We start from the raw sequence: 72,089 nt of genomic DNA, 5'->3' as shown, positions 1-72,089 counted from the left end.
CAGAAACCAGAATGACGTCGTCTTCAGAAAAAATATCATCTTCAGAAGTCACTCGATCAGAAGAGACATGAGACTCAGATGCCTCACTTGAATTAGCAAATAGGCCAAACTTCACCAAGGGGAACTTTCCTTGAAAAGTTATTTTTCCCTTTCGGTTTTTCTTTATCAATCCGACGGTGTGTGGCCCCAAAGACTTCATGTCGAGGATTTCTCCATCTTTAGCCATATCGGGAAATTGTTCATCAATGAATACTTGAATGAACCTAGGGTACAACAAGAACTTATCCCTAGTTTTTCCTTTGATGTTTGTAATCAGTTCTTCGAGAATGAACATTGAGAAGTTGAAATTCAGTCCCGCAGCCAGAGCGATGATGGCACCAATGTTTCTTAGAGATATCTCATCTGCGCCAGATTTTCTTCCAGAAATGCAGCTCACGAAGACATGAGCTAAAAATCTCCAGAACGGTGGCAGTAACTTCTTTATGATTGGAGGGAAGACACCTTCATATCCCATTTTGGTAAGAAACTCTTCAACATGGGTAATCTCGATCTCAAAGGAGGAGGTTGATTGATCGTCAATTTTGAGCGTGCTTCTGATGAACTGCTCATTGATGATGATTTTGCAGTTGTTGACAAAAGCCTCAATACAAACAACTCCATCACTTCCTTTCTTCACCGATGCAGACTTCCATAAATCTTGAATCAATCCTTGATAAATGTTTGGATTGACAGTCAACGCCGTAGACAAGCAGCACTCTCGCAATCCATGCATCATAGACTTGAATTCTCCGTGAGCAGCCGGAGGATAAGCCAGGATGATAGCCAGGTTGTGACTGTCAGCAAACTTGAGCTCTGCCATTTGAATCTGCAATCAAACAAGTCAAATGAGAAAAACAACATATTCAAATATTTAAAATTTGGCTGTAAACAATCTTGGCTGTAAACAGCCTTGGCCGTGAACAGCCTTGGCCGTGAACAGCCATAGCCGTAAACAGGCTTGGCCGTAAACAGGCTTGGCCGTGAACTACCATTGGCCGTAAACGTCTCTTGGCTTTAAACTGCCCTTGGCCGTAAACTGCCAGTGGTCGTAAACTGCCCTTGGCCGTAAACTACCAGTGGCCGTAAACGCCGACAGTTAGTTTTTCTTCGATTAAAGCTTGAAATCATGTCGGTTTGATGCGAGATTTGCATATCTGTGGTCGGAAATGGCATACCTTTAAAGTGATCGGATCAATTTCACCAAAAATCACGAAAAAAATTTAGAGAGAGAGAGAGAGAAAAACGAGAGAGTTTGCGACCGAGAATAGAAAAATGAGGAGTAGAGGGTTCTCGGCTGTTCTCCTTTTCTGTATATACTCGGGCCAAAAAGTTCATGGGCCGCAATCCACAATGATAAAGTCCAATACCCAAAAGCCTTTATAAAAAATAAAACATTTTGAGGACAAAAATAACAATAAAAAATAAAAATAATTTCTAAAACTAAACTAAATTTTTTTATGTAAAAGTAAAAATAAAAAAATAGAAATTATTAAAATGAAAAATAAAATGCATAAATTTAAAAATAACAGAAATTTTAAACTACTATCACTTTAACAAACGCTGATAAGATTTTGTGATATTGGGATCAATGTTTTTAGACAGTTTTACTCCGCTTGTTGGTACTTCTACCTTCATGTCTATGTCTGGTCGATTGTCGGTATTGTGGTCCACTTAAACACGAAAGGTTGTGACAAATTTAAGGATAAACTATAAGTGACAAGACATTAGATCCTATGAACTTAGATAAATTTCCTAAAAGACCATTCAGCCGACGACGACCAAGAATATTGTTGTCCACCTAAATTGAGCAGCGAGATCTACAGACAACCTATAAGTGTTCAATTTTAGTTGTACTAGAACATGTTTCCCGCTTCCTGATATGCCCCAATAATCAAGGACTTCCAGAATACTCCTTACTTCAGATGAGCAGACAATTATTAAGGAAGAAGTCAGATTTAGAATGCATATGTTGTACACTCAGGTCGGATCTCTTCCAATCACGCAGAGAGTGAAACATATGACTAACTAGAGTTTAGATGGATTGAGAAGTAGAATGTTGCACATGCTGCGTACCAGGTCGGATTGTTAATCACGCAAAGGAGACAACATGTGGCTAACAGATAGAAAGAATAGCATAGAAGAAGATGCAGAGAGACAAAATTGCATATGTTACAGTCCAGGTCGGATCTTTCGATCACACAGAGGAGGTAACATATGACTGACAGTAAGAAAGAAAGAAAATAACTTTCTACAAACCTAATTTATCGGAATTCCCCAGTCGCCCCGTCAATATCGGAATTAAGGACAGAGTCCACACGTCGAGGAAAAGTTAATCCACAGTTCTAGATACATATAATTTAATGTATCCGCAGATTCCCATGTATATCTCTCTGCTAAACCTACCCAAGCGTCGTATTGTCAGACTAAATAGAACTATCTAGGTTAAGATTTGTCAAGTCTTAAAACTCCTAAAGTTCATCTGATCCTAGTCAAGTCCATTTAAAAACCCTTCGTGCCTACCCGCGCATCGAACATAGAGCACATGCAATTCGACTTTGGCACCTTACACAGATTCAGGCTGTCCGTTATCACTTGATTATATCACTTCCCAACACATCACCTACAAGCACATTCCATTAACAATATATTTTTGGATTTTCTGCTTTTTAATTTTTTGAATTTTTCTAAAAAAAATAAAACAGAAATAACACTATTTTTGGATTTTTTAAGTTTTAATTTTTTTTTTGGTTTTTGATTATTTCTCCCCCTAAATTTGTGCATGGGTGAGAATGAAATAAAAATGCGCAAATTTAAACTAACCTAAAAAAAATTAGTCCTCAAAACGAAGCATTTTCAAAAAGCTCACAAGCACATCGAATCGAGCTTCGTTGAACGGCTTTGTGAACAGATCCGCCACATTATTAGTAGTGGGAACCTGTTCCAGCCGAATGAGCGAACGCTCATAACAATCTCTGATGAAATGAATTTTGATGTCAATGTGCTTGGTTTTCGAGTGCTGGATAGGATTTTTAGCAATCTGAATTGCAGCCTCATTATCACAGAATATAGGGGTTTCTAGATAGTTCAAACCGTAATCCAACAGCTGATGTTGGATCCATATAACTTGAGAACAACAAGCAGAGGCAGCAACATATTCCGCTTCTGCTGTTGAGGTTGAGACGGTGTGCTGTTTCTTGCACTGCCACGACACCAGCCTGTCTCCAAGGAACTGACACCCTCCTGATGTAGATTTCCTGTCAAGCTCACATCCTCCATAATTACTGTCAGCAAATGCATATAAATCAAATTCAGAATTTTTCGGATACCAAAGACCCAATTTTGTGGTGGCTTTGAGGTACCGAAAAATTCTTTTGACAACAATAAGATGTGAAAGTTTAGGATTAGCCTGATAACGTGCACATTGACAAACTGCAAACATGATGTCTGGTCGGCTTGCAGTTAGATACATCAACGAACCGATCATTGATCTGTAATGAGTTTGATCTACGGATTCGCCATCAGTATCTGGAGTCAGCAGGGGTCTCTCGGCCATTGGCGTCAAGGCAGGTTTTGCGTCTTGAAACCCGAACTTCTCAAGTATATCGACCACATATTTTGCTTGATGAATAAGGATTCCGGTTGATCTTTGTTGGACCTGAAGCCCCAAAAACATGGTCATTTCACCTAAAGAGCTCATCTCGAACCTCTTTTTCATCACGCCTTCGAACTCTTTGCAAAGCTGTGGACTTGTAGACCCGAAGATAATGTCGTCAACGTAGATCTGCACTAGAATCTGATCATTACCCACATGCTTGATGAATAAAGTTTGATCGATAGTGCCGCGAGAATATCCATGTTCGAGCAAGTGCTTTGTTAGAGTTGCATACCACGCTCGAGGAGCTTGATGTAACCCATACAAAGCCTTGTCCAACTTGTAGACATGATTGGGAAGCTTTGAGTTAACAAACCCAGGGGTTGATCAACGTAGATTTCTTCCTTCACTTTTCCATACAAGAAAGATGTCTTGACATCCATCTGATAAACAGTGAAGTTCATGTAAGAAGCGTATGCAAGGAAGATACGGATAGCCTCCAAGCGAGCTACTGGAGCATAAACCTCAGTGTAGTCAAGACCCTCGATTTGTCTAAACCCACGAACCACCAATCTTGCCTTATTACGCACTATGACTCCGGAATCATCTTGCTTATTGTGGTATACCCAGCGAGTGTCAAGAGACTTTTTGCCTTTAGGAAGTTCAACCAGCTTCCAAACCCCAAGTTTTTCAAATTGGTTTAGCTCTTCATGCATAGCATCTACCCAGCCAGGAGACATGTATTGACATCTCCACTCTGGCTTCTCGTTTTAACACCGTCACCCAGCTGGCCAATGACATTCTCGATCGGATGATCGCGTTGAATACGGGAAGGTATCTCCTGGCTGATGTCATTGAGTGAAACAGGAAGATTATGAACGTTAACTCCATCATCTGCTGAAGGATCCACATCAGAAGAACCAGTCTCATTAGTAGGATCTGCCACAAACTCATTTGCAATTTTCTCAGGAAAGAGAAGTTCCATAAAATTTTGAGTAACAGGGGAAGCATCTCGTGACATGAACTCTCTTTCATCAGGGGTAAGAGGAGTGACATCAGCATCTGAAGTTGGTTGTTGACTTGGAGATTCTGGACTAGGAATTGGAACAGAGGACTCCACTGAAGGAATCGCAGAAGAAACTATCGGCGGTCTGTAGACAACGTCTTCGTCTTCATCTTCAGGTACAAACTTCGAACCAGAATTAGAACCAGATACACTATCTGAACACATATTGAACGATTTGAACAAAGATGTGTAATCAAATAGCCAATCAGGACCCACTCTAGCATCTGTTTCATTCTCCTCCAGCCAGCGCACATCAAATGATTCTACAATTTGCTTTGTTCTTTTGTTGTAGACCCTGTATGCAGTGCGAGTAGCATACCCCACGAAATAGCAGTCATCAGCTTTGGCATTAAACTTCGGGTTGGACTCCAGGTGAAGAAGGGTACAAGGGCAACCAAAAACACGGAGATGGCTGACAGATGGCTTGTGACCGTATAGAATTTCATATGGACTTCATTTGGGTTTTGTTGATTAAAACACGATTCTGAACATAACAAGCAGTGTTAATCGCCTCAACCCAAAAGAAAACTGGTAACTTCAAGTCACACAGCATCGTACTTGCAGCGTCTTGTAGCGTTCGATTCCTTCGTTCAGCAACACCATTTTGTTGAGGCGTGCGAACTGAACTGTATTGACGCACAATTCCCTTTTCTGCGCAAAAATGATCAAGAACTGCATTCTTGAATTCTGTTCCATTATCAGTTCTAAGCGCCTTCACCCGGTTATTTGTTTGGTTCTTAATCATCACGATGAATTTCTTGATCAGATCAGATACCCCAACTTTGTTGTTCAAGAAGAAAACCCACGTGAAACGAGAGAAGTCATCAATCACAACTAGACAGTATGAGTTTCTATTGATGCTTAGGACATTGACTGGACCAAATAAATCCATATGCAACAATTGGAGCACCTGGCTGATTGAGTTGATTTGCTTTGGCAGGTGTGGTTTCTTGTGATGCTTTCCTTGTGCACATGACACATACTTTTCAAATGTTATAAAGTCTCTGACAGGCAGGCCACACACCATTTCATTTTTAGCAAGACGATTCAGATTCTTAGCGTTAGCATGGCCGAGTCGTCGGTGCCACAACATAGCGTTTTGTTATGAAACTTTTGAGAAGAGGCAGGTGACTTGCTCATGTATGTTGCTATTCATGTCTATAATGTAAGCATTTCCATCCTGCTTGGATTTGACAAGAATCCACTCATCCGGGATGACAATGCCTGGCTTTAAGATCAAACACTCTTTATCAGTAAAATGCGTTGAATAACCCTTGTTGTAGATCTGAGAGACGCTTAACAAGCTGTGCTTTAACTCGGGAGCATAGTTGACGTTATTGAAACTCAGCACTCCATTTGTTATAGTTCCTCTCTGTGTGATTTTTCCGCCTTCACCACCCGCAAAGGAAACAAATCCTCCGTTAAATGTCTGAATGTCGTTCAATTGAGAAATGTCTCCTGTCATATGCCGGGAGCAGCCGCTGTCGACATACCATGGTATGACGACATTCCTCCGCAACTGTCCCTGCAAAATGAGTGGGATCATTTAGATTTGAAGACCCAGGTCATTTCTTTCCTGGGTGGACCCTTTACGATCACATATTTATCTTTTAATCCTTTTGATTTTGTGACATCATGTAAAACTTTTTTAGAGGATGATAATGATTGGTTGGAAGATAGTTTGGGCACCCACTGGCATTTAGGTTTCTTAACATTCACGGGTGATTTTGAAACACATTCCTTTTTAGTTTGCTTTGAGCATTTGAATTTTCTACCAGAAGTGGTTGAAAGCCCAGATTCACTCTTTGACGAAATCGACCTTGGCTTACCCGAGTTCGATTTTGGCAAACTGTTTGTGACTTTGTTATTGAAAACCTGTTTGTTCTTTTGAAAAACCGCCTTTTTTTGGTTTTGATTAGCCTTCCAATCATCATTTCGAGAACGAGATCTCGAGGACTTTCTAGTTAAAAATGCACAAATGCCCTATTAGGACAATTCCTAGCGATATGATCGGCAGTACCATAGTTAAAACAAATCTGCTTATTATTATTGTAACTGGTACTGCCGTTGTCTGATTTGCTCTCTTTATTGACACTCTTACTTGAACCACAAGAACATGTGCAAGTATCAGATTGTGTGATAGGTGGGGGTGAATCCGGTTGTGTGATTGGTGAAGTGGATGTGGTTGAAATAGGAACATAAAATTCAGGAACACCAGAATTATCAAACAAATAATCAAATATGTCAAAGAAATTTAAATCAACATGATTCGATGCAGAAGTATCACAAGATATATCATGGACATTAACATCAGAAACAAAAGAGTTATTTTTTGAAACAAAAACATCAGGTTCAGAAACATATTTATTTTCAGAAATAGATCCTGCAGCTTCTTGCTTTGAGTGACTTAACAATTGATCTGCAGGGGAAGTAAAAACATTAGTATTCTCAACATTCATGATACCACTCGACACAAATCCATACTTGAGAAATGGTTCTCTATCTATTTCCGTTTTTGACAAAGGAACATTAGTGTAGGTATGATTAAAAGGAGGAGGCACCTTATCATATCCTAACCCCTTGGACTGATTTTCCTTGAATTTCAAATTGTTTTCAATCATTGATGCAACTACTTCGCTTGACAAATCAAATTTTCTAAATGTAAAATCTGCATTTTCAAATTTGTTTTTTAATTTGTCAAGCTCTGCAGTTACCTCAGTGAGTTGTTCAGTCACATATCTATAATGTGTGCTTTTAACGCTATATTCCTCCTGAAGTTTTCTAAAATCTTTCATTTTAGCTTCTATTCTAATTCAGCTGTGAAGGGTTTTTGTCATTTTCTAAGTTCATACTTTTCATATTTCAAGTCCTCGTTCTCTCTACGTAACAATTCTATATGCTCAAGAAGATTGTTAACTTTATCAATGCAAGTTTGAGAACAACAGGACTGACTTACCTCATTCTTTTAAGGTTCTGACTTGGAGGATACCATGAAAGCAAACTGCAACTCCATCATTTCTTCTTCAGGATCAACTTCAGCTTCTTCCACAGGAGTATCATTGATTTGAGCCAAGTGAGAATTTTCAGGTCCTGAAATATTCAGTGCTTGAATCTGGTCCTCCCAGTCAAAAGACTGAGCAACCACTGCTAAGTTAGAAGTCTCACTATTGACGGCAGCATTTCCGTGACCATTTCCCACTAGAACCATTGTTCGATCACTGTTTACTTTTCTATCTGGTTTGGGACACTCACGAGCAAAATGACCCGGCTCGTGACAGTTGTAGCAGCGCAACTTTCCCTTGTTAAACCCTACTTTCTTATCCGCATTCATTCCCCAGTTATTCTTTCCTGTTTTCTTAGCAAATTGTTTAGCCCTGAACACAGCCATAGCAATTTGCCAAGTGATGTCCATTTCCTCCACATCCTCTGGATGAATTTGATCTAAGTCAGCAAATGAGAGTTGAGGTGGGAGCTCTCCAGCTACAAACGCATTGTAACAATTTACGAGTCCAGTAGCAAGAGCTAAGTTCTCATCAGTTTCTTTGGAATGAGGAGCTGGAGCCATAGCTGATGCACTTGAGAAAGAAACAGCTTGAGGAACAACAGAAGATTGACTTTGTTGAAGAGAAACAAATGATGAAGCAACATGTAGATGGGAGACAGATGCTGAAGTGACATATGGTGTAACTGATGGAGTGATAAATGTTTGATTTTGAGGCTGTTGAACAGCAAAAGCTTGACTGGATGAAGAGATATAGGATGAAAAATCATTGTTTGAGGAAATTCCAAGGTTCACAGTTGAGTAAGAATTCACATGGTTCATCTCTCGTTGCTTGTCATCAAGATCACATGCTTTGATGATTGCCATTGTTTCAGGAAGACTAAGACGATTTAAATCTTTTGTCTTTTTGATGACAGCCACATTCATGTCCCATGATTTTGGAAGTGAGTTCAACAATTTCTTGTTTATCTCTGACCTAGTCAAGTAAATGCCAGTTGTACTCATCTCAGTTGTAAGAGCAGTAAATCGTTGCAACTGAGCTTCCAGTGTTTCTCCAACTACATAATTGAACATGTTGAACTTTTGCCTTAACATATCCTGACGACTTTCCTTCATATCCTCATTTCCCTCGTAAACCTCTATCAATGCTTCCCACAGTGCTTTAGCTGAAGTGTATTCTCTGAAACCTTGTGCAATGTCGGGCGATAGAGCCATAGTCAAGGTGGCCAATGATCTTTCTTGTTCTTCAACATTTTCGAAATCATATTCGGTGTAATCAGTGTATGGCTTGTCAATTACTTGTCCAGTTGGAAGATTTGTAGTTATTCTGATTGGTCCTTTTAGAATGCTTCTCCAAACCTTGAAGTCTTTCATTTTGATGTATTTTTCGATTCTGTACTTCCATTCTGGGAACCCTTCTGCAGATAACAATCGGGGAATACGAGTAGTTGTTCCCATAATAGAATCCAGCTCATGATGAAGTGCTTGACTTTGAGAATCCATTTTAATGACTTGAAAAATTAACTAAAATGCCAAAAGAAATAGTTTGAGATCAAATGATTATGGCCGTAAACACGAGTTTACGATCAACTTTCACAGCTTGGAGTTTACGGTTGGAGGTTCACGGTTGAGTTTACGGTTGAAGGTTCACGGTTGAGTTTACGGTTGAAGGTTCACAGTTGAGTTTATGGTCAATGAAGATTGACTGTTTATGGTCAATGAAGATTGACTGTTTACGGTCGTAAACTGTTGACCGTAAACACCCAGAATTTGTTGAAAACTTGAATTGCAAGCAGATCTAATTCCCGTATGTCACAAAACACCAAATACAGTCTTGAATAACGATGAAACTGAACTCCTCTGACCGAAAACGTGATTGAAAGATGTTTCGACACTAGACTTGCTCTGATACCAATTGTAAGGTCCTAGAAACATGATCTTAACTAGTGATCAAGCAATCTAACAATCAAACAACAAGAGAATTGAGTAGAAGAAGAATGAATCAAAGCTTGCACACGTTTGTATTAATGAAACGTCTGGTACAACTCTGACTGACCGTAAACTACTATGAATCAACAACCACTAACAGACTCAGACTGGTCTTATTTATAGGAAAGAAGACCTGACCGTAAACTAGTCATGGCCGTAAACATGGTCATGACCGTAAACATGTTTACGGCCGTAAACATACTCTTGGCCGTAAACATACCAAAGTACTTCTAATACAATGCTAAATGACCTATTACATCCAAAGCCTAGCCCAAACCATAACATGGACCCTTCAAAAACTATTTAATCTACTTCTTTGCAGGCCTAGACCTTAGACATGTCATCATCGCCTGGGATTTCCTCCTCCTCGCCCGCCTTTGGCCGATGACCTTCAAGATCCTGACTAGTTCTAGCAGATTCACCAGTCAATTGGGCAAGAGCGACATGCCACCCTGGCAGGTCCCAGGATCCTGCATTGGTCGCATCTTCAGCCAGTCTGATCTTGGCTTCCCAGATGGCTAAAGCAGTGCTAGCCTTTGCCTCGACGATCACTTCCTCCATCTCCACGATGTGCTCCTCTTCCTTTTCGGCCTTCTCCTTGCTCAAAAGCTCTACCCTTTTTAGAAGGTCTTCATTGGTTGCTTTCCACATTTTCTCTTGCTTTTTGAGGGCTTGCTCGGCTCTTTCAGCACGAACCCTCAACTCAACAGAGACGTGGTTGGAGACCTGAGACGAAAAAGACGTAAGATAAAGGTAAAAATGTAAAGAGAAGAAGGTTATTTATTCTTACAGCCTGAGAAAAGGACACCAATTTCTGGAGTGCATCTTCCGCCCCAAGGTTCTCCAAGCTCAATTCAGTGGAACCCATGTTTTTTCTTTTCTTGGATCCCGAAGTTTTCACGGTCATATATAACGTCGTGATTTTTACTCCATTTTTTTTCCATTTTCTTTTAAAACTTTAACAACCTTGTTAACGGAAAAATGCAACGGACGACTTTATTTGATTATTTAATTATTTTCAAACCATTCTCAACAACCACACGTTACCATTTTCAAAAAACAAACATTCAACCGTTTAAATTATTGCGGAAAAGAGGTTCCAAAAATAAAAACCAAACGTGCTCAAGTGGCATCTTCATTAATACTAACTACCCAAAAGGAACCCAACCTCACCAAGCCATGCTCCTAAGCTACCTGTACCCATTGAAAGGCATTCAACAAAGAAACAAGTGTCAGCAACCGCCTCGTGATCCGACAAGTTGTGCACAACCAAAAAGAAAACAAACAATTCCCGTAAGGGTCATTCATGCAAATCATGATAATAGCATAGTCAATAAAACAAATAACATGATATCATAATTTTGTTTCAATCATATAGTTTTCAACTTAACTCAACCGATTATCACATATAATTTAATTCACCGTTTATTATATGTAATTTTTAATGCACCCGATTAACTACTTTGGGGTTACTTAGGGAGAGTCTACCCAACAACTTAACCCCGTTCACTACTCGTGTGCTCAGTCGGTTTAGTGCTCTAAGTGGCTCATGACTTCCACCCGAATACACCAACCCTAAGACTTCCATTTTCGCTACTCCGACTTGCAAAGTACAAGTACTTTACGGTGTCGTTCAGGATCGGTACAAATGGTGTCAATTCTACCGATACACCTCCCGATTCCCACGTGATGTTTGATCCGGCCACACCATAAAGCCAACACCACTCCGGTTCCCGTACACCAAGGTGCACACGAACCACGTGTCACACGGCCGTCTAGAAAGACCGTGTAACTAATCACCGTTATGGCTTAAGCTCTTTCAACCGATTAAACTTGCAAGGTTCTACCCATGACACCATTATACCCCGCAAAAGCATGCATACACCAAAATAATCATGTTACTCATACAGCTTAAACGAGTAATTATCATGTAATAAAGTTCGTTAAGATGTCACCATACATTAGCATATAACCACCAATTCATGAAACATCATATCCGCATGCAATTTACAACTATCACATAGAATGAATATCACCATATCAACCGATACCAAGGCACAACCATACACAAGATGCAAACAACATATTTTCAACAATTATCCCAAGCATATAAAAATCTAGCATGAATCGTAATTTGCATCAACAATCCACTTATGAGATGTGGTTTTCGGTTATGCACTAAAGTCAACAAAATTGTCGACTCACCTTGTGTTTGAAGCGAGTTCTCCTTTTTATTTCAAGCCTTGGCCCTTCTTGAAGTTGTCAAGTTTTCATCTAATAATCACACATACCAAACAATCATCAAAATGGGGTCCAAGTTTCATTAACACCTTTAATTTCTTAATGGGTTATATATATATATATATATATATATATATATATATATATATATATATATATATATATATATATATATTTAAGTTTCACAGCTTGACCACTGTTCAGTGTTTTGGTCATAAAATAGAATCTGTACCTCCGATTGAGCTGAATCCAGACTTTCTGAAAACTAGACTCGATTTCCTACATTTTATCCAGAGAGGGGCATCGGCCAATTCTGCTCAAATTAGCAGCTACAGCCCTCGCAAGATGGGGAAAAGTTGCTGTGCAGATTTCCAATAATTGCCAAAAATCACCATATGATTCATGACTTTGGACAAAGGATTAAAGCCACACGATGTAACACACCAAAAGCTTGAGTGAAGGTATTAAGATATCAATTAAGTGGTTTATGAAAAGACCAAGAATTGACTAAAAGATGATTGAAAGTAGGATGCCATTACACACCAAAAACAAAATTCTACATTCACCAATAAATATTTCTTTAATTCCAAATCAAGACACATGTTGAGATGGAACTTGGGTAAACTTGCAGACATGATTTGATAGACTTTCAAGGTTATTACTTCAGCCCTTACAATAAGGTTTTAGGGCAGAAAATACAAAGCAATACAATCAAGAATTGCAAAACCAATCAAGCTAGTTGTTTGACCTCGTTTGATAGAAAGACAGCAACATAATAAAATATTTAGGGGCTGTTTTAAGAGGCTTAATAAAGGTTCCAAAACATGGTATTTATGCAGAAAAATAACACATACGAAATCATTATGATTGGAGGTAAAAGAAACAAGAATTATGACACCAAAGTGAAGCAATTGACTTCACAATCCAACCAATACTCAAGCATTAATACCATCATATAAGAGTGTTTTAAGAAGGATTTTCATAGCAAAAATTTATCAAACCACACCCAACATGGCTGGAAACTGATCAGACATACACACTAGGATTGAAAGTAGGAAAAAAAAGGTTAATTGAATCAAAGGGAAAGCAGTGCAACCTCATAACTCAATCCAAGCACTAGAAATTAGGAGTTTAATCACGTGAGGAAGAAGGAAATCAAGAAGCTTACCAGATTATTCGAATTCACAGACTTAAGCACTCCATAAAACTCGCGCACCCCTCCCTCTCTCGCCTCGAGTCGTTAATTCCCGCAACCCCCCTTGCTCAATCGTTTTTTTCTCCTATTCCTCCTTCACGTCGTCGCTGCCTCCTACCTTGTTGTCGGACGTCGAGCACCACACAAGACAACGATCACGTGTGGGCTTCAACCTGTACGCTGTCTTGCCCCTTCCTTCAATATCTTTTTTTTTGCTTCGCCTTTGATGTGCGACACAACCCCAAAGACTTTGGGCTGATTTCTTTTGACCGTGGGAGCCAAGGAAAACAACCGCAAGGAAAGCCTAATCGATCAAACTCCATAAGACTGTTACATTCGATTTTTACAACTATACCCCTCACATACGCAACTTTGTATTCCATTCCCCCCAACTCTAGATTCTTGGCAAATTAAATTTGTTTTATTGAGAACTTAGCATCTCCATACCATTTACACTTTTATGACAAGAAATTACCCTAAATTAATTTAATTGACTTACATTCCTCTTAAATATAGAATAATTCATATAGATATTAAATAACACCAAATTTTTATTAAATTTATTTCATTCTACACTCTTAGAATCGAACTAACTTTACTTCGCTTAATAATCTTGTAACGGAACACTAACATCGTTAAAGAAAGAAGTTGTGGGTCGTTACATCGGATCTATGGGGGCTATCATAATAGGAATGGAGGGAAAAATTTTCTCTTTCTTCACCACCAGTTGACCGCCGGACATTGTTGTATCCAAGTCAGCAAAGGGTAAAGTAGAACAATAAAAGTCAGGATCCTTCATACGATAAAAGAAGAAGAAGAAGAAGAACTTAGGATCCTTACCTTTCCACATGGAGACGGTGGTAGATAAGCTCTCTTGAAGATTGGATTGGCTAAGTTTGAATGAGCTGTCTGATTCGGGCAAAGTAGAAAAGATTTTGATCCCGTTCTCTGAATCTTCAGCTGGAGGAACTAAATTGTCGAACTTGAAGGCTGCAAAACATCAGAAAAGATAAGAAAAGTGAATGTCAAGACCCCTAATATAGAAAAATGAAGTCCTACCCTTTCTAACCCAAGATTGAGGTAAGAGATCCCCATCAGGGAGGGAGTCACGTCTTATGAAGAAATATCTCCCTTTCCACGCACCGTCATTGTGCCTGGACTTCAACACAAGGGGAAACCTATCAGCTTTGACCTTCAACAAAAAGCGGGAATCCCCAAAAGTTGTTAGATCATAAACGTAGGCTAGCTCATTTAGACCGACGAAAAGATCCCTAGAACGATTCAAATAATCAATCCAATAGAGGATCCTCCAAATCGTTGGTATAACTTGGATATACGAGATCTTTGTGATCTCGAAAAATTCAAAAACGATTCCATAGAAAGGGTAAGAAAGCCCTAGGGTGAAAGGATACTCGGGGAGACAAACCTAGGTAAAAGAAATGAAATCAGGTTGAATCTTAGCATCAAAAGCCCTAAAGACGGTGCCAACAAGAAAGGTTCCAGACGACTTCAACATCTCAATGTCATCATCAGTGAAGATGCAGGTTTCCTTATAAGACAAGATCCTCTGATCCGTAAATCACCATCGGGTATAGCGATGATGTTAGCACGGGATCGAGTTGATTTCTTGCCCATGACCAAAATTGAATAGGAACAAAAAGAAAAAGAAACGAGAAAAGTACCTTCAAACGATATTTGATGAACGTCAAGAGTGGGAGATAAAAGAGTAAGGAAAAAACCGAATTTTTGGGTGTTCTATTTATACAGGAATCACGGAGAGATAAAAGGTTGATGTGACCTACTCCAACGGTTAGAATTCTAACCGTTAAGATTTAAAAAATTATCCTATCTGTTAAACATTTCACAATCTTATCTCTTTTTACTAAATTATACCTTTAAATTTTGATAGACTAACCTCAAATATTTTGCAGGAATAATTTGGGGGCAATTGTTAGGGATAGGATCCCAGAACTACATTCAGGATCCTCAAACCTCAGGATCCCCAAACATACTTCAGGATCCTGACTACTATTTATTCTCCTAATATTTATAACAGTTATATACTCTATTATTTTTCTCAGATGTGCAGAAATAATCAGCCAAAGACTTATTCTCAACGAATAGTCGTCATGACCATACAAAAGACCCAGAAGACCAAGTCAAGTAACGTCTATAAGTTAATATCGGAGGATCCCGGAATTGTCGGAGTTCTTGTTTTTAGCTTTAGACTATAAAAAACACCTGTATTCATCACACTACAAACGACACTTAGCAGAACTACAATATTTGTACTTACATTTTTTACATTTTATCTGTAATCAACCTTTTCAATCAATAAAATCATCGAGGCAGGTGATCATTATCACCTCCCAAGGTTTTATGTCGGAGATCCTAGGAAGGATCAAGGGCTTTCCTTGTAAACAACTTGTGTCACTTTGATCATCATTTTCTACTTGCTTTGCTCTGAACATCACAGCCTCTCATACACTTTGGTCGATTTCTGTTTGTTCATTTTTTGACCAAAACAATAGGCAAATCTATGTGTAATTGTACTTGTAACCTTTGTTTGAGAGCTCTGAAATAAAAGAATACTCCCCTCTTGCTCGTGGACGTGGGTCACCTTGACCGAACCACGCAAATATTGTGTCTTGTGTGCTAATAGTTTTGCTAGTTATCCGCTTTACTTCCTAACAAGTGGTATCATAGATGCGGTTAGTGTTCCGTTGATTGAAGATGACATCTCACAAGTTTGATTTGGAGGAGATCAATGGTTCAAATGATTTCAATTTGTGGAAGGTGAAGATGAAGGCTCTTCTGGTTCAACAAGGCTGCACAACGACACTGGAAGGAGAAGCAAAATTGCCAAAGGACATGACGGCTGAAAGAAAGGTGGATATTCTATCAAGAGCGCATAACACTATTTTGTTGAGTTTGACAGATGAAGTACGAGAGTTCGTGGATCAAACGAGTGTTGATGGGTTTTGGAAGAAATTGTGTGACAAGTATCCGAACAATTCTCTAACGAACAGGCTATACCAGAAGCAACATTTGTATACTCTTAGGATGTCGGAAAGTACCCAAGTGAAGGATCATATGGATAACTTCGATAGGATCATCTTGGACTTACAAGGTGTGAATGTAAAGATTAAAGATGAAGATCAAGCACTTATCCTCTTATGTTCACTGTCGAATTCTTATGAGGATTTCGTTGATACCATGTTGTATGGTAGGAAAACGATTACTGTGAATGATGTGAAGTATTCTTTGATGTACAAGGAACTGAAAAGAAAAGTTTCAGTTGGAGAAGAAGTTTCCAATTCTGGATTATTCGCAGGTAGAGGAAGAACATCAGATGGAGGTGGAGGTTACAAAGGGAAGTCAAGTTATGAATCTAAATCCAACATCAAATATTATAAATGCAAGGAAAAGGGGGACTTCAGAACAGATTGTCCATTGATGAAGAAAGGGAATAATGGTGTTGGACCAAGCAACAACAATGTTTCTGTGGTTCATGAAAATTCCGATGAAGGGGATGATGGTGAAGTTTTGACAGTATGTACATCTATCTTTGTTGATGCTTCGGTCTTGGACTCTGCAGCATCCTATCATATGAGATGAAATCATGACTGGTTCGACTCCTTCAAAGAGTGGAATGGCACAATCAAGATGGGTGATGATTGGGTGAGCAGTATCAAAGGCAGTGGCACAATGCAAATCAAGATGCATAATGGTATGGTCAGGAATATGGTTTGGAATATGGTTTTGATTTATAGGATATTTGTACCGATGAGTCGACCTTTCTATTGGGGTGATCGTATGAGTGTGGTGGGCTGCTCCTTTTTTTTGGATCTCCTTGTCTTCTTCGAGCCTTATGAATCTTAGTGCTTTGCTTCGGACCTCATCCATTCTCTTGCGTGGGGTCATTACAAGGTCTTCGAAGAAAGGGGAGTCTTTCTTTAGGCCCATTTTGAAGGCTTCCACGATAGTTTCCATTGCGATGTTGGGGATACCTAGAGATTCTGCCAAACCTGTTCACGAAATCCCTAAGGGATTCCATAGGATGTCGTACCACCCGATAGAGATCACTAGTGATCTTTTCGAATGTTTTGCTACAAGAAAATTGGTTGTTAAAAATATTAATTAAATATGAAAACGAAGTAATAGAGTAAGGAGGAACATTTAGTAGCCATTTTAAGGCTGATCCTGTGAGGGTGGAACCAAAACCTATGCACATGAAAGCTTCTTTCAAGTGTGTGGGAATGGGGATGATCTTCATTTTTTTCCCTATATTGTGCCACATGTTCTTTAGGATCTGTGGAGCCGTTGTAAGGCTTCATGTTGGGAGTTTGGAAGTGCTTTCGGAACTCGGTGTCAGCGATTGCAGGAGCGAATCTCGAGATCCTATGGCTTGTTGTGGAGACTTCTAGTATGGGTTGGACTACTCCAAGTACACTTGAGATCATCTGTCATAGTTGTTGAAATTCTTTGGGAATGAGCGGGCTCATTCCTGCATCATTATCCATAGAGTTAATACTAAAGATATTATTATCGACGAAGTTACCAGGATCCTTGTTATTGGGAGTAACGAAGATTTCACTAGGATCATGGGTCGTATGGGCTTGCTCTCTTGGAGTTACGCCCCATGCGGGAATAGAGGCTGGTATTGAGGATCCTATCTCACGGCGATTCGTTGAGGATCTTGTGTTATCAAAGTTCAGGATCTTGGGTTGCAAAATCAAGGGTGCTGCTTCTTGAGGCTTGTTGATTTCTGCCCTCATTCTCTCCACTTCCTTGAGTATTGATAATTATCCTCCTGATGTTGAGTGACTTTTCGTTCCATTCTCTTTATCATAGCAAAGATTTCATTATTAGAAATCAGCACAGGAGGATCCTGAAGTCCTTGGGTAGCGACCGAAGATGTGTTTTTCTTCGGTGCCTCAGAGGCTTTCTTGGGAGCTCCTCCTAGGGGTGGAGGAAGGTTTTAAGAGGAAATAGGAGAAATGGAGGAAGAGGATAAGGTCGATTGGGTGGACATAATTCTCGAATGATTATGAACACCACGGCCCCACGGTGGGCGCCAAATTGTTTTGGTCAAAAACCAACTAAGTAGAATTCAACCAAATTGTATGAGAGGTTGTGATGTTCGTAGTAAATCAAGTATGAAATGGTGATCAAATTGACACAAGTAAGTTACAAGGAAAGCCCTTGATCCTTGATAGGATCTCCGACATAAAACCTTGGGAAGTGATAATAATCACCTGCCTTGATGTTTTTATTGATATCAAAAGTTGATTTACAATGATGAATGTGTAAAAGTAAGTACAAGTATCATAGATGAGACAAAAGTGTCTGTAGTGTGCTAGTTACGTGTGTTATTTATATTCTAATGCTAATAACAAGAAGTCTGATAATTCCGGAATCCTCCGAAATCAGCATATGAACGTTTTTTGACTTGGTATTCTGAGTCTTTTGGATGGTTGAGGGGACTCTCCATTGAGAATGAGTCTTGTGTTGACTAATTCTGTACATGTGAGATAAATAGAGATAATATAGTCGTTACATGTGTTAGAAATATTAGTGATAATAGTCTAGATCTTAGGATATGTTTAAGGATCCTGAGGCTTCGGAAGTATTTGAGGATCTTGAATATAAATCAAGGATCCTGCCCCTAACATGTACCTCGATCGCAAATCAATCTTAGAAAACTAAGATGCACCCTGAAGCTGATTAAAAAAATCGTCAATCCTCAAAAGTGGATAACGGTTCTTCATCGTTAGCTTATTCAACTCCCGGTAATCTATACACATTCTGCATGAACCGTCCTTTTTCTTCACAAACAGAATCGGTGCTCCCCACGGAGAGCTGCTCGGACGAATAAAACCCTTGTCTAGCATTTTCTGAGGCTGCGTAGATAACTCCTACATCTCTGGTGGTGCCAGGCGATACGGTGTCTTGGCTATCGGGGCCACACCAGGAACCGAATCAATCCGAAACTCAACCTGCCTCTCGGGAGGCACTCCTGGTAAGTCCTCATGAAACACATCGGGAAAACCCCGAACAATAGGCACCCCCACTCAACTCCGTCGTACCCTCAACTCTAGTGTCTGCAAGATAAGCTAGGAACCCAGAATAACCATGTTGCAGATCCCTCCTGGCTCCCGTAGCTAAATAAAGAGTCGGCCCCTGTGAAGCTCTCTCACTAGGAATAACCAGTTCGACTCCTTAAAGAGTGGAATGGCACAATCAAGATGGGTGATGATTGGGTGAGCAGTATCAAGGGCAGTGGCATAGTGCAAATCAAGATGCATAATGGTATGGTTTGGAATATGGTTTTGATTTATAGGATATTTGTACCGATGAGTCGACCTTTCTATTGGGGTGATCGTATGAGTGTGGTGGGCTGGTCCTTTTTTTGGATCTCCTTGTCTTCTTCGAGCCTTATGAATCTTAGTGCTTTGCTTCGGACCTCATCCATTCTCTTGCGTGGGGTCATTACAAGGTCTTCGTAGAAAGGGGAGTCTTTCTTTAGGCCCATTTTGAAGGCTTCCACGACAATTTCCATTGCGATGTTGGGGATACCTAGAGCTTCTGCCAAACCTGTTCACGAAATCCCTAAGGGATTCCATAGGATGTCGTACCACCCGATAGAGATCACTAGTGATCTTTTCGAATGTTTTGCTACAAGAAAATTGGTTGTTAAAAATATTAATTAAATGAGAAAACGAAGTAATAGAGTAAGGAGGAACATTTAGTAGCCATTTTAAGGCTGATCCTGTGAGGGTGGAATCAAAACCTATGCACATGAAAGCTTCTTTCAAGTGTGTGGGAATGGGGATGATCTTTATTTTTTCCCTATATTGTGCCACATGTTCTTCAGGATCTGTGGAGCCGTTGTAAGGCTTCATGTTTGGTGTTTGGAAGCGCTTTCGGAACTCGGTGTCAACGATTGCAGGAGCGAATCTCAAGATCCTATGGCTTGTTGTGGAGACTTCTAGTATGGGTTGGACTACTCCAAGTACACTTGAGATCATCTGTCGTAGTTGTTGAAGTTCTTTGGGAATGAGCGGGCTCATTCCTGCATCAACATCCATAGAGTTAATAGTAAAGATATTATTATCGACGAAGTTACCAGGATCCTTGTTATTGGGAGTAACGAAGATTTCACTAGGATCATGGGTCGTATGGGCTTGCTCTCTTGGAGTTACGCCCCATGAGGGAATAGAGGCTGGTATTGAGGATCCTATCTCGCGGCGATTCGTTGAGGATCCTGTGTTATCAAAGTTCAGAATCTTGGGTTGCAAAATCAAGGGTGCTGCTTCTTGAGGCTTGTTGATTTCTGCCCTCATTCTCTCCACTTCCTTGAGTATTGATAATTATCCTCCTGATGTTGAGTGACTTTTCGTTCAATTCTCTTCATCATAGCGAAGATTTCATTATTAGAAATCAGCACAGGAGGATCCTGAAGTCCTTGGGTAGCGACCGAAGAGGTGTTTTTCTTCGGTGCCTCAGAGGCTTTCTTGGGAGCTCCCCCTGGGGTGGAGGAAGGTTTTCAGAGGAAATGGGAGAAATGGAGGAAGAGGATAAGGTCGATTGGTTGGACATGATTCTCGAATGATTATGAATACCACGGCCCCACGGCGGGCGCCAAATTGTTTTGGTCAAAAACCGACTAAGTAAAATTCAACCAAATTGTATGAGAGGTTGTGATGTTCGTAGTAAATCAAGTATGAAATGGTGATCAAATTGACACAAGTAAGTTACAAGGAAAGCCCTTGATCCTTGATAGGATCTCCGACATAAAACCTTGGGAAGTGATAATAATCACCTGCCTTGATGTTTTTATTGATATCAAAAGTTGATTTACAATGATGAATGTGTAAAAGTAAGTACAAGTATCATAGATGAGCCAAAAGTGTCTGTAGTGTGCTAGTTACGTGTGTTATTTATATTCTAATGCTAATAACAAGAAGTCCAATAATTCCGGAATCCTCCGAAATCAGCATATGAACGTTTTTTGACTTGGTATTCTGAGTCTTTTGCATGGTTGAGGGGACTCTCCATTGAGAATGAGTCTTGTGTTGACTAATTATGTACATGTGAGATAAATAGAGATAATATAGTCGTTACATGTGTTAGAAATATTAGTGATAATAGTCTAGATCCTAGGATATGTTTAAGGATCCTGAGGCTTCAGAAGTATTTGAGGATCTTGAATATAAATCAAGGATCCTGCCCCTAACATGTACCTCGATCGCAAATCAATCTTAGAAAACTAAGATGCACCCTGAAGCTGATTAAAAAAATCGTCAATCCTCGAAAGTGGATAACGGTTCTTCATCGTTAGCTTATTCAACTCCCGGTAATCTATACACATTCTGCATGAACCGTCCTTCTTCTTCACAAACAGAATCGGTGCTCCCCACGGAGAGCTGCTCGGACGAATAAAACCCTTGTCTAGCATTTTCTGAGGCTACGTAGATAACTCCTACATCTCTGGTGGTGCCAGGCGATATGGTGTGTTGGCTATTGGAGCTACACCAGGAACCATATCACTACGAAACTCAACCTGCCTCTCGGGAGGTACTCCTGTTAAGTCCTCATGAAACACATCGGGGAAACCCCGAACAATAGGCACCCCCACTCAACTCCGTCGTACCCTCAACTCTAGTGTCTGCAAGATAAGCTAGGAACCCAAAATAACCCTGTTGCAGATCCCTCCTGGCTCCCGTAGCTAAATAAAGAGTCGGCCCCTGTGAAGCTCTCTCACTAGGAATAACCAGTTCGACTCCTCAAAGAGTGGAATGGCACAATCAAGATGGGTGATGATTGGGTGAGCAGTATCAAGGGCAGTGGCACAGTGCAAATCAAGATGCATAATGGTATGGTTTGGAATATGGTTTGGATTTATAGGATATTTGTACCGATGAGTCGACCTTTCTATTGGGGTGATCGTATAAGTGTGGTGGGCTGGTCCTTTTTTTGGATCTCCTTGTCTTCTTCGAGCCTTATGAATCTTAGTGCTTTGCTTCGGACCTCATCCATTCTCTTGCGTGGGGTCATTACAAGGTCTTCGTAGAAAGGGGAGTCTTTCTTTAGGCCCATTTTGAAGGCTTCCACGACAATTTCCATTGCGATGTTGGGGATACCTAGAGCTTCTGCCAAACCTGTTCACGAAATCCCTAAGGGATTCCATAGGATGTCGTACCACCCGATAGAGATCACTAGTGATCTTTTCGAATGTTTTGCTACAAGAAAATTGGTTGTTAAAAATATTAATTAAATGAGAAAACGAAGTAATAGAGTAAGGAGGAACATTTAGTAGCCATTTTAAGGCTGATCCTGTGAGGGTGGAACCAAAACCTATGCACATGAAAGCTTCTTTCAAGTGTATGGGAATGGGGATGATCTTCATTTTTTCCCTATATTGTGCCACATGTTCTTCAGGATCTGTGGAGCCGTTGTAAGGCTTCATGTTGGGAGTTTGGAAGCGCTTTCGGAACTCGGTGTCAGCGATTGCAGGAGCGAATCTCGAGATCCTATGGCTTGTTGTGGAGACTTCTAGTATGGGTTGGACTACTCCAAGTACACTTGAGATCATCTGTCGTAGTTGTTGAAGTTCTTTGGGAATGAGCGGGCTCATTCCTGCATCAACATCCATAGAGTTAATAGTAAAGATATTATTATCGACGAAGTTACCAGGATCCTTGTTATTGGGAGTAACGAAGATTTCACTAGGATCATGGGTCGTATGGGCTTGCTCTCTTGGAGTTACGCCCCATGAGGGAATAGAGGCTGGTATTGAGGATCCTATCTCGCGGCGATTCGTTGAGGATCCTGTGTTATCAAAGTTCAGAATCTTGGGTTGCAAAATCAAGGGTGCTGCTTCTTGAGGCTTGTTGATTTCTGCCCTCATTCTCTCCACTTCCTTGAGTATTGATAATTATCCTCCTGATGTTGAGTGACTTTTCGTTCAATTCTCTTCATCATAGCGAAGATTTCATTATTAGAAATCAGCACAGGAGGATCCTGAAGTCCTTGGGTAGCGACCGAAGAGGTGTTTTTCTTCGGTGCCTCAGAGGCTTTCTTGGGAGCTACCCCTGGGGGTGGAGGAAGGTTTTTAGAGGAAATGGGAGAAATGGAGGAAGAGGATAAGGTCGATTGTGTGGACATGATTCTCGAATCATTATGAACACCACGGCCCCACGGTGGGCGCCAAATTGTTTTGGTCAAAAACCGACTAAGTAGAATTCAACCAAATTGTATGAGAGGTTGTGATGTTCGTAGTAAATCAAGTATGAAATGGTGATCAAATTGACACAAGTAAGTTACAAGGAAAGCCCTTGATCCTTGATAGGATCTCCGACATAAAACCTTGGGAAGTGATAATAATCACCTGCCTTGATGTTTTTATTGATATCAAAAGTTGATTTACAATGATGAATGTGTAAAAGTAAGTACAAGTATCATAGATGAGCCAAAAGTGTCTGTAGTGTGCTAGTTACGTGTGTTATTTATATTCTAATGCTAATAACAAGAAGTCTGATAATTCCGGAATCCTCCGAAATCAGCATATGAACGTTTTTTGACTTGGTATTCTGAGTCTTTTGCATGGTTGAGGGGACTCTCCATTGAGAATGAGTCTTGTGTTGACTAATTCTGTACATGTGAGATAAATAGAGATAATATAGTCGTTACATGTGTTAGAAATATTAGTGATAATAGTCTAGATCCTAGGATATGTTTAAGGATCCTGAGGCTTCGGAAGTATTTGAGGATCTTGAATATAAATCAAGGATCCTGCCCCTAACATGTACCTCGATCGCAAATCAATCTTAGAAAACTAAGATGCACCCTGAAGCTGATTAAAAAAATCGTCAATCCTCGAAAGTGGATAACGGTTCTTCATCGTTAGCTTATTCAACTCCCGGTAATCTATACACATTCTGCATGAACCGTCCTTCTTCTTCACAAACAGAATCGGTGCTCCCCACGGAGAGCTGCTCGGACGAATAAAACCCTTGTCTAGCATTTTCTGAGGCTGCGTAGATAACTCCTACATCTCTGGTGGTGCCAGGCGATATGGTGTGTTGGCTATTGGAGCTACACCAGGAACCATATCACTACGAAACTCAACCTGCCTCTCGGGAGGTACTCCTGTTAAGTCCTCATGAAACACATCGGGGAAACCCCGAACAATAGGCACCCCCACTCAACTCCGTCGTACCCTCAACTCTAGTGTCTGCAAGATAAGCTAGGAACCCAAAATAACCCTGTTGCAGATCCCTCCTGGCTCCCGTAGCTAAATAAAGAGTCGGCCCCTGTGAAGCTCTCTCACTAGGAATAACCAGTTCGACTCCTCAAAGAGTGGAATGGCACAATCAAGATGGGTGATGATTGGGTGAGCAGTATCAAGGGCAGTGGCACAGTGCAAATCAAGATGCATAATGGTATGGTTTGGAATATGGTTTGGATTTATAGGATATTTGTACCGATGAGTCGACCTTTCTATTGGGGTGATCGTATAAGTGTGGTGGGCTGGTCCTTTTTTTGGATCTCCTTGTCTTCTTCGAGCCTTATGAATCTTAGTGCTTTGCTTCGGACCTCATCCATTCTCTTGCGTGGGGTCATTACAAGGTCTTCGTAGAAAGGGGAGTCTTTCTTTAGGCCCATTTTGAAGGCTTCCACGACAATTTCCATTGCGATGTTGGGGATACCTAGAGCTTCTGCCAAACCTGTTCACGAAATCCCTAAGGGATTCCATAGGATGTCGTACCACCCGATAGAGATCACTAGTGATCTTTTCGAATGTTTTGCTACAAGAAAATTGGTTGTTAAAAATATTAATTAAATGAGAAAACGAAGTAATAGAGTAAGGAGGAACATTTAGTAGCCATTTTAAGGCTGATCCTGTGAGGGTGGAACCAAAACCTATGCACATGAAAGCTTCTTTCAAGTGTATGGGAATGGGGATGATCTTCATTTTTTCCCTATATTGTGCCACATGTTCTTCAGGATCTGTGGAGCCGTTGTAAGGCTTCATGTTGGGAGTTTGGAAGCGCTTTCGGAACTCGGTGTCAGCGATTGCAGGAGCGAATCTCGAGATCCTATGGCTTGTTGTGGAGACTTCTAGTATGGGTTGGACTACTCCAAGTACACTTGAGATCATCTGTCGTAGTTGTTGAAGTTCTTTGGGAATGAGCGGGCTCATTCCTGCATCAACATCCATAGAGTTAATAGTAAAGATATTATTATCGACGAAGTTACCAGGATCCTTGTTATTGGGAGTAACGAAGATTTCACTAGGATCATGGGTCGTATGGGCTTGCTCTCTTGGAGTTACGCCCCATGAGGGAATAGAGGCTGGTATTGAGGATCCTATCTCGCGGCGATTCGTTGAGGATCCTGTGTTATCAAAGTTCAGAATCTTGGGTTGCAAAATCAAGGGTGCTGCTTCTTGAGGCTTGTTGATTTCTGCCCTCATTCTCTCCACTTCCTTGAGTATTGATAATTATCCTCCTGATGTTGAGTGACTTTTCGTTCAATTCTCTTCATCATAGCGAAGATTTCATTATTAGAAATCAGCACAGGAGGATCCTGAAGTCCTTGGGTAGCGACCGAAGAGGTGTTTTTCTTCGGTGCCTCAGAGGCTTTCTTGGGAGCTACCCCTGGGGGTGGAGGAAGGTTTTTAGAGGAAATGGGAGAAATGGAGGAAGAGGATAAGGTCGATTGTGTGGACATGATTCTCGAATCATTATGAACACCACGGCCCCACGGTGGGCGCCAAATTGTTTTGGTCAAAAACCGACTAAGTAGAATTCAACCAAATTGTATGAGAGGTTGTGATGTTCGTAGTAAATCAAGTATGAAATGGTGATCAAATTGACACAAGTAAGTTACAAGGAAAGCCCTTGATCCTTGATAGGATCTCCGACATAAAACCTTGGGAAGTGATAATAATCACCTGCCTTGATGTTTTTATTGATATCAAAAGTTGATTTACAATGATGAATGTGTAAAAGTAAGTACAAGTATCATAGATGAGCCAAAAGTGTCTGTAGTGTGCTAGTTACGTGTGTTATTTATATTCTAATGCTAATAACAAGAAGTCTGATAATTCCGGAATCCTCCGAAATCAGCATATGAACATTTTTTGACTTGGTATTCTGAGTCTTTTGCATGGTTGAGGGGACTCTCCATTGAGAATGAGTCTTGTGTTGACTAATTCTATACATGTGATATAAATAGAGATAATATAGTCGTTACATGTGTTAGAAATATTAGTGATAATAGTCTAGATCCTAGGATATGTTTAAGGATCCTGAGGCTTCGGAAGTATTTGAGGATCTTGAATATAAATCAAGGATCTTGCCCCTAACATGCACCTCGATCGCAAATCAATCTTAGAAAACTAAGATGCACCCTGAAGCTGATTAAAAAAATCCTCAATCCTCGAAAGTGGATAACGGTTCTTCATCGTTAGCTTATTCAACTCCCGGTAATCAATACACATTCTGCATGAACTGTCCTTCTTCTTCACAAACAGAATCGGTGCTCCCCACGGAGAGCTGCTCGGAAGAATAAAACCCTTGTCTAGCATTTTCTGAGGCTGCGTAGATAACTCCTACATCTCTGGTGGTGCCAGGCGATACGGTGTCTTGGCTATCAGAGCCACACCAGGAACCGGATCAATCCGAAACTCAACCTGCCTCTCGGGAGGCACTCCTGGTAAGTCCTCATGAAACACATCGGGGAAACCCCGAATAATAGGCACCCCACTCAACTCCGTCGTACCCTCAACTCTAGTGTCTGCAAGATAAGCTAGGAACCCAGAATAACCCTGTTGCAGATCCCTCCTGGCTCCCGTAGCTAAATAAAGAGTCAGCCCCTGTGAAGCTCTCTCACTAGGAATAACCAGTTCTCCCCTACTTGGGGTTCGAATTCTCACCAACTGCCGCTCGCAATCAATCGTGGCCCCATTGGGGCCCAACCAATCCATCCTGATTATAACATCCGAACCTCTCAAGGGAATCGACACCAAATCAATAGAGTATCTCTCACTAAACAGATTCATGACACACCTGCGATGAATCCTCGAAGGACTCACAGTACGGTCATCCGCAATCTCAACGCCTAGTAGGAAATCCAAAGTCCCGGGAGCATCCCAAAACTTCTTGCTAAGTGCAAGAGATTCAAAGAATCTGGTAGTACCCGAATCAAACAGGACATGAGCAGTCATACCATTGACCAAAAAGGTCCCTATACAAGATCAAAATAATCATAAGCATAAACAAAGAAAATAATAAAATATAGAGATAAGTTACATACCAGTAACCACATCCGGCGTTGCACGGGCCTCATCGGTGTTCAACTGAACTGCCCTGCTCTTCACTACAGGAGACTTTGCCTTGCCCTGGCGGCCATCAGTAATCTACAATGTGGCTGGCACAGGCGCCGCCATGGCCCCCCCTAACAATCTCGGACAATCATCCTTTTTATGGCCGGTCTAATTACAATGAAAGCAAATAAGAGCACTCCTAGGGCAGTCCCTACTCATGTGGCACGGCTGGCCATAGCCAAAACATACTGAACCCGACACTCAAAACGCCCCACCATGTGGGTTTCCGTACTTACCGCAGTGGCTACGGCCCTGCGGGACTCTGACACGTGAATAAGAAGCCTTGGGCCTCTTAGACTGGTCCACCGCTGTCTGTACTTGCTCCGGCTTCCGCTTCGACCGAAGCTCCAACTCAATCTCCCGCTCACGGGCCTTCTCGATCATATCATTCAGGGTCTTACACCCCGGAAAGCTCACAAACTCCGTAATATCCTCTCTCAACATGTCATGGTATCTCATCTTCCTCATCTCCTCATCTGCAGCGTACTGTAGGATTAACAAAGCCCTCTCCCTAAATTTGGCGGCGATCTCCGCCACAGTCTCAGTAGTCTGGAGAAGGTCCTGGAATTCCCTCGCCAGCTGCTTCACTTCGATAGCTGGTGTAAACTCCCTCGGGAACCTCTGAAAAAAATCCTCCCATGTCATGACTGCCACTGTCACTGACCCTATTGCTCGGCTAACCTACTCCCACCAGTCTCGTGCTCGGTCCCTCAGCAGACAGGATGTAAATCCCACATTTTCCCCCTCAGGGTAAAAACTTGTCCGCTGAGCATTCTCCATGTCAGAGATCCATCGTCGGCTAGTGATGGGGTCCTTAGACCCAAAGAACTCAGGAGCTCCACAGGCCTTGAACTCCCAGAATGAGGGAGCTCGAGCTCCTATCTTTCCCGCAACAATCTCAGCTCGAAAGGTCCCGAGCCTCTCATCCATCAGCTCCAAAATCCCCTCCTTGATGGTACCGAACAACACAGGAGTAGCATCTAAGATACTGCGAGTAACCTCAGCCGAAATGAACTCGCACAGACGCTCATCAATCGGTTTTGTGCCGGAGCCAGAACCTGAACCAGAACCAGATCCATAACCTCCTCGAGTAATCATCACCATCCTCCAAACTGAAACACAACATATAAACAATCAGCATAAGACTCGAGGGGATTCCCCTACATAGCCCTCCTTAGAGTTTCCAGGTCTGCTCTTGTCTTAGGTACAAGTCCTGTGCTTCTAGTAGTACGAGCCCAATACTACCTTTCACACCTACCTGTAACTTCCTTAAGCCCAATCCTGATTCCTCTAAATCACCACACTAAAACCATATACCAATCCTATGCTATATAACATATGTATCCTAGACTCTCCTAGGAAGTCTCAACTCCCACCACTCACAATACCAAGAACCTCAATCAACACCGTTGGTCGCCTTATGTATGCAACTTTGAAAGCATACACTTAGCCAGTTTTAACTCCGGCCTATAATCGTTAAATATTAAGTGAGCGAGAAAGATATGTATTGATTTATACATGATTAACACCCCCACTTATGTTTGCTAGCTACAACCCCTGACGGTAAAGTCACAACAGACATACCTCTCTAAACTATATTACAATGCCCGATGAATCGTTGTGCGGGGCAAATATCTATTCAAAAACTCGATTATAGAAACTCATTGTAACAAATGCTCAACCAACCTTAATAAAATAAAGTAGATGGGAACGCCTTGAAATAGTAATAGTATATATTAACAAAGTAAAACGGGTGAAAAGCCTTAAGATAAACGGAATAGAATGATTTATCTTAAAAGAAATAATTAAAAAGATTATAAGAAGAGATACGAATATATGCTCAAGTAAACAAATACAAGAATAAATATAGATACTTTCCTAATTATCTTATCAAATACCCACTCGAAACTAATCGAGTGTACAAATCCAAATATTCCTGAAAGATGGAAGAAGCAAATTAAATGTTAAAGGAAAGATAACAATTTACGAATCAAATATAATAAAACAAAACACTCCCAAGAAATTTAGAGTACAAGAGTAGTTACGAAAACCTATTTATAAACAAAGATCCTATATTGAAAACTTTTACAAAAGCGTATTTTCAATAAACCATAAAATCTATAAACTCACCGACATTATGTTGACCGTTCTCATTATCATGTGTATTCCTAGGGAGCCACAAAAGAAGAAGATCATTCCAAGGGAGTAAAAGATGCAAGGAAATAAATAGCTTATGACATGTAAACTATTCAATGTAATCATCGTTTAAATAAACATTATTTTGGCTTTATGTCTTGTGGTTTCGATATTCAACTAACGTTGCACAACTCGGTGTTTCCGCCACCAGCCGAAGCTGTGATATTTATGGAGCTTGTGAGAACTAATTTGAAATTAGCAGATAATCTAACCAAAGGGTTAGCTACAGATCTTATGCACGAGGCGGCTGTGGGAAGGGTGTGAAGTCTACCTGAAATCTTTCATATTAAGATACCTAATTCCCATATAATGTTAAAATCAGAAACCATTATTATAATCCCAAGGTAAGTGTTCAAAATTGCAGGTAAAGGAGGTTGAAGTTTTATTTATTAATAGTTCTTTTGAAAAACTACATATACAGGTGCAAGAATAAAATGACTGCCTATATAAGCATGAAGTTTAGCTGCTTCAAGAAGTTTGTGATTTAGATTTGATATGCTTATTGAAGGATAATACATTGGCTGGTAAAATATAGTGTCAAGTTAGAACTTATGAGTACGTAAATTGTTGTGGGTGTTATCTTCATGTATTCACTATGAATAGAAATGGTTCAATTCTTAGTGACACCATGATATTCGAATATTTGGAATAAGTAATATACTATTGTTAAATTAAATCGTCACGATATTTCATTTATGCATCAGTTTGTTGTTTGTTATGATGTTGCTTTAAGTTAATGAAGATTACACTTAAATGGAGGAGGTATGTTGGTGATTTGTGTTATCAGTGTTATTGAAGTGTAATGGGATTAACTTGTTGACCAATGTAATCTTGATAAATATTAAACAAGTAAGGATGGTGTGGAGTGCACACTTGTTTGAGTTTATTCAGATTTAAAGTACATTTTGATTTCGGGGCGAATCCCCTAAAGCATGGGGGTCGGGGGGCAGCACCCCTGGTAATGGGGTTCAAGGGGTGGCAATCCCTAGTGGGGTCCAAGGGGCAGAACCCCTGGGTTGAAAATGCATAGAAATCCAAATTTGAGATTTTAGACCCATCTTTTGACCCTATTGTTAAACGCAGGTTTAGTGACAGTTTTATGGCGGTTTGTAAGTGTCAGTGTGACATTGTTTGGCAGTTTTCAAACAATATGGTTATATTAAGTTTTCTGGATATTTTTAGATTTTTGCTACAAGACAATAACATTCACATTCTCTATTCTTCATTCTACTGAGTTTTATCCGACTGAAGATTTCAATTGTACAATCAAAATACTTAAATACGAAAGTGCAATCACGATTCTCAATATTCCAAGCAATCGAAACACCCCGTTTTTCTAAGAAATTTATTATCCGATAATACTTCAAGAATACCTATTACTCAAGGTGCATGCTTATATTAACTATAGATTGTATTGAAGGGTTACCTAAGTCGGAAGGGGAGGGGTTAAAGAAGTAATCTTAGTGGTGGTTGATAAAATTTGTATTTAAAAACTTTCACCTCTATTACAATAGCTCAAGTATTTATGAACTAAAATTTTCAGTTACAGGGTTCCCTAAGAGCATCTTATCAAATAAGGATAAAATTCTCTTACACAACATTTTATATCACAAACCATCCAAGGTTAAAGTTTTTGGGAGATTCGTAGCTAACTTATATGTGGGTAATTGTCACACCCCAAAACCGGAACGACGGAAACGTTCGGGGGTGGAGGACGTCATGTTTAGTATCACAAGTCATGCATCATAGTAAGCAAAGTAATAAACAACCATTTCATTTGAAATAAAGTGTTTACAAAGTATGTGGTTTACATAACATAGACAAAAGTAAATAACAAAACAAGACATGAAGCTATACTGCTCCATCTTCTGAATCCCAATGCGCGTACCTGTCTACTGGTCTCCTGAGAATACAAGTTATTTTGAAAGAGTAGATCAGCATTTAAGCTGGTGAGTTCATAAGATTTTAGTGATGTAATGTAAGTTGTAAGAACGTGTAGTAAGTTTTAAGTTCTGTTTTAGAAAAGTTCGCCTATTCCTCCAGAAAATCCTATATTTCCTGCTCTGATGAAAGATAAGTAAAAATGACTCTACAATCCTTTCTATGAGTACTAAATGGATAAAGTTATATAAAAACCAGAGTAAACAAACAATCGGGTGTGTGTATCTGCCCTAAGCCCACAACCAAACAAGGAACAGGAAATGAGGTAGAAAGCACACATCCCATTGGTTGTTAGATCCTTGTTGTATATAACCCTGGTGTATTCTCTTGGTACTCACGGAGTTAACTGTAATAGTTCCTTTAATTTGATGAAAAGATTCTCTAAGAAAACCCTTATTTTTTTTAGTAAAATTGGTAACCACAGTGGTTCCATCTATAATCACTTAGTTTATACTAGCTATATATAATCTAATATCGAACAGATAGTTAATTGTGTGAATCTGCCCTAAGCCCACAACCAAACAAGGAACAGGAAACGATGCGGAAAGCACACATCCAACTACCTATCGGGTATTAATTATATATAACCCTGATGTATAAACTAAGGTATTATAGAATTAACCACCTAAGGTCCTTTAAGTTTATACTGGTTTAATAAAATGGATTAAACCCTTTACTGGGTAAGTTTCTAGTTTTGTATACCAAATGTTCTATTTGAAAAGTATGTTTTGTACTAGAAAATGGTGCATTGGATTAGTGTCCTATGACCTGGCCCATACCTGGTACCCCTTATGATTACTTGGTGTATACGAAACATATATATAGCTAAGATCGGATAAATAGTATGCTGGGTGAATCTGCTCTAAGCCCACAACCAAACAAGGAACAGGAAATGAAGCGGAAAGCACACATCCTACTACCTGTCAGATCCGATTAATATATATCCCTGAATGCATACACTAAGGGATCATAAAGTTAGCATTATAGGCCCCTTACTACTGAATGTACTAGACTCAACTGTTCTGATTGTATTTGAAAAGATGTAAGTTTCCCTAGTTTATAACTATCTTAACTCGAAAATAGTTTGCATTAACTTTCAAGTGGAACTGTCACAATATGAAAGTAATGGGAAAATGTAAGTACACAGTTGTCTTTTGAATTGACATACTGAAGTACTGATTACATTTAAAACATGTTTGTTTTATTAAGGTCATAATGTGATGAATAGTACCCATACTATACGCTCTCCCTGCAAGAGATTCTGGGGACCAAACGCGACTTCCGCAAACAAATTGCTAGGCCGTGTAAATTCACATTAAAGTTATATGATCATGTATACCCAATTTACTATCACCTTTTGTTTAGAACAATGAGTTAGTGATTATTGGTATAATTAGATCCTGTAGTGTTCTTCTGCTATAGCATTTAGTATGTTCGTTCTGTTATAGTGTATAGTGTATAGTGTGTATCTCTGTTGTATTGTATCTTCCTCCCTGTTTCTCTTTATAGTATGTTCTCTATGTTATCGTGTATTGTATCTACCTCCCTGTTTCTCTTTATAGTATGTTCTAGTATCTAGTATGAACTGAACCCCTAAACTATAACTTTTATAGTTTACTAGCGTGTTTACTTTAACTGTTACTGAAAAAGACTCATTTATCTACTAAGTTATGATGGTACTTTAAAAACGGAGTTTTATAAACTATAAAGTAACATAACTTAAAAAGAGTTTTTGAAATGTTTTGATCACTTATAAAAGACATAAGCAATCTTTTGAAAGATGTTTATAACAAACATTTACACAATTATCATTGTGTTCAACTTGTATTACCCCCCTTAAAAGCATTTAAAATAGTTTAAAAGATTGATTATAGGGGTATGAACTCACCTTATGTGGGTGATTCAAACGAATATGCGTGTAAGGATGAGAAGTTCCACGAATGAAGTCCCGAGACACAAACGAGTCCTGAATGACATATAATGGCATATAATGGCATGAATATAGTGTTTAGAAGCAACCACATGCAAGGAAACACCTTTAGGGACTAGGAAACACTTGGACCAAGTGTTAGACTTGTTGGGTTATGAGCATTCTAACACTCCTAAGTGTACATGCAACCCTAAATACCTTGGATCTATGTTTTCTCTATTATACATACAATTATGAACATCCAAGGTATTATCCTAATCTAGCATACAAACTAATAAATATAACAAGATAGAATACATACCTCTTTGATGTAGAATGTCTTCATGAAGCTTGAGTGCCTAGTGCCCCAAGTGTGACACCTCAAATGGTTCACACAACACCAAATACACTTGGAATAACTTGAGAGAAACTTGAACACTCCTTGAAATCGTCTAGCCCTCACACTCACACATTAGTGCACGATTTCTTGAGCCATGGGATTCTTTTATATGGTGGCTATTAGGGTTACACCATGTAACTCATAACTTTACCCATTCCTTATGCTCCATGGATTTTAACCTCCATGGAGTATCCATGGGTCACCCCATGGACTTAGTCCAACATAAGAAATCTTGGATCACAAGCCCACATATATAAGAATGAATGATTTACACAATCAACCAATATATTTAATTAGTCTCCTTTTGATCACTTAATTAATTCCAAATTAATTCTTGATCAATACTAATTAAATAACCTTATTAATATATTAGAACTTATAATATATTAACCAACCTTAAGTGTTATTTCTCTCATTATAGTCTATCCAAATGCATGATGCCATGCAACCCAAATGGACCATGCCGGGTCGGGTCAAGTCTTACCAATTATAGTTATGGACTTAGACATTAATCCAACAGTCTCCCACTTGGATAAGTCTAAAACTATTATTGTGTATGACTTCAGGAACCGATCAGCAATCGTAGCTCTCAAAAGCTTGTGTCGAACTCTGACCTTGTCGATGAACTCTGACCTTTGTCAATGACTTGTCCATTAGATAAGGGATCATATATTCCTCCATTCTAGATATCATATGGAATGAGACATAGATTATTAATCATTCTCTCTGTCCATTTGTTGTTTCCCGATTTCCGATTCATGATGACTGACTGATTGAACAAATCAAATCAGTCCTGGCTTGGCCAAGCACTCACATGTATCATCTTTAAATCATCGAGGTGCCCATTCCAATGCGTTTTCGTGCAATCAATGTATAACCAACTCATAGTAACAACTCATATCTCTAGGTTTGAAGAATATAAAATATTATCGTCTCACGATCACTCGTGATAAAATCCATGAAGTGATTCAAATGAGCGCGGGTTGAATCCAATACTCAGAACTTATGAGCACTCATAAGTGTTGTAGCACCACTTTGTCCACCAACTTGGACCTCTACAAACCAACCCATGACAATCTTGATTCATATATACTTCCAACATATGACCGACTGTGGATGGTTTGAATAACTTAATCATTCAGGAAGAGCGACTTAGTTATTCTGGAAGTCAAAACATGCAAAGTGAAACACAAGAATAAATGAATCAAATATGGTATCAAACCCTATGAATATAAATAAACACTTTTATTTATCACCATACTGATTACTCATTATTCATTGTTTCGGTTTTATCAACTTTATACTTGAATTTAAAACAATAGTTGTCCCATGCTCCAAGCATGTACACTATGTTTTCTAAACACTAGTCATGCCATACACCAAGTATGCATACTATGTTTGTCTATGATCTTTACTTTGTAAAATAGATCAATTGAACATCACTCCAATGATCCTCTTTTCACAGTCCCAAATCCTTACTGCAAACGCAAGAATTCCAAATTCATGCCATTTACTGAAATCTGTTAGATTCTAAACTTATATGCATTGATCCTCTTAATGATTATGCACAAAGTCAGAAAGACTTGACAATAATCATTACAGAGCATTCCAAAGGAGATCAGCTCCTTGGAAACATCGTTCTTTCATTAAGTTTCCTAATCTTACACAGATTGAATAATTTCTAACTTTGAAACATTTCCATATTCCATTTTGACTATCACTTCTGAACAAGAGTTGCCTCCTTACAGATTATGTCAATATGGTCCTTCCAGAATTAACATTATACTTCCAACTGTCCTTGAGCAACCAATCATTGGTAAACCTTAGATTGTCCTCGACAATTGCTTAATCATTTTAGTCATATCCAATTCTAGACCTTTTCCCTTCATAATGCCCCAGGCATTTGGAAAATTTTAGAAATGACAAATATTATAGCACATGCAATCGATCCTGTACCCAAAGCAAATGGTACACGATTCATGATGTCTCACATAAAGACATGATTCTAGACCAGTCTTTTGCTACAATATTTTTATTTGCCATGTTTTCAAAATTTGACTATGAAGAGGGATGCCGTAATCATAATCGAATTTTGAGAACGCAATATATAGAATTTCCTTAAGTTGAACCAATCCAACATGAAATTCATATATATATTCTTGACTAAAGATGATTAAGGTTTCAATCTAAGCCTTTAGAACTGAAATGAAGTATATCCTCTCCCTTAATTATAGCAAAACAACTTTTTCAATCCCTGCAGCCTCACGAATTGAAACTTTTGTTTTCTATAATTAACATTGCTAACTTGCAACACTAATAGTAATTATCATGCTCCCACTAACATGATGATTATTAGCATAACACTTATGCTCCCACTAGCTTTGACATGTACTCAGAAATCAGCTGGACTTCTAGAAATCAATACTTTATTGACTTCCTTACCAAAGTTCAGATTTCTGATACGAGATGCTTTGATAAAACTTTATCAAAATCATACACCTTTCCTTAGATAGCATGCATGTGTGTCTAAACAATTTCAGAACTATGAAAAGGGATGCCGTAATCATAGTCTCAATTGTTTAGACCTTTTGCCATCTGCTTCAAATCTACTTGGTGGAAGTGTTTCCTCACCATCATTTTCATGAATCGGAGAGAAACCTTATGACCCTTAGATTTTATGATGTATGTGTTCTTATCCATGTGAATCGTCAAAACCATAGTCACAAGACAAGGATAATGACAAAACCAAACTCATATGGACTGAACTTATGCAATCTTAACTTCTTGCCACCTGGCAGTACAGGGCCTGCCATTGCTTCCAAGTTGTTATGCAAACAATTGAGAACTTTCAGAACTCCTATGCAAAGCCAACTTTAACTGGAATGGGCACAAAATATGTCAACATAATAGGTTATAAACCTCAAGTCGTGTGCTAGTGAAGAACCTCAGGTTTTATTCTTGATTAGTTCTTGATATTCTTTTTAGGATCTTTAAGACTCCCACTGTCCTCTTGACATATAAGACTATCTTGCCAAATATTCAAGAGATAGTGCGGATTCTTTATCAAGACAAACACTTAACACAATTGGCCTTAGTTGGTCTTTGTTTAATCCAAAACATCACAACTTACCAACTTCAAATGTACAAGAGTAGGACACTTTTACTCTCTTAGTTGGTCTTTGTTTAATCCAAAACATCACAACTTACCAACTTCAAATGTACAAGAGTAGGACACTTTTACTCTTACATTTGACAAGTGTTATAAACCTTTCTTTAAGATATGTCACTCAACTTATAGTCTTGGAGTATGACTCTAAGAATTGTTTTGGAACGAAGTATGACTCATCTTTTTGATTTAACCATTTCAACAATTCATGACTCCTCTTCTTAGTCATAAGAATGCACTAAGATGACTTTAGAGGACCAATTGTGATATGGTATCTTAATCATTAAGATGATCATAAACATGATACTAAAGAACTCTCCCATCTTTTCAGATTTGAGAAACTTTTATCTTTCTGCCATTCTTTGATTCTTCTTATTCGTTCTGTCTCACATTGAAACTTCTCCAATGCTACAGACTTATACTTAAACTTATAAGTATAACCATATTTACTGAACTTAAGTAAATCATGACGAATAGTCTTCTTGATCTTTTGTGGTGGACTTGACCAGTGCACAAGAATGTGTACTCGATCCCTTAGTCCTTTCCTTATTCATATAAGGAATTAGTCTTAATTTTCCAAGCTGAAAGTTCTCATTCATCATACTATACAACTTGCATGATTCCAAGTTTCGGTCCAATTGAACCTTGGGTGATGAGAATCTTTCCTTATTTGGTAATATTAGACACTACCACAACCGAAAGAATCAAATCCATTTTTCCAATATTGCTATCAATGGAATCTTATAAGCAACAACTTTTCACAAATGCCATTGTAAGGATACTTAAAATAAATAAAATCAAAACCTTTTTCTTTCATTTTAAAACTTTGCGGAAAAACTTATCCTTACAATCCATATGAAAACCTTGTTGTTATCTATTCCTAAGCAATATAAATATCATAACTCTTAAGTAATAGCCCAAAATTCTGATCACCGAACCATGCGATTGAAATCCATCTTCGCGATCAGAATCAGCATGTACTTAATAGAGTTAGACAATGGACTTTACCTGAAGTAGAGCCAAACTTATTGACTTTAACATCCTTAGGTAAATTTGGCAGCTTCGTAACCAATGCCCCTTCCTTTGGAAATAGTTACCTATAGACCCTTGATAATGGGACTATCTCAGACTTCGCCTCTCTCTTTACCATTGGGTCAACCGAGTTGACTATGGCCGATCCCTTTCCATTGGGAAGAGAGAGCTTTACTGGATATCCAATGTCATCATTGTCAATGTCCATAGCGTTTTAGGAAGTTGATCTTAGCAAATAGATAAGATCATTAAGGGTCTTGTCTTAGTCTGTTTCATAGGATTCCCAAAAGAACTCACTATGTGACTTAGAAAGTAGTTGAGCCACCAACTTTCTCAAGACTTTGACACCCAACTCTCCCGGCTTGTCAATATGTGACTACATCTCCAAGATGTGATCACACCTAGACCTTGCCTTGCCAATAGGGCTTAAGTGACCTTAAACTTTCTAGGAACTTGTGGGTTAGGGAGAATAATTGGAGGAGGTGAAAGAAGTATGATATCCATGGGACATCATCTTCATTTAGGAAAGCTTGTTTCAAGAGATTTGGGAAGATCATAAATGTCTAGACCAGACATCTTTTTGGGAGATATTCAAGATAGTTGATTTAAAGTCCTTAATATGACACCCAATATGAAATATTAAGGGTAGGACCCAACAAACTATTTTATAACTTAGAAGAGGGATGCCGTAATCCAAGCTATAAAATATTTGAAGGTAGGTGAATGACGATTCACCAATTTCCACCATGAAAAATGAAATAATTTATTAGGTTTTAATTGGATTTGAAAGTCCTAGATCTTTGAGATTCATTGAACTGTTCAAAGGCATGTTTCAATCTCGAGTGTACCCTTCAGGTTTTGTGACTGGGATGCCGAGGATCACAAAACAAGGTGTGAATAACCATGCAAATATACTTGGTACCCTTAATATTTACCCCTTAATCAGTGTGCCGGTTAACCACACACGCTCCACCGATAATATGATAAATATTAAGTTACCCTTTGCCTACCTTGTTAAGTCCAGGTTAGTGTGCCGGTTAACCACACACGCTCCACTAACGACTTAAGCAAAGTGCAAAGTGTAATTTCATGGGTTAGCACCAAATTCACATTTTCCTAAGTAACTAAGATTGGGTATTAGTAAGAGTTTAGTTACTTAGTATTTATCATTAATACTTTTAATGAAAGGAGAATTATAGTCCTTGTCCTACCCGTTCGGCTAACGACCCTCCACCAATCAAGGAAGCGGTGGGTGAGAGTGGACACCCATTAAACTGCCATTTTATAAGCAGTAACCTTATACCCCCCTTATAGACCGGCTTCGTGAATGAGGCCTACTAACGGTAAGACTGACTTTACTCTTATACATATATATAAATATTATTAACTTATAATATTATAAAGTATAAGGGTTGAATTTTAACTTTTAAAATTCTAAGGGCTAACTTGGAATTAAAGTATTCATAAGTGAAAACTTTTCAAATTCCAAAACTTGAGGGCAAGTTTTGAAACTATTCAAAACTAATTAATTCCATAACTTATGAGTTTAAAGTAGTTTTAATTAAAAAAAAATTCTTCAAGTTCCATAACTTGAGGACAAGTTATGGAAGACTTTAAACTAATTAATAAAAAAAATAACTTTTTTTTATTGTAACTTATGGAACTAATTAAGGTTACACTTTTTTTTAATTTAATGAAGAGACTCTTGAACCTCCATAACTTGAGGACAAGTTATGGAGTCATAAAACCATTTAATTAGAACTAGACTCTTCATTTTGTAACCTTTGCCAACTTTTATGAGTTTTATGATTCTTCAATGTGACTTTTCATATAACTTGAGGACAAGTTACAAAAACACACTTTGGAATCAACTCTTAGATTAAAATGGATTGAAAACAACTATTTCACACAACTTTTCTATTAATCTAAGAACCTCATAAGAACAAGATAATTCAAATCATCAATCTTCAAGAAATTAGCATGAACATACAAACTAATACAAATCTTGAAATTATGACAATTATCTTAGAAATTGGATTAGCATGAACATTACCACATCAAAAACAAGTTTATAAGTCCAAAAACATCTTAGGGTAATGTTCCTAGTCCAATTCCAGCCAAAACAATCGAATATATGCATCCAACTCGATTTTTCAGCTACTTTTGCAAGTATAACAAGAAAACAAGCCTAGGCTCTGACACCACTGTTGGGTTATGAGCATTCTAACACTCCTAAGTGTACATGCAACCCTAAATACCTTGGATCTATGTTTTCTCTATTATACATACAATTATGAACATCCAAGGTATTATCCTAATCTAGCATACAAAATAATAAATATAACAAGATAGAATACATACCTCTTTGATGTAGAATGTCTTCATGAAGCTTGAGTGCCTAGTGCCCCAAGTGTGACACCTCAAATGGTTCACACAACACCAAATACACTTGGAATAACTTGAGAGAAACTTGAACACTCCTTGAAATCGTCTAGCCCTCACACTCACACATTAGTGCACGATTTCTTGAGCCATGGGATTCTTTTATATGGTGGCTATTAGGGTTACACCATGTAACTCATAACTTTACCCATTCCTTATGCTCCATGGATTTTAACCTCCATGGAGTATCCATGGGTCACCCCATGGACTTAGTCCAACATAAGAAATCTTGGATCACAAGCCCACATATATAAGAATGAATGATTTACACAATCAACCAATATATTTAATTAGTCTCCTTTTGATCACTTAATTAATTCCAAATTAATTCTTGATCAATACTAATTAAATAACCTTATTAATATATTAGAACTTATAATATATTAACCAACCTTAAGTGTTATTTCTCTCATTATAGTCTATCCAAATGCATGATGCCATGCAACCCAAATGGACCATGCCGGGTCGGGTCAAGTCTTACCAATTATAGTTATGGACTTAGACATTAATCCAACAAGAATCACATGTGATTCATCTAAGGGGAGTGTATGGCCACTAAATGGAGTGTGCGGCCATGGGTGTACGGCCATGGAGTGTACGGCCGTACACTCATGGTAACAAGTGCACAAAAGTGTCTTCTAATGATAAGGAAGCTTGTGGGACAATTGCTCATCAAGTGTTGAAGCTAGGTTTGCACTTTGAAGGCCCTTTAGGGATGTTTTGAGGGGTGTACGGCCACACATGAGTGTACGGCCGTACACTCCTTTGGATCTTGAGTTTTGGTCGTTTTTAGGGTGTTAATCTAGTGTTCCTATCAAGTACTAAGCATAGGGAAGGAGTACTTACGATTTGGAGGCTCAAGAAGGTTCACAATCACCAAGAACAAGTGTGTGTTCTTGGTGAAATGGATGAAGATTTGAAGATCTAGCCAAAAGATGATTTCCAATGGACGAAATCAAAGGGTGTTACTAGGTTAAGAAGAATAACAACAAATCAAAACAGAAGAAGGCTTACATTCTTGAAGATCGGGTGAAAGGCTTGATGATAGTTGAGAGAGAAATCGATGTTCTTGACTTGGAAACTGAGGAAATGGCTTAGAAATGGAAGGATATCACTCTTATGGAGGGGGTGTACGGCCAACATGGGTGTACGGCCGCACACACATGTGTGTACGGCCGTACACTCCCTCACATGGAGTGTATGGCTTGATTTCAAGGCTAAGAACTTCCGCGACTCAATCCTATACTCAATGCTTGAATGTACTGAGCTTTGAACCCTTAAACAGACTCTAAACAAGGCTAACTGATAGCAGAAACGAGTCTGACACATTGTTGGATTGAATGGTTGAACTTACAAGGCAAAGATTTTCGGGTTGTCACAGTAATATCCGTAACAAACACATCCATGTGTAATTAGGACTGCTCAAAACATTGCGCGATAGGGGCGACCATCCATTGCCCATCATTCTAAGGGGCCCAAAAACTTTATAGACTATGTAACTTTAGTATATAATGACTAGTCTATTATTAAGAAAACATAAAGATAAGAATGAGCCAAATTCAAAGACCAAAATATTAGGAAGAAGCAATAACATTCATATACTTTTGGTTATTCATAAAGAAGGTTGGTAGTTGTAACCAAAATGGGAGAAATCGAATCAAAAATTTGTAAATGGCAACCTATGAAGCAATCAAGCAACAATAGAACGGATCAGTCGATTATGTCGTCTTAATTCCTAAGTCTTAATCGTTAGGATTTCATTGCATATATCGTTTTAACCATTCTTGGCATTATAACATCAGTAGAGAGAAGTTTTTCAAAGTTGAAGATATTATAGAATTACTTAAGCTCATTGATTTCATAAGAAATATTGAACAATTTGACTAGTTTATGTAGGTTTAAAGATATGCTAGACAAAATTAATCTTGATACTAATTGTTTTAGAATGACAAAGAAAATCAGCTTTGTTGGATTCAAACTATTGACCAACCGGCAAAAAAAAGCTACATAAAGTTTTAAATCAAAAAAAAAAAAAGATAGGCCCATAAATTTGTTTACATGGAAAATCCACAGGTAAAACCCATTGCCCTACGAACTACCCACGGGTTGGCCGTGGGCAAAGATGTTTTTATTTGTGAACAAATGAAATGATTTATGTATAGATCTTGTTTGTTATGTATAATTAAAAAAACTAAATAGAATAATATGAATACATTAAGAAAAGAATAATTATCATATAAAAATAAAGTTTAATCAATGTGTCATTAAATTAATTAGATGTAAACATGTCATTCAAAATACATATTGTACAAAGTTTAAACATTAAAAACAATGTTTACAAAATAGAAAACTTAAATACAATGAAATCTTAAAAATACAATTATACTAGAAAATACTTTTAGTTATTTTTGTAACATGAAAAAACAGCTTTATTGAAAATTTTAAACAAGGAATGCATTTTGTGGGGAACAAACAAAAATTACATTTAATTTGCCTTAATTATTTCATTTTATATATTCTCTCTTGGAGATCCTTCATACAAAACACTACCTTAGTTATCCAACAAGAGGAAGTGCAGGAGAAATTCATGAATCCGAGCTTTTCGCACATACCTATAAACCTTGTATTTCAGTAAGCCATTCTGTTTGTTGCTTGGTTAAATAATCTATATTGTATAAGTGAAGTGGTCGTTTTGTGACATCTTTTTATTTAAAACCACAATTCTAATCAAATAAAAGGATAAGCCCAATCAAAATAACATAACACATATAAAACCCTTAACAAAGTCATAAATCTAATAAGCGATCAACATGTTGTTGGTAGTTTTGCTTAATAGCTTATTTATTTGAACAAAAGAAATGTGTCAGACCTTGGGTTTGTGTTCAGGCCTGTGACTGAACTCAAAGTCAGTATGAACAAATGCCCGCTCAACTTGAGGCAGCTGTTCAAGCTTTTCTTGTAGCATTTCACCAATATTATGAGCTTCGCTCAGCCGCATATCCTCTGGCAACACAATGTCTACCTCCACAAAATAATGAGAACCAATTGTGTATGCTCTGACTGTGTCAATATGCTTTATTTCTTCATGGTGGTTCCATACCAAATACGTCAATTTTGTTAGAAATTCCGGTGGAGCCGATCTCCCAATCAATGACCCCACATTCTCGATAACCGTTCCCGACCAGTTATGAATCGTATAGACTGCTATCTGCAAATGGAATAACAACCTATTTTCATTGATTTTTTTTATCCAAATACAAAAGGTAAGTTTATAAAAGTTCCAAGTTGTAATAAAAGAGAAAAAAAAAAGAATTGAAAGTAAAATGTTGTAATAGTCTAATAGATAGGAAGGATGGTGTAATTAATGTAGATAGAAACAAAAGTATGTTTTGCTATGATAGTCTGGTATGTTTGTATACTCACAGTTATAGCTCCAACGGGATCAATCCACCACTTATAGCGCACAGCTAAGACAGTCGAAACTAATCCCACGGAATTGGTGATGACATCAAACAAATGGTCCTGAGCATACGCCCTCACAAGTTCATTTTCGAATCTACGGCAATAGACCATCAGCATAAACTTGATCACCGTCACACTCACCATGATGCCAATCACCCATTTCTCATTATCACGATTCATGTCCGGGATTGTCTGCAACCAAAAAGATAAATATAAATATATTACGGAGTATTAATTAACATATATTTTTTGAAGCTACGTACACACCTTGGAAATGAGTTGTCTGGCAGACTCTAGCAATATCTGGAACCCAAGAGTTGCCATTACTGAAGCAAAAACAATAATGCCCTGTAGTCGTACTAACATGATTAGTTCCAACACTAGTAGATAAATAGCTGTGCATTTACATATACCCCTGATTTTGAAAATTATATATTTTGTTGAAAAAAACACAACCAAAGAGCTTACAACTGGCTGCATCCTCTTCTTTCCGATTGGATAGTGATACTGATTAGGGTTTCTCATAGCATATGAAGTAAACCATAAAATAAATCCGGATAACAAGTCCAAGAGTGAATCCAAGGTTGATGCAATGACTGCTAGAGATCTGCTCTCAAAAGAAGCATAAACTTTTGCAATGAAAAGGACCAAATTAGCCAGGTTTGACACATAGATTGCCATTCTCTCACTCTTAGCAAGATTCTCTATTTCATCCTGGAACAAACAAAAATAGTCACAAGATTCATTGTGCTTTGTAATAATTGCAACTAGCATATGGATTCTGTGAAAACGTGCATGTATGATGAAACCAACCTCTGTTAATGCTCCTGGTACACACCCTGATTCGTTTATTGTTTCCATCTCATTGAAACCTTCAAGGAGTCTTTCCTGTTTCTTATAGTACTCTTGAACCTTTCCGTGTTTCCCTGAAGATAGACACAATTGTGTAAGCAATAACAACTGGTGAATGGCAAGGCTTATAGTATAACAATAGCATCCACAATAGGACCTTACTGGAGACCTTTTTCGGTAAATAATTTTGTCAAAGTCAAAATAGTTATTATGACAACTTTTTCGTTACATAGCTTAATCACTTTTCCTGTACATTTACAGTTCAATAAATTAACAGATAATCTTAACTAAGTTTACTAGTTTATCTTATTAACTACAAATAGTTAAGCTTTGTGGTGCCCATATAAAAACTTTGTGAAAGAAAGCTTTATTACAGTGAAGAGATCTTAAACTCTTTGATTTGTTGAGTTAGACGCTTTGTTGCACGAAAAAGTTTAGTGAAAAAGTTTCTTAATTGTGGATGCGTTAAATTGGGGTGTTTTTTTTTTTTTTTTGTCTTTTGTCATGAAGTTCACATAGGGGTGTTCGTTTGGATGGATCGGTTCGATCCGATCCAATTAAGTAAATCCAAATTGATTTCGGTTTTTCAAAATATGGATCCAAATAGTCCAAACTAAATTCAAATCCGATCCGATCCGATCCAATTACAATTCGGTTGAATCGGTTTTTATAATTCGGTTTTCAAAAACCATAACATTTTAAAAGGACATAGAATTATAATATGATCTAATTTTACAGAAGAAGCAAAAACAAATTATTTACTTGTGATTCAAAATGTATAAACAACCACTAAGAAGATATGTTATAGTTTATTATTTAATAGATAAAAAACTTTTGAGAGAAAATACATATTAATGTCTTTTATTAGGTAAAACTTTTTGAACTTATTTAAAAAAATTATAAAATTAATAAATAATTATAGATATATTGAAAATAAATAAATAACAAATTGTTATTCGGTTTTTTTGGACTATTCGGTTCTTATTTTATAAACCAAAACCAATCCGAAATCCAAAATAATAATTCGGTTTTGTTGAAAACCAATCCAAAAATCTGAATATCCGAACCAAATAGTCCAATCCAAATTGTCCAATTGGACAATTCGGTTTTATCCAAATAGTGAACAGCCCTAAGTTCACATATCTGCTTATCAGATATTTATAAAGTTTGTGGGTTTTTTTTTTTTTTTTGCATGTCTAATTAACAGTTTAACACTGCACTAATGTTTTTCCCTATTTGTAACATAGGTTGTAAAGTGGTTGTAGTCCTAAATCATATGTGCCTAGCAAAAAAGCCAAATGGTCCATCTTTTCTGGTTAGCAATGATAAGGAATTAAGAAAAAGTTGTGTCACTAAGAATAAGAATCGCATTTAAAGATAATCATACATCCATCATTCCGATTCCAATAAGAAAGTGTCCTAGTGGCAGAATCCCCAGAAAGTTTGTGGGACAGCCGTATTACTCCTTCTGGGAATGGAGTACGTGGAATTATACTGGCGTAATTAAGTGAGAAAGAGTAGGGAGTCCAATGACACACGCAACACAAATTAATAATTACTTAACTGCTAAGAGTTGATAACTAGATGATAGCAAGATGGGACCAATTAGAAACAACAAATTAGAAAGTAAAAGAAAAGTAGCAGCATTATCTCCAACAATGAGTAAAGTATGTTGTAGGTCATGAAAGAAAATAAAAGAGATGGGATTGGATGAGCGATAAATGAATAAATCAAGTAGAAACTAACAACAATACTACGGACGATTAATTATATAGACGTTAGACAGTGATGATCATGAATAGGATGCATATCTATATATGCATGTAGATTTGTATATGTTTGTATGTGGATGAAACTTACTTGGGGTACGGCTGAAGAGGCGGCGGAAAGCGGAAAAACGACCGAGAGAAGTAGAACTAGGATTAGGATTAGAGGAGGAGGTGGTTTGTGGGAGACGGAAATGGTCTATGTTGAGTCTCCATGAAGAAGGTTGGGGTGCCGGAGGAGACAGGAGGCTGGCACGATCCGTAGCAGCAGCAAGGCTGTCATTGGTAATCCCGGCATCACCTTCCATATCTATTATTGAGGAATGAGAGGTAAATTGTAATGTGTATTAGAGAGATAGAGAATGAAAACTTCTGCAGGGCATGCGGTTAAGTAAAAGGAGAGAAGAGCGCAGTCGTCATCGTCAGACGTCAATTGCAATTGGGGTTTTTCCTACTTTATAAACCAACTGCTCCACTCACCGCCGTTTCATGTCATCTTTTTTAGGCGTATATAACTCCCACTCAATTATGCTTATCCTCTACTAATACAACTTTATTTATTTAGTAATTAAAAAACTTAAAATGTTAGTGTATTGTATTGCCCGTTCTCATTTATTCATTAGTTGAATAACTAATGAAGTAATTTTTATTTCACGCTTGTTTATATTTCCTTTTAACTTTTTTTTTTTTTTTTTTTTTTTTTTTTTTTTTTTTTTACATATATGTGTTTGTGGTGGAGTTTATAGATAAAACCACAAATCAAATCGTATTTACAGTTTGAGGTTTCCGGAATATGGGTAAAACTATAAAACTATTTAAATAACCATAAATTACTCGATGGTGGAAACGAGAATGATGCATGTGGATTTGCTATTGCTTCTAATAAAATTCTAGAATCATGTGTTATCTCTTCCCAACCGGCCACAACAAACGTAAACATCATGTTGAAGTCACATATTGCCAATACGTTTTGGTAAGAATCGTCTTTTCCCTACTTCTATATAAATCTCGTTTGTTTGCACGGACAACATGTATCAAAGTGTCATCAAATGCACCAACTGCTCCTTTGAACACCCGTCGTAGCCTCCTATTATGTCTCAGAATATTTGGATTCAGATTAAAAGAAGTCGGTACTATAATGTCATGTGCGAAAAGCAGCATTTTGTCCAACACTTCATGCAAAAAAATTTATGAATTGTTTTTTTTGAGTGTTAAAATCTTCGTTTGATAATCACGTAACGTTGGTTAATACCGATCATCATAAAAAACATAGTTATCTTTTCCTCAACCGATACATGTTTGCTATCCTTTAACGCGTAATTTACTCTAAAATGCGCACATAGTCGGACAAATGATTCACGAGAAATGCGTAGTACTTCAACACATTGTAGAGGATTACGGTGAAGTAACTCTAACGTAAATTCATGTCCTGTCATTTCCGAATCGTTGTCCCGCACTCGTTTCACACGCCTCTTCTAAAAGTAGCGGACGTACAAGTACATTAGTGTCAAAATTAGGAATTCTGATGCTTTGTAAAACCCTTAACAAGGATAACATTGTAACTAAAACTTGAAAACATGTATGGTGCTTATTCAATGACCACAAAATTCCATCAAATACTCTATACAAACATTCAAGTAGTCAACAAAAGGTTGGAAACCCTAAAAATCCCGGTTCAAGTCCATTTTGGACTAGGATTTCCTTATTGGGCCTAATGGACCAATAAACTTCCAATTTGACTATTTTGGGCTAAGAACTCTTAAATGGGCCCTAATTGGACCCACTTCCATAAAACTTAACCTTTTTGGACCTTATAAGCCTAAAATGGGTTAGTTTATCTAAATGGGCCTTATTGGGCCATAACAAATCTAATTAGCCCTAATGGGCCATAAAACTCATTCCTTGATGTATATTGGGCCGTGAATTACTCTAAAAGGCCCAATGGGCCGAAAACCATCCAATTGGGCCCATATTATGGACTCAAGCACAAAAAGGCCCAAACCATTCTTTTCCTTAGCCCATTCTCAGCCAACAAGAATAATAAAAAAAAGTAAAAAGTAGATAAATAAAATGGAAGAAATGAAGAATTATGAGGGCAAGACACCTTATATTTGTCCATTGGAAACCCATGCACAAATCCCATACTTCTATGCATGTCAACTCAATTTATCTCTCTTCTCCTTCTCCTTTCTATCTTCGGCCGAAGACACACAACCCACACACACATTTCATCCATCTCTTTAAAGCAAACTCTCTCAAGAATACCTTCATTCCTCCATCAAAATTTCGAGATCTAGGGCATTTCAAGAGGGTTCTTCCATAAGAAATCATCATTCTTGGTAAGTTTGTGCTTAGATCCATGATCTAGTTCCTTTGTTTTATCAAAATTCTCTTCTCAACTCATGCAAACTCATGATCATCCTAGAAACATCCATAAGTTCGAGATCAACCCAAGAAAGCTTCCTAGGGTCGAAAATAGCATCAAACTCTTCCATTCTTTCTTCAAAACCGAAAACAACAAGCAAAGGTGAGTTCATACCCCTCTATTTTCGGTTTTCACAAGTTTTATGGGGGAGAATACAAGTAAAATGTGTAGATCTATGTGTATGTGTATGTTATGTGTGATTTCATGTGTTTATGTGGTAAATATGTGCCAAAAAGGAAAGAAATCTCGAGATCTATGGCTCAAGGAGGAAAATATACGTGATCTAGGATGTATTACATTAAACAAGTCAAGAAAAATTATCACCTAAGGTTAAAATAAACATGTTACAACATAAAACTCATTTTTGGGCTATTTTTGTCAAATAAACAAAAGTTGGGTTAAAGGTTGTCATTCACGGTTTTATAAGGACCCAAAGGGTCAAAACAGTTAAAATAGAAGTTTTTATGAATATTATGCTCTTCAAAGGACTAGAAATGTAAATTGTAGCCTATTGGGCCAAATTTTTGGGCTTTTCGGCCCATAGGCCCAAACTTGCGAAAAAAATGGGTTTTAAGGGGCCGAAATGGTAAATTTATCAAAACAGTGGGTAAAAAGGTAAATAAATCTATTTTAGGGATTAAAATGACCCTTTTTGCCAAAAAGGATAAAAAATGCAAAGTTTTTGGATTTTGGGTCAAATTTGTAAAAGTTGCGAAAAGTTTGGACTATAAATGAAAATCTTTTTACTAAAAGGGCTGAAACTGCCAAAAAGTAAACTTTGGGCTGAAAACACTATTTAAATAAGTCTATGGGCCAAAATGTCAAGAAAAATAGTTTAAGGACCTAAAATGTCATTTTTTATAAAAAGGGACTAAAATTGTCATTTTTATTAAAGAAGGGCTGAATAGGTCAAACCAATATTTTGAGTCAATTATTTTATTATTAAGATATTTGGGTCAAAAATACCAAATTATAACTTATGAATTTAGAATGAAAAATATACATATATTTTCAAATATCGTTATAAACAATCGACAAACTTCGTGCCTTTGCGATTTAACAATTGAACAATCAGACCTTCCGACAATTATACCATACCTAAAACAAGTAAATATTTAAATTGTTGGGCTTGAAAGATTCTAATCATGTTCATTGGGCCTTCGTGACCCATTAACATGACTTTTGGGCTTAACAATAATAATACATGTCTATTGGGCCTCCTGCGACCCAATTACATGCTTAAGGGACCCTCAATGACTTTTACGTGCTATTGGGCCTCAGTGGCCCATTAGCATTGCTAGTAAGGTCCAAATAAATCATATGCGAAATGGGCCAACGCGTCCTTCGTATACTCAACAGCCCTAAATAACATACGTAATTAGTAGGACCTCGTAATCCTCTTCTCCTCGTCTGTTAGGCTTACCTTCAATTCAAGTAAACAAAATCAGGTCGTTAATCAAGGGTAATCAAATTCGTTTGGATTAAGTGAGTAATAACGAGCGACACCTTTAAGTGTCGGTCGTAGTCTGTAGTTATAATCAAAGTCTCCTGGAGGGAGAGCGAGAGTTTGTGTATAGATCTATACGGGGGTGACTCCCCCACACCTCAGCTGTTCGCTACAGTTAGACTCGGCCAATCTAGGGTGACAAAATCTTAAGATCAATTCCGGCGTTCACTAGAATTCCAAGACAGACGAACTAGTCATTATCATGCATGGTTATAACGACTCGCATAATAAATCCAATACTATCTGAGTAATCAAGGGAATTCATAATCATTCGTTGTGACGGTATAATAATTCGAAATAGTTATATTATATTATCGGAAAACATCGGGTTTTTCGAGGAAATCAACACCATTCACTTGTATTTTCAATAACTATAATGCAAAACTTCTCATTTATACACGCTTTGAAATCATTCATACATAAACCTATGGATCTTCACACTTTAGTATAAACAATTGTCTTTTCAGAAAATATCGGATTTTCTGGGTTTTATAAACTACACAAAACATTTTCATATCAACCCTGCTTATGAACTCACCAACATTCCATATGTTGACGTTTTCAAAATAACTTGTATTCTCAGGTAACAGATAAGCTGAAGAACAATACCAAGTGTGTTAGGATGTTATGTTTTGAAAACTCTCAAACAATTTATGCTATGGATATGTAATATTTAGACAATGTACTTGATGTGAACAAGGTCAGTTGTAATGTGTTAATGCATGGTGATGTTTATGTTATGCTTCATGTATATTCATTGTGATGATATTCAATTTAAGTCACGCGAGCCCTCAGACGTTTCCGCCGTCTGGTTCGGGGGTGTGACAATTAGAATTATGAGAAGTATCTTTTTGTCGTGATCCATTAGGAACCTATTAATCAACACAAGTACCAAATAACAAAACATAAAACTCAAGTACCAAATAACATAAAATAAAACTCAAGTACCAAATAACATAACATAATAACATAATATAAGATTCAAGTACCAAATAACATAAAATAAAACTCAAGCGGATTTCGGATGTCACACCACCTACCAGCGAGACGCAGCAGAACCAACCTGCCCTACCAGGGAATCCCGTGAGAGAGAATCGTTCTCCGGAAGCTGAGATTACCGCTCTGCGGCAACAGCTATTCGCCATGGAAGCACGAGCGGTGCAGGATGAACAGGAAAGAGATGAAGTCATTGGAGAGATGACTGAGATGGCCCAGTTGTTGGCGCAACACTTAGGTATATGACCTTGCTGCCGCCGTTGGGTACACCGTAGAGCGTTAGGACCAGCTTTACCCTACTAGTACTATGTTCTCTTATGTACCATCGACTCTATGTTTAAGTGATTACACTACTCATAGAGTCGTTACGCTGCCGAACTTGTACCCTTTATGTATGCTCTTTCGAGCAAATTTTCATGTATTAAAGTACGGATATTATTAGTGGAAAAATATATGTGTTCTATTGTGATGTTGTTATCTGTTATGTGTTATGTTTCCATGATTGTATGATTAATATGTGAAACTACTTAATTACATGCAATACACCTAGTTTATAGGACCACGAACTCACAAAAATTTTAGGCACTCAACATCTTTCCATTCCATGACAGAAAGATGCCTCAGCGACCCACCCGTGGAAACCTTGAGCCAACACCACCAGAAATCAACGCAGCTGCATTTCAAGCAGCTGTATCTGCTGCGGTCACAGCAGCCATGGCGTAAATTCACCAAGGGAACAATGGTGGAGGCAATGGACAAGGGGCTGGAAGTTCGAACAACGGAATAAATCAAGGGCCTACCAAGACATGCTCTTACAAAGATTTCACCAACGCCAAGCCACGAACATTTAATGGCACAGGGGGAATGATAACCCTAAAGAGATGGATTGAAAAGGTGGAATCGGTATTCGAGATATGTGAATGCCCCGAGGAGATGAAAGTGAAGTTTGCCGCATGCACATTCGTTGACCAAGCTCTCACCTGGTGGAATGGACATGTAGAGGCCATGACTCTCCCCGTAGACAACGCCATGCCGTGGGCGGAGTTGAAAGAAATGCTGATGGCCGAATACTGCCCGCGTGGTGAAATTCAGAAAATGGAGCAAGAGTTATGGAATCTCACCGTCTGAAACTCCGACATTGATGCATACATATCAAGGTTTAGCGAACTGTCACTGTTGTGCCCTGGCATGATTACTTCAGAGGGAAAGAAAATCGAACGATTCATCTGGGGATTAACCTCCCCAATTCAAGGAAATGTGATAGCTGCAAATCCTGAAACCTTCGACAGTGCCAAGAGGTTGGACAAGAAACTGTACGACCACAACAACAAGAAGGGCGAGAAGTCAGGGGAAACTGAAGGCAAGAAGGAGAGTAACAACAAGAAAGGAATGAACAACAAGAGAAAAGGGCGACAAGGCTCAGAGTCGTCAAAGAAACAACAAACAGTGACAGTCAATGCTGCAACCACCCAAGTTCCCTCCACACCACATGCTCCAGTCTCATCTACTCCAAGTGCCCCTAGGTAGTACTCCGGGAATCTCCCAAAGTGCAACAAGTGCAATCTCCATCACAATGGCGAATGCAGGGAGATGCATTGTACCAGTTGCAATCGAAAGGGTCACATGGCAAAATACTGCAGGACCTATCCTCCCCAGAACCAGCAGCAGGGAAACAACAACAACAACAACAGCAACAACCGCAACTACGACAACAACACCAACAACAACGGCAACAACGCGGGGCCAAGCGACACCTGTTATGGATGTGGAAAGACTGGGCATTTCCGTCGAAACTGCCCCAACGTCAACAACCCTGGGAATAGAGGAGCAAGGAGAGTGCTGACCATGGGTCAAGGAGAAGCGGTTCAGGATCCCGCTGTCGTCACCGGTATGTTTCTCCTAAACCACACTTATGCATGCATCCTATTTGATACTAGGGCAGAACGAAGTTTTGTGAGTAATAAATTCAAACACTTGTTAAAACAACAACCCCAGAAGCTTAATGAAACCTTTACGGTGGAAATGGCTAATGGGAAAACAGAATCCACTGGGGAAATCTACATAGGATGTACCCTGACCTTAAATCATCACGTCTTTCAAATAAACTTGATGCCTGTAACTATTAGGAGTTTTGATGTGATTATCGGCATGGACTGGTTAAGCCCCAACCATGCTGAAATTATGTGTCACGAGAAGGCCGTTCGCCTTCACCTCCCAAATCGCGAAACCCTAATTTACAACGGAGACAAACCCAGCACGAACCTTCGTCTTATCTCGTGCATTAAGGCACAGAAGTATCTACGAAAGAAAGACTTGACGTTTCTGGCTCATATAGTGGATAAGTCCAAGGAAGAGGTCAATATTCGAGACATCCCAGTGACTTGCGATTTCCCGGATGTCTTTCCTGAAGATCTTCCGGGGATACCCCCAGAAAGACAAGTCGAGTTCCGAATTGACCTTGTGCCAGGAGCTACACCCATCGCCAAATCGCCCTATAGGTTGGCTCCTGCGGAGATGCAAGAACTGTCCAGCCAACTCAACGAACTTTTGGACAAAGGATTCATCCGACCCAGCTTCTCACCTTGGGGAGCTCTGGTTCTCTTTGTTAAGAAAAAGGACGGATCCTTTAGGATGTGTATTGACTACAGGGAACTAAATAAGCTCACTATAAAAAATCGCTATCCACTTCCGCGAATCGACGATCTATTTGACCAGCTCCAAGGAGCAAGCTACTTCTCTAAGATAGATCTGCGGTCCGGATACTACCAACTCAAGGTCCAGGAAAAGGATATCCCCAAAACCTCTTTCCGAACTCATTACGGACATTACAAATTTGTTGTAATGCCCTTCGGTCTAACGAATGCCCCTGCCGCATTCATGGACCTGATGAATCGAATCTGCCGACCATTCCTCGACAATTTTGTCATTGTTTTCATCGACGATATCCTAGTCTATTCTCGAAGCGAAGAGGAGCATGGCCGACATCTCCGGCAAATCTTGGAAACCCTACGAACCGAAAAGTTATACGCAAAACTCTCTAAGTGTGAGTTCTGGCTCCGTAGTGTGAACTTTTGGGTCATGTTGTTAGTCAAGAAGGGATACATGTGGATCCTTCTAAGGTCAAAGCCATTGAAGGATGGGCGATCCCAACGACACCCACATAAATTCGCCAATTTTTAGGTCTCGCAGGCTACTACAGGAGATTCATTCAGAACTTCTCCAAAACAGCCAAGCCACTTACCATGCTTACACAAAAAGGTGTACCCTTTGAATGGACAGATAAGCAACAAGCTGCATTCCGAACTCTGAAGCGAGCACTCTGCAGTGCACCGGTACTATCACTACCAGAGGGAACAGAGGACTTTGTAGTTTACTGCGATGCGTCGAATCAGGGTTTAGGCTGTGTACTCATGCAGCGGGGGAAGGTGATAGCTTATGTGTCCCGTCAACTAAAGACACATGAGGTGAATTATACCACCCATGATCTCGAATTGGGAGATGTGGTCTTCGCCTTGAAGATTTGGAGGCACTACCTTTATGGTACCAAGTGCACCATTTTCACGGACCACAAGAGTCTCCAACACATTTTAAATCAAAAGGAATTAAACATGAGGCAGCGAAGATGGGTTGAGCTGTTAAACGATTATGAGTGCGAAATCAAGTACCACCCAGGCAAGGCTAACGTGGTAGCTGATGCCTTGAGTCGAAAAGAATACTCAAATCGTCGTGTAAAAACTCTTTCAATAACCATTCAATCCCATCTATCTACGCAAATCAAAGCAGCCCAGTTCGATGCTATGAAGATAGAAAACAGAAGAAGGGAAGCATTACGTGGAATGGAAAAGAATTTCAAAGTTAAGGAGGACGGAGCATATTATTTCATGAACCGAATTTGGATCCCTAAACTTGGGGGATTCAGAGAAGTAGTCATGAATGAAGCGCACAAGACACGATACTCCATCCATCCGGGTTCAGATAAAATGTACTTGGATATCAAGCAACATTATTGGTGGCCTAACATGAAGGCAGAAATTGCCACTTACGTTAGCAAGTGCCTCACTTGTGCTAAAGTAAAGGTAGAATATCAGAAGCCCTCGGGATTATTACAACAACCAGTAATACCCGAGTGGAAATGGGAAAGGATTACTATTGACTTTGTGACCAAACTACCCAAGACAACAGATGGTTTGGATACCATATGGGTAATAGTCGACAGGTTGACAAAATCCGCTCATTTCCTGCCAATAAAAGAGTCATACAAGATGGAATGATTGACAAGAACCTATATCAAGGAAATCGTGAGACTCCATGGAGTGCCAATATCTATCATCTCAGATAGAGATAGTATGTTTACTTCACGCTTTTGGCAATCGCTTCAGAAAGCTATGGGAACACAACTTGACATGAGCACTGCCTACCACCCACAAACGGATGGTCAAAGCGAGCGAACCATTCAAACGCTTGAAGATATGCTTCGCGCATGTGTGAAAGACTTTGGAAGGTCGTGGGATACCCATTTGCCTTTAATCGAGTTCTCGTACAACAACAGTTATCACTCAAGCATCAAAGTTGCTCCATTCGAGGCATTGTATGGGTGTAAATGTAGATCACCATTGTGTTGGGCTGAGATAGGTGACACTCAGCTAGCAAGAGGACAGACACCAATCAATGCATTGACGGGACCATAAATCATACACGAAACGACTGAGAAGATAATTCAGATTAGAGCTCGACTGCAAGCATCACGAGACAGACAGAAGAGCTACGCTGATAAACGGCGAAAGCCCTTGGAATTTCAAGTCGGGGATCGGGTGTTGTTAAAAGTCTGTCCCTAGAAAGGGGTGATTCGTTTTGAGAAACGGGGAAAACTAAACCCACGATACATTGGACCCTTCGAGATTCTTGCCCGAATCGGTCCAGTGGCTTATAGACTGCAGCTACCCGCTGAGCTCAACAGTGTACACCCCGTGTTCCATGTTTCCAATTTGAAGAAGTGCTTATCCGACGAAACCCTCGTCATTCCATTAGAAGAAATAGAAATCAACGAGAATCTCCTGTTCATCGAGGAATCATGGACAAGGAAGTGAAGCGTACTAAGCAAAGTCGCATTCCGATTGTGAAAGTTCGGTGGAACGCGAAACGTGGACCAGAATTCACATGGGAACGCGAAGACCAGATTAAGCAGAAGTACCCTCATCTATTCTCGCAATTTCAAATCTAGCTTCAAAAAGAATTTCGGGACGAAATTCCCTCTAACGGGGGGATGATGTCACAACTAGGAATTCTGATGCTTTGTAAAACCCTTAACAAGGATAACATTGTAACTAAAACTTGAAAACATGTATGGTGCTTATTCAATGACCACAAAATTCCATCAAATACTCTATACAAACATTCAAGTAGTCAACAAAAGGTTGGAAACCCTAAAAATCTCGGTTCAAGTCCATTTTGGACTAGGATTTCCTTATTGAGCCTAATGGACCAATAAACTTCCAATTTGACTATTTTGGGCTAAGAACTCTTAAATGGGCCCTAATTGGACCCACTTCCATAAAACTTAACCTTTTTGGGCCTTATAAGCCTAAAATGGGCTAGTTTATCTAAATGGGCCTTATTGGGCCATAACAAATCTAATTAGCCCTAATGGGCCATAAAACTCATTCCTTGATGTATATTGGGCCGTGAATTACTCTAAAAGGCCCAATGGGCCGAAAACCATCCAATTGGGCCCATATTATGGACTCAAGCACAAAAAGGCCCAAACCATTCTTTTCCTTAGCCCATTCTCAGCCAACAAGAATAATAAAAAAAAAGTAAAAAGTAGATAAATAAAAAGGAAGAAATGAAGAATTATGAGGGCAAGACACCTCATATTTGTCCATTGGAAACCCATGCACAAATCCCATACTTCCATGCATGTCAACTCAATTTATCTCTCTTCTCCCTCTCCTTTCTATCTTCGGCCGAAGACACACAACCCACACACACATTTCATCCATCTCTTTAAAGCAAACTCTCTCAAGAATACCTTCATTCCTCCATCAAAATTTCGAGATCTAGGGCATTTCAAAAGGGTTCTTCCATAAGAAATCATCATTCTTGGTAAGTTTGTGCTTAGATCCATGATCTAGTTCCTTTGTTTTATCAAAAATTCTCTTCTCAACTCATGCAAACTCATGATCATCCTAGAAACATCCATAAGTTCGAGATCAACCCAAGAAAGCTTGCTAGGGACGAAAATAGCATCAAACTCTTCCATTCTTTCTTCAAAACCGAAAACAACAAGCAAAGGTGAGTTCATACCCCTCTATTTTCGGTTTTCACAAGTTTTATGGGGGAGAATACAAGTAAAATGTGTAGATATATGTGTATGTGTATGTTATGTGTGATTTCATGTGTGTATGTGGTAAATATGTGCCAAAAAGGAAAGAAATCTCGAGATCTATGGCTCAAGGAGGAAAATATACGTGATTTAGGATGTATTACATTAAACATGTAACACCAGCAAAAATTAGGTCAAAAATAAATTTGTTCAGTACCCATAATTGAGTATGCTAAGTGGTAGATATCGTAACAAGGTTTCCAAAAATATAAAGAACACTAAAATCCGAGTTATAACGAAGAAGTTATGACTAATCGAAGATCCACAACAAAACCGGTAAAACACTGTTAAGCCTAAAACGCGAAGTTTTAATAAAATACTTTTTAACCTTAGGTATCTAAATGAAAGTCGTAGATATCATTAAACCGTAAACAAACATAAAAAGAACGTCCAAATCTGACTTCGTATGAGGAAGTTATGATTTTTCGAAGTTTCGGATATAGTAGTAGACAGCTAAAAACTCGAATTAGAGATCGAGCGACTTTTTGCCAACATGACCTAAACGAGAATCGAAGATCTCATCAATGGTATTACAACGGTAAAAAGTCTGACGAAAACGGACATCGAATGAAGAAATTATGGATTTTTAACGGACTTTTCCTGTCCCGGCCTGTTAAAAATGTAATATTAAAAATAAATTCAAAATTAGCCAACGAAGTCTAAACGAGAGTTGTAGAGCATAATCTCACCTACGCGTGGATATAAAGAACGTCGAAATCGGAGCTCGTACGTGAAAGTTACGGATTTTACAAGTTCGGGACACAAAATTCGAGGCTGTCAGGCTGGCCGCGACGTGGCACAGTAGGCCACGACGTGGCACAGTGACTGATGGGTTTTCAGGCTTGGCAGCAGACGTCTCGTCCATGGAAGAGGATAGGATCAACTCCACGACGTGGCAACCTTATGGCCACGACTTGGGACCCAAAAATTGGGCTATAAATAGAGCTCAAAGGGGTTCCGGGTTTCATTGCTCAATTCTCTTCTTTCTCGTGCTTATGCTCTGCTTTTAACCCCTCGAAGCCATCCCGAAGTCCCGGTTATCATATTCAAGTCCTGAAGGAAGTTTTACGCTCCCGAGATTCCCGAGGATCCCGAGAAATCAACTTTCTCCACTCGAAGTTCTGCTCGACTTTTGTCTCACTTTCTTCAAACTACCAGGTGAGTTCATATCCCTACCACCACACTTTAAATGCTTTTTAAATGCTTTTGAAACACTTTTAAGGGGGGGGGGGGAATACAAGTAAACACACGGTTAAAATCGTGTGAAACACTAATATTTTGCTATACTTTTCGTACTGTTATTTTAACTATCATATGAAGTTGTTATCATGCAAAACACCTCATAACACAACTTTATCCTCTTGGGATACAATTTATTTTATAAATAGAAATATGTTTTATTTATACGTTTGCATACTACATCATGTCAAGGGTAACCATTTCAACTATAACATGATGCTTTTACAAAAAAACTCAACTCATCATTATGCCTTTGTAACACAGTAGAAAAGGAAATCATTTCATACAAACGATTTTTCATCATTTTACTCATGAACTTGTTGTTAGCAATCATGTGATGTCATATGGCTTTGTTTGTAGCAAACGAAAGTCCCCACCTATAACCAGAGTCTCTTGGAAGGAGAGCGTGACAAGTGTGTATAGATCTATACGGGGCTGACGACTCCGCACCCTAACTGTTAGCTACAGTCCCCGGGGTGACAAATGTCAACATTAGGTACTGCGTCTAGTATGGTTATGAGGAACTCACAACAGGCAGAAACAATGACTCATGCACGTAGTAATACATAACTCAATCATGCTCGGGGGGTAATAACTATATTATAGGGTATTATCAGCATGTTCAGAATTCAGGATAAACACTTCCACGACTAGTTTTACTTAATAACAAAACTATACATCTTCATTTCTAAGCATGGCATACTTGCTTACAGGTTACAGTCTTGGTCATTTAAGACTGCATCTCATTTAGGAAAATATAGGATTTTCCTGGTTCAAAGGTTCACTTTATACATCTTCATTTCTAAGCATGGCATATTTGTTGGAAATTTAGTATAAATATTTATATTTTTACTAACTTTGGACATATATAAATATATACATATGTTGTATATATAACGAACTCTAAGTGGGTTTGTGTTCTCCTCCATGAGGACTTCGAAACGATATATTATATGTCCAAAATAGAGTATAAGTGAATGAGATATCGATACTCAAAGATGGGTATTTGAGAATAAGTTTAACAAAAGAGAGGAATGTGGGAATGAGTCCCACATTGGTAGAGAGACCAAACTCAACAAGGTTTATAAGCTTCATTGCATGGAAGGCTTACAAGCTTGTGTCTATGGTTATGCTACAATTCCTACCCGCGCGCAGGGGGGGGGGGGTGCAAATCTTGGTTCCGTAGACCAAAAACACCGAACTCGTGCATGGGCGCGACCTGCGGACACGAATGCAGCTTCGAAAACTCAGGTGCGCGCTACCATCGTTTTTGCTAAACTTGACAGTTTTGGTCCCTATTTTTGAATTCTGTAACGGATGCATTAATTGCGTAATTAATGACATTTATTGCCATTAAACGCTCAATCAATTAGTGATTTGTTTCCGTTTCAAGATTCAACTATAAAAGAAGACCTTGGCCGTCTCATTCAAACACACGGATGAAAATACTCTTCTTCTTCCTCCTTCTCTGTACTCCTGCTTCCGGCGATTCTTTCAGGCAAGTCGTCATACACAATACTGCTAAGGTTGTTGTACCCTGGGAACAGACGGCGAATCTGTTTAAGGGAATCGAGTCCAACTCGAGCCTCAGCCACATCGTTTGCTGCTAATCTTTTCATTACAGGAACCATTCTTAAGAGGAAAACGAAGACCCTATACTAACAGTCTTAAATAGATTATTCTTTGTTCTAACCATTTCGTTTTTTCCTTTTCTTTTATTCTGAATCGATTTTGTATCGACTTTTTCCTGTAATCTATTTAACTGTGGTTACGATTCTTTCAGAATGTCTGGAACTCCCACTGCTACTGGAACTCCTGCTGCTGGTGCTAACCCTCCTGTGAACCCAAATACACCAGTTCCAAACATCATGGCTAATCATGCTGAGAGACCTGAAAAATTTTCTGGTCTGAACTTCAAGAGGTGGCAACAGAAGATGTTGTTCTACTTGACCACCTTGAACCTGGCTCGATTCCTAACAAAAACTGCTCCTGTAATTGCTGAGGGGCAGGCTGATGCTCAATCTGTGAATGCAGTGAATGCATGGAAGCATTCATAATTTCTGTGCCGCAACTATCTATTGAATGGCCTGGCTGATGCACTTTACAATGTTTATTGTAAAGTTGCAACTGCTAAAGAACTATGGGAATCTTTGGAAAGGAAGTATAAGACAGAAGATGCTGGAACTAAGAAGCATGTTGTTGCTAAGTTCTTGGAATACAAAATGGTTGACTCGAAATCTGTTATGAGTCAAGTCCAAGACCTTCAGGTCATCATACATGATAACAATGCAGAAGGGATGGATCTTAATGAACCATTCCAAGTTGCATCAATGGTTGAAAAGCTCCCTCCTGGTTGGATAGACTTCAAAAATTACCTTAAGCATAAGCGAAAGGAGATGTCTGTGGAGGAACTGGTGGTGCGTCTTCGCATTGAAGAAGACAATAGAATGGCCTTGAAGAAAGGCAGTGAAGGTGAATCTTCTAAGGTTCATATGGTGGAAGCTGGTCAAGCTTCCAAAAGCAAAGGCAAGGGACCTCACAAAGGGAAAGCAAAGGGCAAAAACCTAGGCCCCAAGGCAGGAACTTTCAAGAAGAAGTTCAAGTGCTACAACTGTGGCCAACCGGGTCACAAGGCTTCGGAGTGCCCTCAACCTAAGAGGGAAAACCGTCAAGCAAACATGGTGAATGATAACATGGAATTGGTGGCCATGATAACTGATCTCACGGCTATGGTTTCTGAAGTGAATCTCATGAATACAAATTCAAAGGAGTGGTGGATTGACACGGGAGCTACTCGTCATGTGTGTCATGACAAGAGTGTTTTCAACACCTACAAAGAAGTTGAAGATGGTGAAAAGCTCTACATGGGAAATGCAGCTACCGCGGATATCAAAGGTGTTGGTGATGTCATTCTAAAAATGACTTCGGGGAAAGAAGTGAAGCTTAGGGATGTATTGTATGTTCCTGAACTTCGTAAGAATCTAGTGTCGGGTGGTTTGTTGAACCAATTTGGTTTTAAGCTAGTGTTTGAGTCGGACAAGTTTGTTTTGTCTAAGAATGGTATGTTTGTGGGAAAAGGATATGCCTTGAATGGCATGTTCAAATTGAATGTAATGGTGACAAATAAAAATGAATAATGAAAGTTCTAGTTCTGCTTATTTGCTTGAGTGTTCAAATGTTTGGCATGGTCGCTTAGGACATGTAAATTACAATTCAATTAAGCGATTAATTAAACTAGAATACATACCAAAACTTAATATTGACTCAAATCACAAATGCCCCACATGTGTTGAAGCCAAACAAACTAGATTGTCTTTCCAAACAATCAAAAGAAACACCGAACCTCTTGATTTAATTCACACTGATGTGTGTGATCTAAAGTCAATTCCTACTCAAGGTGGGAACAAATACTTCATTACATTCATCGATGATAGCACGAAATATTGCTACATATATTTACTTAAGAGTAAAGATGAAGCAATAGACAAGTTTGTCTTGTACAAAAATGAAGTTGAGAATCAACTCAACAAGAGAATTAAAGTGGTTAGAAGTGATAGGGGTGGGGAATATGTTTCTCCATATGTTGATTTTTGTGCTAAAAATGGAATTCGTCATGAATTCACATCACCCTATTCACCTCAATCCAATGGGATTGCTGAAAGAAAGAACCGTACCTTGAAAGAAATGGTCAATGCCATGATAATTAGTTCGGGTGTAAACCAGTCAATGTGGGGGGAAGCTATTTTGTCGGCTAACTATCTTTTAAATAAGATACCTCGCAAAGAAAAGAATGAAACACCGTATGAACTTTGGATGGGAAGAAAGCCATCGTATAAGTACTTACGAGTGTGGGGGTGCCTAGCTAAAGTTGTAGTGCCACCACCTAAGGTACAAAAGTTAGGGCCTAAAACAATGGATTGTGTTTTCATTGGGTATGCACAAAGTGGTAGTGCTTATCGGTTTCTTGTGCATGATTCTAAGAATCTTGAAATACACAAGAATACCATAATGGAATCAAGGAATGCTTCATTCTTTGAAGATGTGTTTCCCTGTTTGAACAAGGAAGTTGAAAGCCCATCTTTACCAAACAACGAAGCTGTTCGAGAGGAAGAACAAGCTCAATCCGAGGAGGAAGAGATAGAACCCAGAAGAAGTAAGAGGGCTGGAGTTGAAAAATCATTTGGTGATGATTTCTTCACCTATGTGGTGGAAAGTGAACCTAAAACCTACCAAGAGGCGGTAACTTCTTCTGAGGGACCTCAATGGAAAGAAGCCATAAAAAATGAGGTAGAATCTATCTTACAAAATCACACATGGGAACTAGTGGATCTACCTCCAGGTAGCAAGCCACTAGGTTACCGTTGGATTTTTAAGAGAAAGATGAAACCTGATGGTAGTATTGATAAATACAAGGCAAGACTAGTAATCAAAGGTTATAGACAAAAGGAAGGTCTAGACTACTTTGATACATATTCGCCGGTAACGCGGATAACATCCATTAGATTAGTTCTTGCCATTGCAGCTATCAGAAACTTGCAAGTTCATCAAATGGATGTAAAAACGGCTTTCCTAAATGGGGAGTTGGAAGAAGAAATTTATATGGAGCAACCTGAGGGCTTCATTGCCTCGGGACAAGAGAACAAGGTTTGTAAACTTGTTAAGTCTCTATATGGATTAAAACAAGCTCCTAAACAATGGCATCAAAAGTTTGATCAAGTCATGATGGAAAGTGGCTTTAGAATCAATGAGTGTGATAAGTGTATCTATGTGAAAAACACCACTCATGGTTATGTCATCTTGTGTTTGTATGTCGATGATATGCTTATCATTGGTAGTGATGACAAGATAATAAGATCCACGAAGGATATGTTGAAATCCAGGTTCGACATGAAAGATATGGCTTTAGCAGATGTGATTCTTGGAGTGAAGATCACAAGAACCCAAAGTGGTTTGATTTTAAGTCAAACACACTATGTGGATAAAATTCTTGAAAAATTTGCTAAGGGAGACACTAGCATAGCTAGAACTCCAATTGACACTAGTCAACATCTACGTAAAAATAGAGGTGATAGTGTTAATCAAGTGGAATATTCAAGAATTATTGGCAGTCTGATGTATCTAATGAGTTGTACCAGACCTAACTTAGCATATGCTGTGAGCAGACTAAGTAGATACACTAGTAAACCCAATTATGAACACTGGAAGAGTATTACTAAGTTGCTGAGGTATGTGAGATACACGCGAGAATATGGACTGCATTATGGCAGACATCCAGCAGTTATCGAAGGATACACAGATGCAAATTGGATATCTGACATAAAAGATTCCAGATCTACAAGTGGATATGTGTTTACACTTGGAGGTGCTGCTGTAGCATGGAAATCATCCAAGCAAACAGTTATATCTAGATCCACGATGGAATCTGAATTTATCGCCTTAGATATTTGTGCTGAAGAGGCGGAGTGGCTACGTCAATTCGTAGAGGACATTCCCGAATGGCCTAAGCCGGTAACTGCCATATGTATACATTGTGATAACCAATCGGCAATTGGTAGAGCTCAAAGTACAATGTATAATGGGAAATCAAGGCACATTAGACGTAGACATAAAACGATACGACAACTAATCTCTACGGGGGTTATCATGGTTGACTGGGTGAAGTCAAAGGATAACATTGCGGATCCGCTTACAAAAGGCTTAAGTAGAGATGTAGTTTATAAGTCGTCAAGAGGAATGGTACTAAAGCCCATGAATGAATAAATTCATACGAAGGAAACCTTACCCAGAAGATTGGAGATCCCAAGATCTGGGTTCAAAAGGATAACCTAACTGTATGAGTGAGGCATGTCACTGCGGGGAGTTAACATGACTTCCTAGTCCATTCCTATATGTAGTGATAAAATTAGGCTAAACATATGGTTTTTAATGATTCTTGGAATCACCTATGTGAGAGAGAAGTGGGGTCGCTTCGAGGGGAATTATAGGGGCACAATTCCTAAAGCTCTTGCAGAACCAGGCTAGTGTTTATGACCAAAACGAACACGTCTATGAGGATATGACCTTGTCAGGGAGAATCCTGTGAGATTTACATTGTCGTCTACATAAATGGCAGCTTAGTTCTAAGACATCGAGATCTACTAACTGCTAGGAGATTAAGTGTAACTTCTTAAGGGAGGGTTCAAAGGGTAATACCTACCTATCCTATGCAGGATTCAACTGTTGAAAATTTCGTTTGGAAATTGGATGTGCAGAGATCGATCTCCATTCATGTGGGGGATTGTTGGAAATTTAGTATAAATATTTATATTTTTACTAACTTTGGACATATATAAATATATACATATGTTGTATATATAACGAACTCTAAGTGGGTTTGTGTTCTCCTCCATGAGGACTTCGAAACGATATATTATATGTCCAAAATAGAGTATAAGTGAATGAGATATCGATACTCAAAGATGGGTATTTGAGAATAAGTTTAGCAAAAGAGAGGAATGTGGGAATGAGTCCCACATTGGTAGAGAGACCAAACTCAACAAGGTTTATAAGCTTCATTGCATGGAAGGCTTACAAGCTTGTGTCTATGGTTATGCTACAATTCCTACCCGCGCGCAGGGGGGGGTGCAAATCTTGGTTCCGTAGACCAAAAACACCGAACTCGTGCATGGGCGCGACCTGCGGACACGAATGCAGCTCCGAAAACTCGGGCGCGCGCTACCCTCGTTTTTGCTAAACTTGACAGTTGTGGTCCCTATTTTTGAATTCTGTAACGGATGCATTAATTGCGTAATTAATGACATTTATTGCCATTAAACGCTCAATCAATTAGTGATTTGTTTCTGTTTCAAGAGTCAACTATAAAAGAAGACCTTGGCCGTCTCATTCAAACACACGGATGAAAATACTCTTCTTCTTCCTCCTTCTCCGTACTCCTGCTTCCGGCGATTCTTTCAGGCAAGTCGTCATATCCGGCAGTACACAATACTGCTAAGGTTGTTGTACCCTGGGAACAGACGGCGAATCTGTTTAAGGGAATCCAGTCCAACTCGAGCCTCAGCCACATCGTTTGCTGCTAATCTTTTCATTACAGGAACCATTCTTAAGAGGAAAACGAAGACCCTATACTAACAATATTTGCTTACAGGTTATAGTCTTGGTCATTTAAGACTGCATCTCATTTAGGAAAATATAGGATTTTCCTGGTTCAAACATTCACTTTATACAACAATGATTCACAACCCACTTTATTAAGAAAATATCGGATTTTCTGGAAAACATACACGAACTTTCGAATGGCATACATTTTATCAAAACACTACTTATGAACTCACCAACTTAAATGTTGACACTTTTTCTTTGAAATAACTTGTATTCTCAGGAAATCGCTAAACCAGGTTAGCAACTGCTTTTGAAGACTTACGCTCAGGCGTTAGTTTAATCTTTTGGACATCATATTGTAATTGACTTTTGCAAACATGTAATACTACAATCATGTAAACTTTTCAATTATGTATATCATGGTTGTGTGTACTTTCTTTACTATTCATTTGTTATGATACTGTACATGACGTCCTCCGCCCCCGAACGTTTCCGCCGTTCTGGTTTGGGGGTGTGACAGATTGGTATCAGAGCATTGTTTATAGTGAACTAAGTATATCAAAACCATTTTTGATATACAACTATAAACACAACTGGGCAAAAACACTCTGATTAAGAGTTATACTTTTTAAAATAGAATTTTTACAAAAGTATACATGCATACATTACATAACAGGGTCAGTATCATAATAAAAACCAACATAGAAGTATTATAGATGAGTTTTGCACTACAGGTATGCCTTGGGACATGTAATCGGGACTGGGATGAATATAGCCTGATCAACTATATTTGTCCGAGAGCCGACCAGCATATGCCAGGGGATAGCTACAGTGGACAATAAGTCTAAAACTTACCAAACTTATAAACCTTAGAATCAAACATAACATTTAGAATACTATAGGAGTATTTTAAGTACAATAAGATAACTTATGTGAAAACTAAAAGACCCTTGCTGGAAGGTCTATAATTACGGAGTGTATGCTCCAAGGTTATATATAATTAAGATTTCATATACTTAGAAGTAGTGATCTTCCTTGCACTACTACCTGTTCCTTGTTTGGTTGTGGTTTTAGAGTAGGATCACTTAATCGAAAGTCTATTTAATCTCAATTATATACAACTGGTGTACGCTGCATAATTATAGGAGGACCCAATGAGGATCACCATAAAAACTATTAATATTCTTTAGACATCCCCATTCTCGCACGACAACATAGTTAGATATAACCACTCCACTACATTAGTCAACAGAGGAGTCAAGGAAGATAAAAAAAAGTGACTCGTAAAGAGAATCCCGAGAAGGTAACAGACAAGGATCAAAGAAATAGAGAAATCATCAAGGACCGGATGCGTCATACTAATAACTAATATAACCTAGTGAGTTAGTGATTACACTACTCACACTACGTGTTAGGCTTAATGTTTTTTTCCGACATGACTAATAACAGTAAATCGAATCACGAAATTTCAATTGAGGATATTCAATATTAAAAATTCATTGGTTTATTTTGAATAAACCTTCGTTATGAATTGTTTACAAAACACTTTCAAGTCATGATACCTTCTAAGCTAAGATATCCTGGGTCTTATGACATTCGATTTATAACCACTGCCACAACATCTGCCACTCCAGCACCAACTAGTCGGTATGCTGGAAACCTTCCAGAATGTAATAAGTGTAACTTTCATCACACGGGAGCTTGTCAGAGGATGCATTGCAAGAACTGCAATAGGAAGGGACACACTACTCGTTTCTGTAGAGTACCGGCACAGAGATTGGTCGTGCCGGTGTGGCGAAACTGGACATTTCCAGAGGGATTTTCCAATAACAAGGAACTCTGGCGGAGATGGGATAATACTAATGATCACTGCAGGAGAGACTACTCCGGAACCCCTATGAACAACGGTATGCTTTGCCCAGTAAAATATATATAAGACTTAACTTTTTACTAAATTCTAGTACCAAATAAAAAGTAATTATAAATTACTTTCACGTCCAAACAATCGCTAAACGAAGTACAATTTTCGCAGTAGTAATAACAAGGATAAACTAAAATGCACTGAAAACACATACGTAGAATGCACTATCGCGTTAACGAACACTTTTTCCTAATCATCTTAACACCCGTTACGATAAGAAGTTCCGACATCGTCATTTGACATGGATTGGTCTAGTCCTCACCATACCAATTGCATGTGCTATGAAAAGACCCTTCACTTCACCGTTGGCTAATGAAACTCTATCGATTTATAACGACAAACCCGATACAATTCCCAAACCGTTTCTAGTTTCAAATTCCCGTAGCACTCATGTGAGGAGTACTATATCCTTTGCAACCTTCACGAAGTATTACCGACAGACTATTTAGGAATAGCACACGTACGACGAGTCAAGTTCAAACGCAGAGACTAGGAATGATTACGGCTAACCTATCACTACAAAGTGTGTATGCGACTTGTGTACACAAGGCGGTGATAGGCGAACCAGGTAAGAATTCAACCATGAACTTCAAGACGAAGCCGACCTATACTACGAGTAAACATGCTAACATTTAGATGAACATAAGTAAATAAACCCGAATCCACATAACCTATACCGATCAAAACCACAGACAGGATAATGAAGATCCGCTGGAACACCCACACTAGAATCTAGATTCACTATAGAACAAGAAAAGCAAATGGAACAGAAGTGCCCACATCCTCCCTCAAACAATTGAAGTCCCAGTCGAAATGCGAATTTCGGGACGAAATTCTCTCTAACGGGGGATAATGTAACACCAGCAAAAATTAGGTCAAAAATAAATTTGTTTAGTAACCATAATTGAGTATGCTAAGTGGTAGATATCGTAACAAGGTTTCCAAAAATATAAAGAACACTAAAATCCGAGTTATAACGAAGAAGTTATGACCAATCGAAAATCCGCAACAAAACCGGTAAAACACTGTTAAGCCTAAAATGCGAAGTTTTAATAAAATACTTTTTAACCTTAGGTATCTAAATGAAAGTCGTAGATATCATTAAACCATAAACAAACATAAAAAGAACGTCCAAATCTGACTTTGTATGAGGAAGTTATGATTTTTCGAAGTTTCGAATATAGCAGTAGACAGCTAAAAACTCGAATTAGAGATCGAGCGACTTTTTGCCAAAATGACCTAAACGAGAATCAAAGATTTCATCAATGGTATTACAACGGTAAAAATTCTGACGAAAACGGACATCGAATGAAGAAATTATGGATTTTTAACAGACTTTTCATGTCCCGACCTGTTAAAAATGTGATATTAAAAATAAATTCAAAATTAGCCAACGAAGTCTTAACGAGAGTTGTAGAGCATAATCTCACCTACGCGTGGATATACAGAACGTCGAAATCGGAGCTCGTACGTGAAAGTTACGGATTTTACAAGTTCGGGACACAAAATCCGAGGCTGTCAGGCTGGCCGCGACGTGGCACAGTGACTGATGGGTTTTCAGGCTTGGCAGCAGACGTCTCGACCATGGAAGAGGATAGGATCAACTCCACGACGTGGCAACCTTATAGCCACGACGTGGGACCCAAAAATTGGGCTATAAATAGAGCTCAAAGGGGTTCCGGGTTTCATTGCTCAATTCTCTTCTTTCTCGTGCTTATGCTCTGCGTTTAACCCCTTGAAGCCATCCCGAAGCCCCGGTTATCATATTCAAGTCCTAAACGAAGTTTTACGCTCCCGAGATTCCCGAGGATCCCGAGAAATCAGCTTTCTCCACTCGAAGTTCTGCTCGACTTTTGTCTCAGTTTCTTCAAACTACCAGGTGAGTTCATACCCCTACAACCACACTTTAAATGCTTTTTAAATGCTTTTGAAACACTTTTAAGGGGGGAATACAAGTAAACACACGGTTAAAATCGTGTGAAACACCAATATTTTGCTATACTTTTCGTACTGTTATTTTAACTATCATATGAAGTTGTTATCATGCAAAACACCTCATAACACAACTTTATCCTCTTGGGATACAATATGTTTTATAAATAAAAATATGTTTTATTTATACGTTTGCATACTACATCATGTCAAGGGTAACCATTTCAACTATAACATGATGCTTTTACAAGAAAACTCAACTCATCATTACGCCTTTGTAACACAGTAGAAAAGGAAATCATTTCATACAAACGATTTTTCATCATATTACTCGTGAACTTGTTGTTAGCAATCATGTGATGTCATATGGCTTTGTTTGTACCAAACGAAAGTCCCCACCTATAACCAAAGTCTCTTGGAGGGAGAGCGTGACAAGTGTGTATAGATCTATACGGGGTTGACGACTCCGCACCCTGACTGTTAGCTACAGTCCCCGGGGTAACAAATGTCAACATTAGGTACTGCGTCTAGTATGGTTATGAGGAACTCACAACACGCGGAAACAATGACTCATGCACGTAGTAATACATAACTCAATCATGCTTGAGGGTAATAACTATATTATAGGGTATTATCAGCATGTTCAGAATTCAGGATAAACACTTCCACGACTAGTTTTACTTAATAACAAAACCATACATCTTCATTTCTAAGCATGTCATACTTGCTTACATGTTACAGTCTTGGTCATTTAAGACTGCATCTCATTTAGGAAAATATAGGATTTTCCTGGTTCAAACATTCACTTTATACATCTTCATTTCTAAGCATGGCATATTTGCTTACAGGTTACAGTCTTGGTCATTTAAGACTGCATCTCATTTAGGAAAATATAGGATTTTCCTGGTTCAAACATTCACTTTATACAACAATGATTCACAACCCACTTTATTAAGAAAATATCGAATTTTCTGGAAAACATACACGGACTTTCGAATGGCATACATTTTATCAAAACACTACTTATGAACTCACCAACTTAAATGTTGATACTTTTTCTTTGAAATAACTTGTATTCTCAGGAAATCGCTAAACCAGGTTAGCAACTGCTTTTGAAGACTTACGCTCAGGCGTTAGTTTAATCTTTTGGACATCATATTGTAATTGACTTTTGCAAACATGTAATACTACAATCATGTAAACTTTTCAATTATGTATATCATGGTTGTGTGTACTTTCTTTACTATTCATTTGTTATGATACTGTACATGACGTCCTCCGCCCCCGAACGCTTCCGCCGTTCTGGTTTGGGGGTGTGACAAAACAAGTCAATAAAAATTATCACCTAAGGTTAAAATAAACATGTTACAACATAAAACTCATTTTTGGGCTATTTTTGTCAAATAAACAAAAGTTGGGTTAAAAGTTGTCATTCACGGTTTTATAAGGACCCAAAGGGTCAAAACAGTTAAAATATAAGTTTTTATGAATATTATGCTCTTCAAAGGACTAGAAATGTAAATTGTAGCCTATTGGGCCAAATTTTTGGGCTTTTCGGCCCATAGGCCCAAACTTGCGAAAAAAATGGGTTTTAAGGGACTGAAATGGTAAATTTATCAAAACAATGGGTAAAAAGGTAAATAAATCTATTTTAGGGATTAAAATGACCCTTTTTGCCAAAAAGGATAAAAAAATGCAAAGTTTTTGGATTTTGGGTCAAATTTGTAAAAGTTGCGAAAAGTTTGGACTATAAATGAAAATCTTTTTACTAAAAGGGCTGAAACTGCCAAAAAGTAAACTTTGGGCTGAAAACACTATTTAAATAAGTCTATGGGCCAAAATGTCAAGAAAAATAGTTTAAGGACCTAAAATGTCATTTTTTATAAAAAGGGACTAAAATTGTCA

General features: G+C 38.6%; 2 protein-coding genes across 4 annotated transcripts; both read right to left on the bottom strand.

Moving 5' to 3' along the window:
* Positions 1-9,696: 9,696 nt before the first annotated feature.
* On the bottom strand, positions 9,697-13,430 carry LOC145125804 (uncharacterized). Of its 3 annotated transcripts, none has more exons than XM_079061216.1 (5): positions 13,097-13,430; positions 12,161-12,378; positions 11,893-11,961; positions 10,478-10,881; positions 9,697-10,413 (listed from the first exon to the last, which is right to left on the bottom strand). In XM_079061216.1, exons 4-5 carry the CDS (start codon positions 10,592-10,594, stop codon positions 10,012-10,014), a joined length of 519 nt encoding a protein of 172 aa, XP_078917342.1. In that variant the 5' UTR covers positions 10,595-10,881; positions 11,893-11,961; positions 12,161-12,378; positions 13,097-13,430; the 3' UTR covers positions 9,697-10,011. The 3 variants fall into 3 exon arrangements, with proteins under 3 accessions (XP_078917342.1, XP_078917341.1, XP_078917343.1); XM_079061215.1 differs by having other exon boundaries at positions 12,161-12,287; positions 13,097-13,429; XM_079061217.1 differs by lacking the exon at positions 12,161-12,378.
* A 29,914-nt stretch (positions 13,431-43,344) lies between these two features.
* LOC145125875 (metal tolerance protein 9-like) lies at positions 43,345-47,133 on the bottom strand. The gene is made up of 6 exons (XM_079061282.1): positions 46,779-47,133; positions 44,880-44,992; positions 44,535-44,780; positions 44,334-44,414; positions 44,028-44,258; positions 43,345-43,812 (listed from the first exon to the last, which is right to left on the bottom strand). Exons 1-6 carry the CDS (start codon positions 46,990-46,992, stop codon positions 43,468-43,470), a joined length of 1,230 nt encoding a protein of 409 aa, XP_078917408.1. The 5' UTR covers positions 46,993-47,133; the 3' UTR covers positions 43,345-43,467.
* Between the last annotated feature and the right edge of the window lie 24,956 nt (positions 47,134-72,089).

The sequence above is a fragment of the Lactuca virosa genome, chromosome 7, assembly GCF_052849685.1.
Source record: "Lactuca virosa cultivar CGN04683 chromosome 7, Lactuca_virosa_CGN04683_v6, whole genome shotgun sequence".
NCBI classification, from domain to species: domain Eukaryota; kingdom Viridiplantae; phylum Streptophyta; class Magnoliopsida; order Asterales; family Asteraceae; genus Lactuca; species Lactuca virosa.
The sequence above is the reverse complement of the archived record's forward strand: the minus strand, read 5'-3'. Positions and strand labels throughout refer to the sequence as shown.

Bases quoted from the DNA above. Each gene is read 5' to 3' on its own strand.
- LOC145125875 (XM_079061282.1), bottom strand. From the start codon at position 46,992: ATGGAAGGTGATGCCGGGATTACCAATGACAGCCTTGCTGCTGCTACG. The intron at 44,993-46,778 runs GTAAGTTTCATC...GTCTATCTTCAG, and splicing joins CCTCTTCAGCCGTACCCCAA to GGAAACACGGAAAGGTTCAA. The intron at 43,813-44,027 runs GTGAGTATACAA...TTCCATTTGCAG, and splicing joins ATCCCGTTGGAGCTATAACT to ATAGCAGTCTATACGATTCA.
- LOC145125804 (XM_079061216.1), bottom strand. From the start codon at position 10,594: ATGACCGTGAAAACTTCGGGATCCAAGAAAAGAAAAAACATGGGTTCC. The intron at 10,414-10,477 runs GTAAGAATAAAT...TTTTCGTCTCAG, and splicing joins TGGTGTCCTTTTCTCAGGCT to GTCTCCAACCACGTCTCTGT.